The sequence below is a fragment of the Nilaparvata lugens genome, chromosome 9, assembly GCF_014356525.2.
Source record: "Nilaparvata lugens isolate BPH chromosome 9, ASM1435652v1, whole genome shotgun sequence".
NCBI classification, from domain to species: Eukaryota; Metazoa; Arthropoda; class Insecta; order Hemiptera; family Delphacidae; genus Nilaparvata; species Nilaparvata lugens.
Window position 1 is genome coordinate 7,612,388 of NC_052512.1, and position 61,482 is coordinate 7,673,869.

Here is a 61,482-nt window from a genome sequence, read left to right on the forward strand (position 1 = left end):
TCTTGAACCATTAAAATCCTCCTTAATACTTGATAGTTTGAAGTGAAATACAGACGCAGTTCTAGAACAAACAAACAAGGCAGCCAGTGCTACCAACCTCTCACTACCTACTATAACCCATTCATTGATCCATTAACCCATTCATTGATCCAATAACTCATTCATTCATTCGTGAATCCATCATTCATTCATTCACCTATTAAAATATTCATAAAATCCTGATAATATTGAGCCATACAACATTAATATAAAATTGATCATTGATTTTATGGAATTGATCATTCATTTCATAAAATTGACCACATTAACAAAAAATCATCCTGATTATCGAAAATAATTCAATAAAAGAGCTAGCACGCACTTTTTGAGAAAAAAACACTGGGTAGAAAAACTACTTTATTTAGAATTGTTTATTCTCTACTAGCCTGCATGCTCGCTTCGCTTTGTACTGGGCTCCCTATTTGAATCCTCCAGGAATAAGACCAGAAGACTCACTTCGCTCAGTTACATTTTTCATTTGAGCTTACTCACATACTTACTCCTTGGCGCTTCAGCTCATTCAGAGCCGTGACCTCATTCAAAACATCTCTCTATTCGTCTCTATCGGCAGCCTTATGTCTCCATCCCCTGACATCCAGCTTCCTAATGTCGTAATCCACATCCTCCAGCCAACGATTACTTGGAAGTTTGCTTGTTTTTAAAGCTTCCCAGAGACTCTAATTAGAGTATAGAAATTTTCAAAAATTATAACACATACGCAGGTTACACGAAATACATCCTTTTCATTTGAGCTTGCTCTATTAAGTCTATTAAGGACTTTCGGGCTCAATTCAATCACCAGTTAGCTGAGAAAACGCTAATAAACGTCAATTTCAGCGTTTCTTAGACGAACTATTGAAGCCATCCCTACAAAAAATTTCTGTGGCGAATATGGACTTTTTCTTTCCATTAGCATTAATCCCGAAAAAGTTTATGTGAACTAAGTAGCTTGCGATTGAAGAAGAATCTCTGCTGATTTCAATCAAAATAGATAGAAATATCAATTCCAACGCAGAGACATAGTCGAGATATGGGAATTAGACTGTAGTGTCGTTGAAAATAGTTCAAAACGGAATATGGGAATTATTTTATTCCAGTATATAGCTACTGAAATTTGAGATACAAATGATGTACAGAACTTCCAATACCCTTGCCTTTCAAGTTGCAGGTTTCAAATATTACAATACAACACTTCATGAGTTTCATTGGGGATCCAATAATTATTAGGAATGTAGAATTACTCTTTAAATCTTTAACCCTCATATGAATCCAAAATTTGATGAGGTGGTCATATGATACATGAATTCGATACAGAGTTCCAAGAGAAAAAACCGCACATTTATCATTTTGTTGTGGTAAAAGTTGTAAATATTATGTTGCGTATCAACTAGCTGGGATAATGTGTCAGAACATGAAGTGATAGCTTTCGAATAGCTTTAGCTGATGCTATGAATGAATGAATAAATTGTAGGAATTTCATAGTCTACAATGGATTCTTCAGCTGACTAAATGATAACACATTTTTACTTTCCTTGCCATATTACCATAGGTAAGGAAAGTATTGCTCTCCGAAAATAATTAAGGTACCCCAATTATTTCTAAATCTCTTTACGTTTCAAGATCCCCTGAGTCCAAAAAAGTGGTTTTTGGTATTGTTCTGTATGTGTGTGTGTGTGTGTGTGGTGTGTGTGGTGTGTGTGTGTGTGTGTGTGTATATGAGTGTATGTGCGTCTGTGTACACGATATCTCATCTCCCAATCAACGGAATGAATTGAAATTTGGAACTTAAGGTGTGTGTGTGTGGTGTGTGTGTGTGTGGGTGGTGTGTGTGTGTGTGTGTGTGTGTGTGTGTGTGTGTGTGTGTGTGTACATGATATCTCATCTCCCATTTTCGGAATGACTTGAAATTTAGAACTTGAAGTCCTTACATTATAAGGATCCGACACAAACAATTTTGATCAAATGTAATTCAAGATGGCTGCTGAAATGGAGAAAATGTTGTCAAAAACAGGGTTTTTCGCGATTTCCTCAAAAACGGCTCAACGATTTTGATTAAATTCATACCTGAAATAGCCATTGATAAGCTCTATCAACTGCTACTAGTCCCGTATCTGAAAAATTTCAGGAGCTCCGCCTCATCTATGCAAAGTTTGATTTTAGATTCCCAATTATCAGGCTTCAGATACAATTTGAACAGAAAATTTCAAGTCGAAAAGATTAAGCATGAAAATTTCTACAATTATTAATGTTCAGTAACATTTTCTCCTAAAACTGAAAATAAGCTCGAAATTCCAGAAAATGTGATTATCCAATTGCAAACTTTTGGCAACTGTTGATTCCATTAATTGATTCACTATGAAGAGATGGCAGACCTCGTATGTCTCCAGTGTTATTGTCCTGTCACCAGTTGGCTCAAATCTTTGTTCATAAGTAGACTTGAGATGCACGTGAACATTGGCATCAGGTGATCAATTTTCATTATGCAAGGAAAGTTGTGTGAGTGCGCCACACCAGATCTTTTTCTCATGCACTTTCAATTTTTCTCATATTCCAAAAATCTGGTGTGGCGCACTCACACAACTTTCCTTGTCGTTATGAAAATTTATCACCTGACGCTAGTGTGCACGCGCATCTCAAGTCTACTTATAAACAAAGATCTGTGCTAGCTGGTGACAGGACAATAACGCTGGAGACATACGAGGTCTGCTATCTCTTCATAGTGAATCATTTAATAGAATCAACAGTTGCCAACAGTTTGCAATATTGAAATAATAACATTTTCTCGAATTTCGTGCTTATTTTCAATTTTAAGTGAAAATTTTACTGAACATTAATTGAAGAGATGTCCATGCTCAATCGTTTCCACTGGGAATTTTCTGTTTAAATTGTATCTGAAGCCTGATGATAATTGGGAATCTAAAATCAAACTATGCATAGATGGTGCAGTGCTCCTGAAATTTTTACAGATATGAGTCTTGTGGCAGTTGATAGAGCTTATCAATGACTTTTCTAGTTATGAATTTGATCAAAATCGTTGGAGCCGTTTTTGAGAAAATCGCGAAAAACCCTGTTTTTGACAACATTTCCGCTATTTTAGCCGCCATCTTGAATTGCATTCGATCGAAATTGTTCGTGTCGGATCCTTATAGTGTAAGGACATTAAGTTCCAAATTTCAAGTCATTCCATTAATTGGGAGATGAGATATCGTGTACACAGACGCACATACACTCATACACACACACACACACACACACATACAGACCAATACCCAGAAACCACTTTTTTGGACTCAGGGGACCTTGGAACGTATGGAAATTTAGAAATTGGGGTATCTTAATTTTTTTCGGAAAGCAATACTTTCTTTACCTATAGGGCAAGGAAAGTAAAAACGGACGAAGGAGTGAGACAATTTTGTTGTTCAACGAACTTGATCTGTAAAAAGGTTCGAAGAATACATGTTCTAAATTTGAAGCTTATTGATCAATTCTTTCTAAAGCTATTGTAGAACATACAAACAGTCGGACAACGATTTTGGCATTATTGAAGCAAGATGAGCTCTGTGGATCAAGTTAGCTCTATAAGTTAGATAATTTAGGTAGTTATCTCTCAAGTTCAAATACGCATATTCTGCGTATTTAGGCATCTTCGCTCTCAACAAATTATGAGTTTATAGTTTTCAACTTATAAGGCCCGAATGCACAAAAGCCGGTTAAATTTAAATCATGATTAATTCCATGAGAACGAATCAGAGGAGACGTCTTTTAAAAAAAGCCTTCTCTTATTGGTTATCTAGTTAGTTCATGGACTTATATCATATTAGTTCAGAATTAATCACGGCTAAAATTCAACTGTGTAACCGGGCCCTACGAGTTTATAGTTCTCAACTAATGAGTGTTTTCTATCTAAGTAGTCTCGTTAATGTTCAAATTCTGTTATTTTATTTTGAATAAATTATTTGTATTTTTCCACAGCGTCAGAAAACGTGTTAATGGTAGAAGGTCATACAGCATCTAGACGTAATTCCGACAACAGCATGTAAGAATTCAATTCATAAAATAACATCATAGTACCCTTCTTTAAAAAGTTTTAGAAATAAAATAACTGATTTAAAACACGAAAAAGGGTAATATGATGTTATTTTATAAATAAAAATAAGTAGCCCTGAATATATACATTTTAAGGAGAATCCAATTACTGAACTTCTCTCCAACTGAGATTTCTCTCGGTTGGTTTCTTCTCACCTAACATGAAAAGCTATGTAACAAAATAGGAAAGACTCATCAGAATATAAGGAGGAAAATAGGAAATTGTCTCTTTACTCCGTGGCCATAGTGAAATTCATCTCAAACCTCTCAGCATTGTATGGGAAGCTATTAATACTATTATATTATATTCATTATACTGGAAGAACAAGATGAATGAGTCATTGATGAGCAATATCACAATATCTTTTTCCTACAGGTCCCTTGTAAAGTGACCATTTTTGCACTGGTTGCAGGCCGCAAAGAATCACTTTTCCACTCTAGTGCGCAAAGTATTACTTTGCATACTCTTAATACTTTGTGTATTATCTTGCAGCCATCCCAATCAGCTGTTGACATTGTTGGCGTGTATTTTGAATGCAAATTAGTTCTATCTATATTTTTTATGATTTTCAAATAAATAAAAATTAGAACTCATTAAATTATACATTTTGAATATTTTCAACTATTCACTATTTCAAAATAATTTTTTTTCATTCATAAATTGATTGGTTGAGAAATTATTTAGGAATTAGGATTCACTCAAATTTTTCAAATTTTCAAATTAATTGGATTAATTTAAATTTAATTTGAATCGATTATCGATTACTAATTTTCAATTGGATTATCAAGTTCTAAATAAATTATAGTTATTAATAACAAAATTATACAGACAAACATTTGATGGATTTCAGCCATCATTTTATCCATAATCAACCATTTTTCATATCCAATGGCAACTGTGGGAAAAATTTAATGTGAAATATGTGCGCAAAGTTCCTCTTCTGCACTCAAGAAACCATTCCGCCCTCACCTACGGCTCGTGCGTAAAAGTTTCTTTTGGTGCAGCAAACTGTCACTTTGCGCACTAGTTGCACAAATAACTATTTCCATACAATTGAACCAATGTGAGGTCTACCTTATAACGACAGTGGAGATAGGAGGACAGCGTTGTCCAATGGATAATATTATTCTCTCTTACAAATGTTGTAACATTGCAGTCTACGCATAACGTAGACCTCACTATATAAGAAATTATTCAGAGAAAGACAAATTATGAACAGGTGCAGACAAACAGCCGAACATTATTAATAATTATTTGATTTTGAATGAATGCAATATCTTGTTCATCATATGAATAAAAATATAAAACAGAGTACCCTTTTGAAATTATCTCGTCACAACATGTTTCGGCTAATAATGCGATTTTCATTCAAAAATGGTACTGAGATTTATATTTTTATAAGTAGCCCTTTTTCATCATACCTGAAAATTCACTTGTCACACTCGAGGGTAGTAAGACATGCTCTACTTTCAATGAGTAGTTTGTATATTATATAATGTCGGTGTATAATAGTTGACACGAAATTGAGAGTATCCATTATTGCTTGCAGAGATATTGCATACTCGTTGACCCCCACAACATACTACCGCTCTCTGATTGGCTCACAAGGAATCGACTTGCGAGTGGGTCAATTTGTATCAGAACCTGCGCTTGGAGACTCACAATCCCAAACTGTCACGTAAGTTCTGAATAAGTCATGTGAATGAGAAAAATGTGGGAAAGTTATTGAAAGGAAACGACTCCATATTGTCAAAACCAATAAGGGCCGGTTTCCAAGCTCGGGATTTAGCTAAGTTCTGGACTTTGAACAGCTGGAGTCAGAAAATTGGCTTTCCAAAACGCGGCGCAGTCGTGGATTTTACTTTCCTTGACTTATTACCATAGGTAAGGAAAATATTGCTCTCCAAGGAAATTGGGTACCCCAATTTCTGAATTTCTATTTGTTTCAAGGTCTCCTGAGTCCAAAAATTGGTTTTTGGGTATTGGTGTGTGTGTATGTGTATGTGTGTGAATGTGTGTGTGTGTGTGTATGTGTGTATGTATGTCTGTGTGCACGATATCTCACCTGCCAATTGATGGAAAGACATGATATTTGAGACTTAAGGTCGTTGAACTAATATTTCCAATTATCAGGTCTCAGATATAATTTGAACTGAAAATTTTGAGTGAAAGATTGAGCATGAAAATCTCTACAATTAATGTCCAGTCCAGTAACATTATCACCCAAAATTGAAAATAAGCTTGAAATTGAGAAAATGTGATTATTCAATTGCAAACTGTTGATTGTATTCCCTCACTATGAGAGATAGCAGATCTCGTATGTATCCAGCGTTATTGTCTCGTCACCAGCTGGCTCAGATCGTTGAATAGTATCTTGTACCTTGTACTCTAGTACCTTGAGATGCGTGTGAACACTAGCGTCAGGTGATCAATTTTCATAACGGCAGATTTTCATGATAATCTCTATTTTCTCAACTCTATAATTCTGATTGGAAACGTTTCTACCTGATGAAATGATAGATAATATATAAAGATAATTATGATAAATCCTAGATAATTCAAAATAGCTGAGACTTCACACTTCTTCTTCATCTGGTTCCTCCTCCTATCGGAGATTGGAAATCATCACGGCAATTTTCACTTTACTGATTGCAGCCTTGAATAGTTCCCTTGAGTTGCAGCCATACCATTCTCTTTAATTACGCAGCCAGAATATCCTTCTTCTCCCCACACTCCTCTTTCCCATGACCCTTCCTTGCAATATAAGTATCAACAGCTCATACTTTTCACCTCATTACATGGCCGAAATATTGCAATCTTCTTCTCTTTATAGTTGCAACAACTTCACATACCTTTGCCATCATTAACATTACATCCCTATTGGTCACTTTCCTTGTCCATGGTATTCTCCACATCCTTCTACAGCACCACATCTCAAATGCCTCGATGTTTTTGAGATTGAATTTTTCAAAGTCCATGCTTTCATGCCGTACATCAATGTAGAAAACACATTACAACGCAGCATGCTTATTCTAAGTTCCAGTTTAATATCTCGGCTACACAGGAATCTTTTCATTTTTATGAACACCGGTCGTGCTATCTTCACTCGTCCTTTGATACCCCTGGTCTGATAGTTCACTTCAATAATCCATGTTCCATGATACTCATATGATGTGACTCTCAATAGGTGTATTGTCCACTACAATATTAACCGGCACTCTCTGCTATCATGCACTTGGTTTTTTTTAAGATTTAGCTTCAACCCATAGTTATTGCTGTAGCTATTCACATTTTCCAGGAATTGCTGCAACTCATTCTCACTTTCCACTATCAGAAGTGTGTCATCTGCATAGCGTAAATAATTAATAGTTACTCCATTATGGAAAGACCAAGATTTTTCTCCATTAAAGCTTCTTGACAAATGGCTTCACTGAAGACATTAAACAAGAATGGTAAAAGAACACATCCCTGACGAACACCACGACAAATCTTTATCTCCCCAGTCATCTCATTCTTAACTCTGATCTCTGCTGTTTGATTCCAGTATGAATTGGTTATCATGTTAATATCTTTACTGTCAATATTTTCACTTTTGAGAATTCCATACAGTTTGTCATGCCGTACCTTATCAAAGGCTTTTTCATAATCAATAAAACACATATAAAGATCCATATCCACATCCAGGCATCTTCGCATCAATACACTTACTTCAAACAATGCTTCTCTTTTGCCAAGGCCACTTCGAGAGCCCAGTTGTGTGTCACTCATATCAGCCTCCAACTTATTGACAAATTTTTTATGAACGATTTTGAGGAATACCTTACACTATATTCTCTTTATTTTATTCTGTGTTCAATTTTCTAGTTCTTCGAAATTTATTCAAACGTGGACTGCGACTGCGTTTCAGAGAGCCAATTTTCTGACTCCAGCTGTTCAAAGTTTAGATTTTAGCTGAATCTCGAGCTTGGAGACCGGCCCTGAATCTTCAGTCAGTTCCAAGAGAAATTTCATCTGCATTACAATGTGAAATTTTAAGGTGTTAAATGCTCCTGTTGAAAGGTGTTCCAGTGCATCGATGCTGTATCAGAATAAGATCGATTCTTTTAGAACTATTGTGAAGGCAAAAATAAATGACAACGGTGTAATATCATCAATGATTGTACAAGAGCAAGGTGGATCAAATATCTATAGATCCATGGGCACGGAGGTCCTTCTTTGCAAGAATTCTGTAAGTATCAGAAACGTACTCATTTAAAACTCAAGAATCAAGAATGTTTTATTGTCACAAACAGAATAATTTTATTAGTAGGTATAAATTGTGTGTTCTGGCACACCATGCGCCAGACTTCACCACCCAACCTAACCTAACTTAACTAAGAAATCCATCCTTACCTAACCTAACTGAAAAATCCAACCCAACCTATCCAAGTCAAAGGTCAAGGTCAAGGTCAAGGTCAAGGTCAAGGTCGAAGTCAAAGTCAAAGTCAAGATCAAGGTCAAGGTCAAAGAATGTATATATAGTGTTCACAACAGTGGGGGCAAATCAGTGTTCAGTCAACAGCCATACAAGACACATCTGTTCAGTTCTGGAACCCAGCATTTCAGCACACTACAGCACACTGTAGAGAAGTATCCAAGGACACACCACCACCATTTTGATCCTCAATGAAAAAGCATATGTTCAATGAATTACTAATTTCCATTCCTCAAATCTTCTTCACCACACTTAGTTATGTAAGGAGAAGTGATCATTCCATAGATATACAAGGAGCTTGAATATCCAAACAGTAATGAGATATCCTCTGCAGTGTAATGGGTAGCATGCATGCTTTCAAGAGTCTCAGATATAAATTCTAGAGTATGATCAAATCATTGTATCACAAGGGATATATTTTCCCAGTTATATTTCCCAGAACAGCATCCAATAGTATTCAGTCAGTGCTCAGTCACTGTTCAGTCACTGTTCAGTCACTGTTCAGTCACTGTTCAGTCACTGTTCAGTCAGTGTTCAGTCACGGTTCAGTCACTGTTCAGTGTTCAGTCAGTGTTCAGTCACTTTTCAGTCACTGTTCAGTCAGTGTTCAGTCAATGTTCAGTCACTGTTCAGTCAGTGTTCACTTACAGCTCACTAGAAACTGTAATGAGCTTGGATATAGGTGTTAAAGTATACATAATAAACAACAAGTAAATAGATATCCACCGTGGTGTGGTGGTTAGCACTTCTGCTTTCCATTCCAGAGGACTCGGGTTTTAATTATCATAAGGACCAGGGTACGAATCTTCATTGTATATATAGGGATGTAGGATGTCTGGTTGAGGAATGTAGGTAGGTAAAGTGTAGGTGTAATTGTTTGTAAACCATTACATCACGATGGATATTTTCTGTTGAGGTAACTTTTTTCAATAGAACAACTATGACTCAACAGGAAAGTTTTCATGTTTCAACTGGTCTGTATGACATCATGATTTACTTATAGCCAAGTGATAAGGAAGTTGTTGAATAATAACAAAAATGTGCAAGTATATGGCATTTATCATGAAATCTCAATTATTGAAAAGAATATACAAATGGAACAGCTTCTTTTCTCTTGTATAATCATTGGTCCTATGATACCTCATAAGCATACCAAACAGAGAAAAGTGGTGGTGGGGATAACTTTTCATGATGATGTCACCCTATCATGACTCACTTCTCAATTCCTCTTTATCATTAGTAAGAAGAAGTATCTTATTCTATATAATTTGAGTCTTCAAACATAAATCCTCTATGGTGTAGTGGTTAGCATGTCAGCTTTCCTAGTCAGAGGTTCCAGGTTTGAATCCAAAGTGGTGAAGATTAGTATTAAAGGTCAGTATCAACAGAACCAGAGGATATATTTTTCTGTATGTAAAAGTCTGATCACTTCACTAGTGGGTAGAGAAGAGAAAACAATATTTCATTCTTCCCATATGCATTCATTTCCCATTATAAAACAGTATATATATATTTGTCATTGAAAATCCTCTTCTATATTTTGTGATTTCCTGATAGACCTCTGCCGACCTTTCCTCTCATTCTGAAATGCTGCATACTTCATCAGTTTGCACAGTATCCCAAAAAGCAGCACTGTAGATAGATATTAGTAGAGCAGGGTCTCCTGAACAGCCCTAGTAACTCTAAATCTCTTCACACATCCATCATCTCTGCAGTATGAGAATCCTGCAAAGGTCACCTTCCCATTGTTGCTGATAAGAGTTAGACTCTTGTCACCACATTCAAATTCACACCAATACTTTCAAGATGAACAATCATCAAAGACTAATTCAATCTTGACATCCTCATTTTGCCAATTATAGACTTTATTTATTTACAACAGCCACTCCACTATACTCGAGACTGTAGATAGTATCCAAAGGTACTTGTTGGCTATCGCCAAACAGAACATAACCTTTAAAGTATGACATTGTCAACAGTTAGCAATTGACTGACAAACGTCTCCACTTATATATAGCCTATAATGATGGTGGTGGGGGTTAAAGTGAATGATAAAACAGTAAATTAAATCAAATGCTCATTCATCGACATAATCCAATCATGGGTTGAGTTAACAATATTGAGTGTACAGATTAGTGGTACATCCATAGGATCCTTCCTTGATCCAGTCAGCTTCTTCCGCACAGACTCCACATAGTTGAGTAGGTATTGCTCCAGACAGTAGCTTCCATATCCAGCGCTAGTCCTCAGCAATTCCTCCAGGTTTGATATCTTGTAGTAGAGATAGGCTGATGTAAAGTCAACATACTTCATATTCTCTTCATCATCCAGCTGCAGCAGCTTGTCTAATAGAGTGATTGTGTCATATCCATAGACAAAGATCTTGATTGACTGTCCAAAGCTGCTGTCAGCCAGCCATCATCCAACCATATTGCAAACAATTTCCAGTTCTTTCATGATGGCTGTTACTCATTATCACTCTGGCATAGCCTTTTCGCAGATGGTTCATCAACTTCTCTATCATCATAATCACCATCATTGCTCCCTTTACAAGAAAGAGAATGATGTCCAAATGCCAAAGTATGAACTCCATCATCCAATATATGTCTCTTTTCATCAGCATTGCTTAGTGCTTTTTTCGTCTGAACTGGCATCATGATTTGATGCTTCCTGGTATCAATCATCACCTGCTTCCTAGAGATGTCTTTGTTCTCATAGAGACAGTCGAAGTAGTCCTGACAGGTGATGTATTGTTCAGCATCGGGGTGGGATTTCAACAGTTCTTGTCCAAGTATTGGTCTCCTCACTCCTTCAGCTTTCTTTATCAAACCACTTTTTAATTGACTTGGATCTTTGATTAAGCATCTGCAGGCATACAGCTTTGATCGTAGACCTACATATTCATGAGAAGCTCTGCCAGCATATTCGTCCTTGAACTTTCCAAGTACCATCTTGTTTGTGTCTGAATAGCATGATTGGCCGGTCAGATACTCAGATGTATCAAAGGTGTCTTCCAGTTGCTGGTTGTTGATGATTTTGTTGTAGAGGTTCTGAGTTCTCACAATGTAGACTAAGCTGTCCATATCATGGTAAAGCAGTTACAGGTTCTCTTTGTATGTCGGTTTCATTACATTGTAGTGGAATTGATACATAAGGGTCATGCTAATGTCCAACACTGACAAACCAATGTAGATGGGTTTGTTCAGATCAACTTTCTCCTTGTGCAGTGTCACAGCACAAATGTTCTCACCAAAGATGATGCGGTCCTTGTAGGTTGGTCGAGCAATCAGTTTCCTTAGACGTTTCTCATTGTTGATGAGCTCCATGTTCATATGCTTCCGAACATTCTCCATTGTCTTGCCAAAAACTGCATTGCTCATCAGTTTGAAGAATTTTTTTTTAAATTTGTTTCTTGACTGTTGTCAAAGTCTGGTGTTTAGCATGATGTAGGGTGCTAGGAAGTCCTCCTGCTCAAACCTTACACCTCAATGAGCTTTAGTGATTTTCAATCCATGTTGTACTGCTTGCTTGAGGGTGCGGTAATGACATATATATATCGTTCTCAGTTGTTTAGAGTTGTCATCAATCTCAACGATCCTGATTTTGGTGTTTTTTTGTTCTCAGCTAGGAATGGAAAATCGTTGTGGGAGTTGTGTAGCTCAGCTGGGTACTCAACGTCCACCTCCAAGATGTAGCCAATCTTTTAAACATCTCGAACACCATCAATACCTCTGCTCACCCCCTCCAACTCATCTTTCTCAATCCACTGGAATTTCCGGCATGGGAGTGGTTGACACATCACCCAGCCATACAGGTTGTTTGCATCTGTGTACAGGAGGTATGATGTGGGCTTCTTGGGGTTGACAGGCGCTCCTGTGTAGGCGTTGTTGGCAATGGCATGTCGATGAATGCATGTTATTATCCTGCCTCTGATGTCTCATTCGATGAACATATACATGTCATAGTCGGTCAAGAGTTCTAGTTCAACTTTTGTATACTTTAGCATAACATCAAAGGAGAAGCCTGGTGATGTGAAGTAGTGAGCACAATTCAAGTTATAGTTTTTCAAGCATATATCTCTGAAGCTTTCAAACACATCGGCCAGAAGGAGAACATCTGTTTTGAGGTATAGATCACTGTACTCTCCCAGGGTCTTACAGTCAAATTCCTCCCCTACTTGTTTGGCATGTTCATATGCCTCATCACTGATGTGGCTGTCATTTAGCTCATTAAAAAATGCTTCCTTTGGTGGTAGTGAGGTCTCCTCCAGTTTCTCCCATGAGTTGCAATATTTGTAGGGAAACACACCCTTTCTGGAAACCAATTCCAGTTTGTCTCCAAATTCTCTAGCAGTATTTGGTAGCACTGTTGACACTTCTTCAGTAGACTTGACAAGGTTGGTGACTAGGTTATCCAGGCTGTCTGGTGTGAATCTGAAGGTATCAATGAATCGTAGATGCAGTTGTTTTGAAATTTGTTTGGTGAATGATATTTACATTTCTGATATGTTTGGGATGACGTACAGCTGCTTTTTATCGGTTCCAAGGTGAAGTATGATCAAGTGAGTGTCGTAATTGGAAGAGTTGTGAAGAAAAACAGGGATGAATGTTGTATGACATCTTTGAGGGTTTCACTTGTTGCACAGAGCATTCTGGTTGACTCCTGTTATATGACAATGGTCATACACCTTGTCACCATTGAATGGTTTCTCGCAGGCTTCACAGTTCGTGGCAGCATTGTGTCTGGCTTTCTCCCTCTTAAAAGTGGAAGCATCTTCATCTGACGATGATTGATTGCCTCATCTTGATCTCTAGCATGCATGGTCAGAGTTTTGATGAAGTGTTCGGCTGCATCAGGTCCTCTGTAGACAATTGGCTCCTTAGGGATGAGGTTGGTGATTGTCAGCCATGATGGAAATAAGTTCTTATCCCTAAGGTGGTGGCTTCACTGTTGTCCTGAGTGGTGGTGGTGGCTTCACTGCTGTCCTGAGTTTTGGAGGTCAGGACAGCAGTGAAGCCACCACCACCACTCAGGACAACAGTGAAGCCACCACCTTAGGGATAAGAACTGCTGTCCTGAGTGGTGGAGGTGGTGGCTTCACTGCCATCATTGTCATGGAGGAGTAGTAGATCGAAATGATCCTCCTTCATTCCTTTCGCAACACGTCTCAGATAAATAATACATTTGGAATCCATCCCATATATGGCTATCCCATATATGGGGCTAGCCCCAGTGTTCTAAGTACATCAGCCATTGCACTATGACTTTCCACTGCAGAATATGCTGCCCCAGTTTGGGCAAACTCTGTGCATGCCAGACATGTTGATATGGCAGTCAATGAGACTGGGAGAATAATTTCAGGCTGTCTCAAGCCCACACCCATTGGAAAAATTTTCCCAATCATAGAAATAGCACCACCACCCATTTGCAGAACTGTTGCAGCAGAAGTGGAACGGAAGAAGCAAATCAGCGACCCAAGACACGCTCTGTTTCACCATCAACCAACAGCAACAAGGCTCAAGTCAAGAAGGAGTTCCATCCAGTCAACAGTACCTCTTACCACAACACCTGAACAACGAAGGTTGGATCTATGGCAGGGGGAACTGCAAAATCCGCTCCTGGAACTGAGAGAAAGTGCTAGCTGTGGTAGTGAACTCCCTTTCACAACTTGAAAGTCTTTAAACCGACTATGCACAGTAGTGCAAATCAAATCTCTTATGCTGGGGTTACATTCAGGACGATGCTGCCTGTGACTGCGGCTTGGAACAAAACTACACTCACCTATTGCAGTGCGAGTTGCTTGACACAAACTGCTCTCATGACGACCTCCTCCAAAGCAATGACAAAGCCCTCTGGGTGGCTAAATTTTGGGAGCAAAATATATAGAAAAATAGAAGACTGGTGATCCTGGACATGGAAAGTAAGTAAGTACGCCCCTCAACATGTTTGGCAAGGATTGCCTACTTGAAACATTGTTGATCGCTATTCTTTGGATTGATGATGGCTTTTCTTGCTGCAATTTTGGCTGGTAGTTTAATGTAGAAAGATCCTCCAAGTGGTTTGTGCTTTCTTATGCGTATGAGGAGACCATCAATGATGAGGTTCCATCCACTGGAGTTGCCCTTGGACTTGGCCTCTTCTCCCAACAGCTTCTTGCACACCTCCCTGATAATTCCAGCAAGATCATTGACATTGAATATGGAATAATTCGGTGTCTTGAAGGCTAAATTTTGGAATTTTCCCTGCTCAATGTTCTTCTCATCAAGGTGGCTGCGTTGGTATGTAGCCTACAGCACTAGGTTGACCTTGATTGGCCCATGTTTCTGGAACTCCTGACCTATCACATCAACGATCTTTGTCTGCAGGCTGTTCAGCAGAGAGTGAAAGTCCTTTGCTGGGTTGGGTGAAGAGATGTTGTTGTAGAAGAGTGTCCAAAGGTTGTTGTTGAACGCCTCCTCCAACATACAAAACTCCTGACAAGCTGCTGGTCTGCTGGCATCTGGTAGCTTTGTTCATCTGTAATATACATACAAGAAGATTAATAATAGGGTGCAATGTAGGCGGTGATCATCTAGAGTGACACAACCATCTTGAATGTCTTGCAATCAATCTAGATGTTTAGCACACAATTACTACATATGCTACAGTGAACCAATCATACCATGGTAGTATGTTCAGAAAGGAGAATGTTCGAAATCAATATTTTGAGGTTAGGTTAGGTCGGAAGAAATTACTAGTAACTTCTGCAAACCTAACCTAACCACTGTTCATTGTCTACAATTGTTTACTTATAGTTCATAGAGCTCCACAGGCAGAAACATACTTATATGCAAACATATATTATGCATTACATTATGAGGTGACATACTAGAAATCATTAAAATCATATGAATCTGCTGACATTTTGCTTGTAGAGCTCAACAGGTATGAAGACTATTAATTATTGACAGAATCTACTGTGCAATATATTAAAGTGACACTGAACATAATAAATTAATCATATAAATACCCATTTTTATGAGTAGAATAGGAAAAAAATTTTTTCATATGATGAAAACACTTGTGTACTAACCTTTTTTATACAATTAAAGATCAAAATGGCGGTGGTGTGTCCTAGAATACCTTTTCAGGAAGAGGAGTGTGTGGCTGTGCTGCAATGTGCTGAAACGCCGAGTTCTAAGAACTGAACTGGGGAGGTGTGTCTTCTATAGCTCTTGACTGAACACTGATGGTCCTCCCACTGTTGTGAACACTATATATTCACTCCAGAGTGGGTGGGAGGCCTCCTGATTTATTTTAATTTATTCTCATTTATTTTTGATTTTTCATTATTGATTTTTTTTTAATTATTATAAAAATCTATTTAATTTTTTTTTCAAGTTTTTTCCCAAGTTTTTTATTTTTTTAAGATTTTGAAGTTTTGACCTTGACCTTGACCCCGACCTTGACCTTGACCTTTGACCTTAGGTGGTTAGTTTGGGTTAGGTTAGGTTAGGTTGAATTTTTTTGTTATGTTAGGTTAGGTTAGGTTGAATTTTTTAGTTAGGTTAGATTATCATGAACATCAATTTAACTTTTTTCAATACTAGCCAATATTTCTTTTTCATTTCTCTCTAAATAATTTGTATCTTGACTTTCTTCCATTTCCATATTTTTCTCATCTCTCCTCATTTTTTGTACACTCTCATTCCGTTTTCCAAGTTTTTCCTTTATTTCATAATTTGATTTAATTCCATCTTCCTCTCCATCATTCCATCTAAGTTCCCTTTCCACCTCATCATCACCCTCTTCCTTCCTCTTCTCACATTCCAATGTGCAGATGACTATGGGCTACAGATTTTATACTGACATCTATTTATACTTTCAAGTTCTTGTTCATCAATTTTCAATTATTCTCCACTACAAGAATTCGAAAAATTATCATTTTAAGGAATTAGATCAAATGCTTGTAAATTTATAGATTGATCTTGGTATTCAAATCTTGGTTTTGAAAGATGTTCCAACTTACCATGGTTAGAAACCAACTCTGCATTAAGACTAACTTCTTGATTGTGATAATAGTTAACACAAACTCTATTTCGAAGTTCAAATTTTCTCAATTCAAATTGCTGCTTAGGTTGCAAAGTGAATATGTCTCGTCTCTCTTCACGTTCCTTTTTCTCATGTACTCGTCTCTCTTCACGTTCTCGTCTCTCTTCACGTTCTTGTTTCTCACGTTCTCGTCTCTCCACGTTCCCTTCTCTCACATTTTCGTTCCTTTTCCTCACGTTCTCGTCTCTCTTCACGTTCCTTCATCTCATCATTTTCTCTATCTGTCTTTACTCTCTCCAACAGATTCTTGGTAAACTCTTCGTCATAGCCTTCTGATTCCGTAATCAATTTACTCTATTGTACTATTCTCAGATTAATAGACAGATCAATATTCAACCCTTCTGCTGTTTTCAGCAAGTCACTCTTTCTTAGACCTTACTAAATATGACATTTTTCACACCAAAATCAGATATTCCGTTCAATTCAATTCAATCCTGGACGAGCCCCTAAAATGTAGGATATTACTCTTTGAATCAATATCCTGATACAAATCAATGAAACTTTCATCAATTCCACACATTCACATCTTACATTTTCCATTCTTTGAGCTTTTCTCGTGAAAACTAACTTGTTCATTTATTTTATTAACAATGTTGCTTTTTGAATTTATCACATGTCTACTCTCATATGATCATATTATATCATACGTCAGAATAGAATTACCATCGCTAAAATCTCATATCCTACATCAATGAATAGATAGATGGTGCAACAAATATATGAACAATATCAAATTTTAAACTTTCCTAAATCACAGGAATCTTTCAAAATGTATAATTATTATTGCTCAATTATTCATCCTACATGTTTATCGAGTACTCAAGGCTACCTTGTGTTTTCATCCCATTGTTTCTTATACTTTTTCTGACAGGACAATTTGAGCCGTTTAGGCTCTGATAGATTTGTCTATCCGTTTGAATATTCAATTTTTATCTTCTCTTCTTTTTCTCTTCTCTTTCTTCTATATCTGTAGAAGGCTAAGCCCCGACAGACTGAAATCACACCACAGCCCAAACTACTGAGCCTACAAACTTGAAATTTTGCACAATTGTCTATGATAGCCTCAAAACATCCACTAAGAAAGGATTTTCAGAAATTTCCCCCCCTAAGGGAGCTGGGGCCACCCAAAAATGTTGTACTTTTTAACCGCTCATTGCACAGCAAAGTCATTGGGAACGTTTTTGTTCAGCTACGAGAAAAAAATTAGATCTATGCAGAAAAATTCCGACCAGGAGCAGAGAGGGGTTCAGGAGAGGGCATATTTTTGAGAATTCTCATGTAAAATCACACTACAGTTCAAACTAATTGGCCTACAGACTTAAGACTCTGCACAAATATTCTTCAAACATGCTAGACGTGCACTAAGAACAGATTACGAGATATTTTTCCTCCAAGTGTTTCAAAGGATGAAAAAGGATCCTATTTAGTGAGATTAAGAACATGGTAAGGTGAATGCCATATGGAACTGAGATAATTCATTGACACATGATATTCTAACATATTATGTTGTAATCATTGGAAAGCTTGAAATAGTTTTATTAATCAGCTGATTGAATTAAATTTTCTGTGGATCAAAAGCGCAAGCTTGCCACGTGTTTGTTCCATGTTGTATGCTTGGCCAGTTCAGTTTGCGCCCTCTATTAGCTGTATAATATGGAGTCTCATACATTCCGATTAGAACAGAGCACAGACATTCTCTTTGGTACGGAGTTTGTTGATAATTCGTCTTTCAAATTCAAATATTATTGCAAACAAAAATCACATTGAAAAATTTCTTAATAGACAACAAGATATGACAAATACGAGATGTCAAACATATACCTACATTCATTTGTAGCACGGCCAGAAAAAGACAAACTTGAGTACTAGCCGTGAGTCCATTCAATAAACTATATGTTGTGTTAATATTTCGTGAACAAAAAGTACAAGTTGATGAGAGATGTGAGTAGCCAGATGGAATTAAATAGAGAATGCATTTAATCACTTGGTAGTAATATCTAGCAGTAAAGAGTAATATCCAACAGTAAAGAGTAATATCAAACAGTAAAGAGTAATATCTAACAGTAAAGAGTGATATCTAACAGTAGAGAGTAATATCTAACAGTAAAGTGTTGAATTAAAAAAAAAATTGAAAATGATAAATCAGTATTTCGAAGATGAATTCAATGTTTTCATAGTTGTTGATTGTCAAGAGATGGTCATGAAATATGCAATGTACGATGAATCACCAGAATTACATATTCTTTCCATCTTCCATTTTTGGATGAATATAAGCTAAGCTAAATTAAAAGAAATTATGAATTATTCTGCCATTATTGAATGTCATATGAACAACTCTCTTCCATAAGGTGAATAATTTTTTCCAACATTTTCCGGTTACTTAATGATAGGGGAGTGACAATTATTTGTATAGGTCTTCTAAGGAACCATTATCTACAGCTGGTACCAATCAACTACACTTAAACTCCGAACTATCGTTGTAATACCAGTAGCCTACACAATTTATCATAGGGTGATGTGTTTATTACAGCTGGTAACTTTAGATGCTGAATCATATTATCTCAATGTGACCTTGAATCATGATCATCTTTCCGTTCTCCGGTAGTCGCTAGGCCGACAATTTCGAAAACATAGGTCTGTAAAATTGATTAATAAATAATCATTACTAGCCACCCTACTGAAATTTCTGGTCAGAAACCATCCCCAATATTCACACAACATATTTCTTGAGTTTCATGCCATTATGTCAAGTATTTTTCAAGTCATAGGGGACAAACACACAAACAGACATTCATTTATATATATATATATATATATATATATATATAGGTCCATTCCTTAACACAAAGTGGGTCGTTTGTATAAATTTTTACACCTCGTGTTGGTCTGTTGGTCTGTCGTCCACCCAGTGGTCAGTCAGTCAGTTCAATTACTGATCAGTCACTGTTCAATGACTGAACAGTAACTGAACAGTGACTGATCAGTGACTGAACAGTAACTGAACAGTTGAACAGTGACTGAACAGTAACTGAACAGTGACTGAACAGGGATGATCAGTAACTGATCAGTAATTGAACTGACTGACTGACCACTGGGTGGATGACCCAATTATACCATACAGACATGTGACAGAGGAGTGAGGGTCATTGAGAATGTTCATATGTCATGTCTGAACATGGAGTGGGAGTCGTTGAAAATATCTATCTTCAATGCCATTTTGATCTTTAGAGCAGCATGGCCATGTTGATCTAGAGTCTCCCATGGAATCTGATCTAGTAGTCTACCATGGACATATTCATCTGGTGTGATCTCATTACTACACGAAAATCACCCACGTACTGGTGGCATGACTGCACAAGACACAATGTCCAATTTTTTTTCCATTTTTTCCCTTTTTTCCTTTTTTCCCATTATTTAGTTTGTGAGTAAAGCTGTTTATGGTTTCCTGTTCTAGAAATTGCTCCACTTCTTGACCGCATATCCTTTCCATCCAATAAAGATAAAAGCAGGATATATGTGGTGTAAATCATTCCTGTGACTCTATTCTTAGTCCAGATGTGAATTTGTTCTATTATGAAGTGTTATTCCTTTCACTCTTATCAAAATTGAAACAGGATATGCAATGCAAATCATCTATATCAATTTCCCGGGAACTCAATACTTCTGTCAATTTTTATATGCAATAGATACAATAGTCCAGGTGTGAATTTTTTTTTTTTTTTGAGGTTAGGTGTGGTGACCTGGATGACCTTGAGGTTATTTGGTTTGACCTAGATGACCTTGAAGGTGGGTGTGGTTGACCTGGATGACCTTGAGGGTGGGTGTGGTTGACCTGGATGACTTTGAGGGTGGGTGTGTTGACCTGGATGACCTTGAGGGTGGGTGCAGTTGACCTGGATGACCGTGAGGGTGGGTGTGGTTGACCTGGATGACCTTGAGGGTGGTGTGGTTGACCTGGATGACCTTGAGGGTGGGTGTGGTTGACCTGGATGACCTTGAGGGTGGGTGTGGTTGACCTGGATGACCTTGAGGGTTGGTGTGGTTGACCTGGATGACCTTGAGGGTGGGTGTGGTTGACCTGGATGACCTTGAGGGTGGGTGTGGTTGACCTGGATGACCTTGAGGTAAAGGCCGGTTCTGGCACACTTGTGTGCCAGGACCGGCCTTTGTATCTACTATTGGATCATGAAGAGTGATTTCCCTTTCACAAATAAATAAAGAATGAGAGTTCTACAATAAGTACAATTGAGAATTCCTCTTACAAATAATTGAATTAGAAATATGTTTTTCAGAATACGAGAGCGAGTATTCAATACAATTATTGAGAATTCCTCACGGGCAATCCATGCTTCAATATAATATTCGCCCTTATATTTTTTGTTATAGTTTCAATTAGAAAGATTCAACCAGAAAACTATTTCCTCATCAAGTATGTGAAAGCCATAATTTTCCTGAAAAAAGAGCTCCTCGTAAGGATTAGGCAAGAAGTTCTATTGATTCTACATATGATATACAGTACACAGACAAGATGAAGGATTGTGAAGGAAATAATAGTACAATCAATGTTTCATGTTTTTAATACCTTATCAATGATCGATTCATCGAATTCATTAGCATTGAGTAATTGAATTACAAAAGAGCCAGAAAAGCATGTTAATTTTCAATAAGAGAGCACAGGTATTCGATGTAGGCTCTTACAAAATCTATCATTCTGAAAGATCCAGTCGTCCAAAAGAAATAGTATTGAATTTCTAAAAAAAATAAAGATAAATATTGTATGAGTCGTAGGAGATGTCAATGGGACTTGAAAGTTATTCACTTTTTGAGAAAAAGACTTACAAGCTGCTCAATTCAACATTGGAATATAAGGAGAATAGATATTCAGAGTACCAATGATGTCACACCGATCATCCAACTCTGATCATTAAAAGATTGAGATGCACGTGGCCAGTACCTTGTATTCCAAGTAACTGGTGTTATCTATGGCTCCCACTTTAATGGAAAGATAAAATGAATGCATATTGTTTGAACTTGCCAGTTCAAGTTCAACTACCCAATAGCGTTGTTACGCAGGAAAAGTTATCCATTCAGTTCCTTGGCGGGCGTCAGCTGAAGGAAGCGCGACTTTTGAAAATTTCTGCCTAGCATCACAACTCTCATAATAATTATGTTTTTTTGGCTTAGGAAGATGAAGGAGTCATGGGGAATTCTACAAAAAATTGTGAACGTTTTTTCATATATTTGAGATTCTTCTAAATTTTCAAATCAATCTGTCCAAATTTAACAGAGTTATGAGCATTTTCAAATGTAATGCTGGTTTAGGATGAAAATAGAGTAATATCATTCTGTGATCCCTACCAAACATTCAGCTGAACTTTGAGTTTCATTTTATTATATGAAAAAATGAATGCATTTTTAGCATTTCTGAGCGTGGAATCATATTTTCACATGTTTCTTCATATCTGTATCCAATCAGGTACAATTTATATAATATACAGTTAAGCAGTAATTAAGATTTCTATTACATAACATACTTGAGTATATTCTTACCATTGAACGGACCAACACGAGTTGTAAAGATTCAAAGAAAAGACCCACCTTGTGTTAAGGAATGAACCTACACTTCTATTTTAAAAGAAACTCAGTTTTTAAGAAGAAATTTTTTTTGCAAAAAATACATGTTTACACATTAAGTGGCTGGAGTAGACTAACTAAATGAGCGCGCTGATAGCGACAATAAGCGGTACTGACAAAAATAGTAGTCAGCAAACTAAAATTACAATGTGGCGTGTCTTAAGGACGAAAGAATCTTCAAAATTTATAAAATCAAAATCTCTAGGTTCAATATCATCAAGTTCACTAACATCTTTCAAATCGATAAGTTTAGTATGAATTTTATTTGGTACATGACCTTATTTTTGTGCATATGTGGTAACTGAAGTAAACAGTAATTTTACATCTTTCATTTTATCATTGATATCCAGATTGATAAGGAAAAATGAAGGAGTATTTATAGTGCCATTATCGATATTAATTTGATCAAACTCATATCCTTAAATACTATTACAATTTTCGAAATAATTCATAAATGGTCTATCATTAATTATTTCCATTCTTACACAACTATCCAAATCCTTATTATTTACTACATACAAAGTACAGTTATCATGTATATTTTTCCTGAAGTACAAAAAGAAATAGAAGAGAATATTGACATTGGTCAGTTTCCAAAGCTTTTTGTTTTGAGACAAATGTTCATGGTGTGAACATTGATTCCATTTCAACAGGATAAGACAGAAGGTCATATTCTTCAAATAAATCGTTTAATTTCGGTAAATGGATAATGTAAGTTATAACAGATTTCGATAAAATACAAGTGCTATTACAAATTTTCCATAAAATACTGGAATCTCTACTAGCTAATGAATAATTCTTATAATTAATTAACCTACGAAAATCATCAAAGCTCAAAATTGATGGATGAAGTTTCCCTTCTTTGCAATACATCAACGAGTTAACAACATCATTTATTTCATCATGATGAGTTGAGTTGGAAGCTTTGAGCAGGACTGTTGTGCTTGTGAACGCTCCACTTTGTTTTGCTGTAATAGCTAGTTAATGTCGATTTTGGAGATTCAATTTTGTAGCAGTAGGAAAGTATATGTTTGTGATACAGTGTACAAGTTTCCAGGGCAATCCAAACTGTTAATATTCTGATTTCTTAGCAGATATTGTTGTGAAAAGTTTAGGTTAGAATTGAAAGTCAAGCAGAAGGATTCGAACAGCAGGACGTGGTGCGGGGTGGAGGTAACGGTTTTCGGACGTCTGATAGTGATAAGTACAACTGTGTTATCTACCTCAACTATATAGATCATCATTGATTTCTGCAATAGCTGAACTCAGTTAGTCCTGCCTGTATATATATTTATTTATTCAGATACCGTAGAATTCGAATAGCTAAGCCAGTCTTACTGTTAAATACACTGAATACTGTTTACTTTCACTTCTGAGTTCTGGAAACAAAAATCCAATTATAATGTCGTTGAATGCTGATAGCTTAAAAGTAATTCTAGAGGAATTTAAATCCGAAATTCTTAAAAACACAGCAAATATCATAAAACAAGAAATAAATTCTCTTAATTCATCATCAATTATTTCGGAACAAAATAACAAAATTGAAGAACTTGGTAAACAAAATGAAAAATTAAGACAAGAGCTACAGAAGCAAAATAGCCTAATAAATAATATTAAAAGGGAGAATAACCTAATGTTCTATGGAGTAATGGAGCCTTCTGATGAGAATGAAGATCAGGTCATGAACAGGATCCTGCAAATATGCAATGAAACAATAGCGGTAAAAGTTGATGCAAATGATGTGAATTTTGTCAGAAGAGTGGGAAATAAGACAGACTCTAGTGTTCGCCCTATTATTTTCTCTCTAACTTCAGGATTTAAGAAAACCAGCATTTTGAGGAATTGTGGTAGGCTGAAAAACACGAAAATTTTTGTTGCACAGGATATGGATAGGAAATCAAGACAAAGACGTAAGGAGCTGAACGAGATTCGAAAACGACTAGTCAAAAATAATCATAGCGCTAAAATGAGAATGAATGGCTTAGAGATAGATGGGAAGTTTGTTAGATATGATGATTTGATTCAGGAGCACTACATGGAATCGGAATCCGGAGGAAATCTACAAGTGGAGTCGAATAAAAAGAAGAGGAAAGGTGAAACCCTTCAAAGGCAGATAAGGAAAACTACCCCAAATCAATCACGAAATAACTCTGATATTACACAATTTTTTCGTCCCTCAGGTCCAGACAGTAATATTGCATAATGATGAATCTGAAAATAGCAGCCCTACGCACAAAATTATAAGGAATAGTTCTACAAATGCTAATGATGAGAAGTCTGATATGAAGGTATTGTTCTGGAATATTGGAGGTTTTAATAATGTCTATAACTTTACTAAGGAAACAATCAATAGCCTGACGGAGAACGCGATCATTTGCTTTTCTGAAACATATCTTGTTAACAGCGAATTTCATAGACCGGCTTGGTTTGAGGATTATAATGTTTTCACTTCAAATGCAACTAGAATAAATGTTAGAGGAAGACCAAGCGGAGGATTTGTTACACTTGTGAAAAAGTACTATAATGACACTACGATACTAGATGATAACAGGTATTGGCTGGTATTGAAGGTGAAATTTCGGGGCTTCTCCCTCATCGTCGGAAATGTCTACTGGAGACCTGGTGCAAGTACTGATGCATGTGTGGACTTATTGACAGATTTTATGCGGGATATCAGATATGGCGAATCGGCTGCTGAAATAATTCTTGGAGGAGACTGGAATGCAAGAATTGGGTTGCTCAATCAGTACGTCGAAGAATTGTCAGAGGAGTCGCAGCTAAGTAGTGAAAGACAGTCGAAGGATACTACCTGTGATACTCGAGGTCGCAAACTAGTGGAAGTAATGGAGGATAATGGAATGCTGGTACTGAACGGTAGATCCATAGGTGACAGCTATGGCGAATTTACAAACATGACATATAATGGAAGCAGCACTGTTGACATGGCATGGATAACTTTCGAGCTTGTGAACCACTTAAAAAGATTTGAAATTGCTCCCATCTTAGAGACCAGTAGTCACATGCCCATTGTAGCTACTCTAGAAACACCATGTGAGTATACTGCGCCTGATTTGCCGGTCGTCCAAATAGATAGAACAGTTTCTCACTATGACCTATCTAGGGGAAAAATTAATCAATTCAGGGCCCTGCTAGAAGAAAATCGTGGAATTTATTTCCATTCAAATAATGTCAATGAATTGTATGATAAACTATCCTCTTCTATCCGAGAGACTGCATTACTGTCTGGAGTTTTGATGATTAAGAAGATCTCTTCTAATGGAATAAACATGTATTTCAAGATAAGCCTGGTACAATCAGGAGTGCACTGAGGCAAAGAGAGAACTGCGCAGGAAATGGAGGAAATTTAGTAAGGGTCCGACTGAAGCCAATCTGTCGAATCTATTACAGGCCAAGAAAAGTTATAAAGAGGTCACAAGACTTGCAAAAAAAGTATTTCACGAGAACTTACTGAATGAATTACATAATGCAAAGGACAGCAAATCGTTTTGGAAAGTTATTAAGAAGAATACTCGAAAATGGCCAAAGCAAAATCCAAACTGTGTGGTTAGTCTTGATTCTTGGATCCAGTACTATAGAAATTTCTATACAGAGCCACGCTTGGAACTCGTATTGTCCCCAACACCCTCAGTTCAGATTATGGATGATGAAATAAGTCTAATGGAACTACAAAGGGTCATCAATAAGAGTAAGTTGGGAAAGGCACCTGGAGCAGATGGACTAAGCTATGAATTGTTCAAGATTCTGCCTGCTGCATGGGACCATTTCATATTAAACATGTTCAACACCATCTTCACTACAGGAGCAGTACCACAAGATTGGGGAAGATTATAATGTTCCACTTATTCAAGAAAGGGGATCCAAGCTTGCCAGACAACTATCGAGGAATTGCTCTAATCAATGCCATAACAAAACTGTATACTGGCATATTGGCTGAGAGGATAATGCAGTGGGCTGAATCCGAAGGTAAACTCCCAGAGGAGCAGAGTGGCTTTAGGAAAGATAGAGGATGTGTGCTCAGCTCAGCACTGAACATTGCAACTCGATTGAAGAAAAGAACTGTTTACACCATGTTTGTGGATTTCAGAAAAGCCTTTGATAGTTTGGATTATTCAAAATTGTGGCCCAAGCTCTACAACCTTGGAATATCTGCAAAGATGATAAAGTCAATAAAGTCTCTATATGATTCTGCACACATTCAGCTAAGCGATAACAATGAATTGGGAATTGAAATTTCAAAAGGTGTCCTGCAGGGCGATTCCCTGAGTCCTTTGCTTTTCTCTCTGTTCATCGGTGACATTGTGACATTTTTTGAGAGTCAGGGTTGTAGAGGAGTGAATTTGAGTGCCAGTCAAGATCTAGTGGCTTTGCTTTATGCGGATGATCTTGTGATTTTGGACATGACTTGGGTTGGCATAATGAGAGCATCGCGTCTCCTGGAGGAATACTGTGTGCGGAACGGTCTTGAGGTGAATGTTCTGAAGACGAAGGTAGTACCGGTCAGAAGAGGAGGTAGCGGAGTTAAGAAGAATGTTACTTACCAGAATCAGGAGATTGAGACTTCAAGCAGATACTGCTATTTGGGAACAGTCTTTTCATCATCTGGACTTTTCTGCACTAATGTACAAGAAGCAAGTAAAAAAGCAAGGGTGGCATCTGCAAAAGTTAAGGAAATCCTGACCACCACAAAGACAAGCAGATTTCGGACGGTCTTCAAGCTATATCAGTCCATTGTTGCCTCCACTCTCCTGTATGCAGCTGAAATCTGGGCTCCATCATACTGTGAGAAACTTGAATCGACTGAAAAACAGTTTTCAAAGTCTTTGTACTTCCTGAGGAAAAATTCTCCTATGCATTTTGTGTGTCTTGAGATGGGATTGGACCACATCGAGTGCAGAGTATTGAAGGGAATGTTAGCATGGTATTTAAAGGTTAAGAGAATGAGAGGTGACCGCTTGCCAAAAATATGTCTTGAAATACTGACGGAATTAGATGCACAGCCCAACAATAAAGAAAAGTACAACTGGATGACGCAACTTAATCGGAAGCTCGACAGTGCCAATCTTGGTGAGAGTTTGATCGCACTAGAATCCAAGAGAGATATAGATGCCCTTATAACCAAATTAAGGAAAACAAATTAAAAACGGATGTCGATAGGGTGATGATTTCTCACTACAATCCGCTTCATCGTTGTATTAGTGGTTTGGGTGCTGAGGAGGAGTACTTGAACTTCGGGAAAAGCATATGGAAGATGCGTCTCATCAGCCAGCTGAGACTTGCTCAGCCAAACTTTGCAAGAATTCATCACAAGGGGTACACGGCATCTTTCTCGAGTGAGGAAATCTGCTGCTGTGCAACCAGCGGGCTGATAACAGCTTATGTCACGCTCTCTTTGGATGTCCGACTTTTGATGACAACAGAAGAAAGTACTTGGCGGAGTATCTGCGGGGGAGCCAGGAACTTGACGAACAGTATAAATAACTATTACACATAGAGACACCAGCCAAGATGGATAAGATTTGTTTTTACTTTTCCAGCTACATAAGATTCAGGAGATTCGTCGACGAGTTGGACTGATATCTGATCTGTTTTTTGTGGCAAGACTGATTAAGGACAAATATGTTTTCAGTTTTCCTATTTTCAAATGATATTTTGTATTTTATATAATATGTAAACAAACTCAACTCCATTTGTATGTTTAAAAAAAACGAAAGCAAATAAATATTCTATTCTATTCTATTCTATTCTATTCTATCATTTATTTCATCATACAACAATTGTATAGTCAAAGTAATTGAGTCAACAGCTTGCATATTTTCGACAATATTGGCAGTTCGTTAGTAATATTTTCTAATGCTTTATTATTTGAATTAATATGCTCAACATCGAATTTGAATTTCGTAATTAACTCATGATACATTTCAAAACTATGTTTCTCATTTTTAACAAGATGTAATTCATTATTTTCTATTTTATCAATAACTTTGTCGAGGTGTTCTTTGTCGTCAGCAGTCATAAGTCCTGTCAACCATGACATGGCGTTTCCTAATCTGTTCATTAGTCCACGTTTTTCCTTTTTATTTTCAGAAATAATTTCTAATTTAAAATATTGGTTGAGTGAAATTCCTTCAAGGATTCGATAATGTCAGAGGATATGTAAGCGACTTGCAGATTATTATATGAGTCTGTAGTTTCAAAGATTGTATTTTAAGGTCAGTCATGTTAGTGAAATGGATAACTTTGTATGTGTCGTTAATGAGCATAGATTGTCTTATTTTAATCGGAATTATTCCTGCTGTCTTTGTCAAGTCTGTCAGTCCATACGTCAACGTTGCTGGGATCAGGAACAACAGAAGGATGGTCATTGCCTTCATCTGCAACAATTAATTAGATTATATTTTACTTTTTTACGAGGCCTTTTCATTCTGTTAGGGTGGATTTTGATTACATTTCTTTCCAATTTAAACCTATCACCTTCCTTAGTAGCTGTGCTATACCTTTTATACATTTTATACATTCTATACATTTTTGTGGAATTTTGGGTTTTTGACGAATATCCTATCTGGTATTTCAGGTGGTTCTTCTCTATTTTTGTTACATTTTTCTGTTCGTTTTTCTTTTTCCCCGATTATTTTCTTGTAAACGGCATCATTCAACGCTTGTATTTCTTTGAAGTATTGATTATCAAGTTCTTCAGTGATTACTGTGGGATTACCCTGATCTTAATTTTTTGGTAAATAATTCTGAATTCCGAAAGTTAGTTCATTTGGGCTTAAGTTGGATTGATCTTTTATCGAATTGCTATAGGTTCGCAAAGCTGATCGAAGTTTTTGTTCAACACTATATTTTGGGATTTCAATTTCGAGTCCTTGTAGAATTTCAATAATTATTGTGGAGTGTGTTCTTTCTATTAGTCCTTGAGATTGGGGTATGATAAGGTGTGGTGAAGTAAGTTTCAATACCATTCATTTCAGTGAATTGTTTGTATAGTGCATTGTTGAATTCTAATCCGTTATCAGTTTGAATGCATTTGGAATTGGGAAAACTGAGAGATAGTTGTTTAGATTTTTTATTATTTCGATACTGTTAGCTGATTTCAATGTGTAGGCGGAAAGTCTTTTAGAAAACGAATCGACAATTGTGAGGATTTTAATATCATTATACGTGAAAGTGTCAATCTGAAGTTTTTCGAAAGGTTCAGTAGGTGTGGGAGTTACTTTGAATTTAGTTTTAATTGGGTTTCTTTCATACTTGGTTTTCAAACAGATTTCACATTTATTTACAAATTCGGTTACGTCTTTCTGCATTGCGGGCCAATAGTAGTTTTTACGTATTTGTTTATAATTCTCGTTAATTCCTCTGTGGAAGTTATGTCTACATGACATCGAGCTATTATCATTGTTTGTTCATCTATATCAGTTATGTCGGCGTTTATTCTTCTGTAGATTCGGAATTTTATGTTTGGAACTATTTTGACAATTTCATTAGTCATTGAACTGAGAATTTCTGTTTTTAGAGCTTCAAACAATGGACTTTCATTTGAAAATACTATACCTACACAGTATCAGGTTTCAAATACTCTCGTATTTCTTCTACGTTGTTTCCAATGTCACGTGCGTCTCTGTATCTGAAAATTATTCTGTTTTTATTAAAGATCTTTTTGAATTGGGGTTTTCCTTTACCTCGTGGAATAACTATTTGGTTTGCTCCAGTGTTTATGATACTATTTTCGTCCATTATACCTATTCTATCATCTGAACTTTCTTGAGAATGTTGTGTCATTAGTGAGCCATTGTCATTATCATTATTAGTATTATTTACAAGGTTTTCATTGCCAGTTTCCACATCATTTTCATTATATAATCAATATTTGCATTAACTATCGAATTGTTACCTAATTGTTCATCAAGATCATTCAATATACTTTCATTCACTGACGGAGGAGCTCCATTGTCATGGAATCTTAGCAGATCATTGATATCAATGTCATCATACTCATCATTGTTATTGGCTTTGTCGTTGACATTGTTCGCATTATTTTCCGCGGGAAAGCCTGGGAACAATTCTGAATCGTCAAAACCTGTAAATTCATCACTACTTTCCACCATATTTACATTGAAAGACCGTGAGAGACAATCAGCAACACAATGTTGAGCGACCTTTTTATGAATTTTACGGTGTAATCATACTCTTCCATTAAAAATTCTATCTCATTAATTTAACATTTGGTTCTTTTAGAGAATGAAGCCATTGGAGTGGCTTGTGATCTGTTCTAGGGTGAATTTTCTTCCATACAAATATGGCCTGAAATGTTTCACTGCCCAAGTTATTGCCAACATTTCTTTTTCAATAGTAGAAAGATTTTGTTCAGCGGGATTGAGTGTTATAGAAGCGAATAAAATTGGGAGATCTTTATTGTCAGTCATTTGACTAAGGACCGCCCCCAAGCTTACATTGGATGCATCTGTTGTCAAAATATATGGATCATTCAATTTAGGTAACTGCAATATTGGTGCGTTAGTAATTGCTTCTTTCAGAAAATTGACAGCTTCAATGAATTCAGGATCTTTTGAGTTTATAGTAGATGTTATCTCAATGCGTTAGTTAAGGTTTTTAGCGAATCCTTTTATCATTTTCTGTAGTATCCTGCCAAACCTAAAAATTGTTTTATTTGTTTAGTAGTTTGTGAAACGGGAAAATCTTTTATTGCTTTTACTTTTTCAGGATTAGGAAGAATGCCTTTTTCCGAAACTATGTGACCTAGAAATAGAAGTTCTTTCTTAAAGAATTCGGTCTTGTCCAATTGTATTTTTAGTTGATGAGTTTCCAATCGTTTGAATACAACGTTCAGGTGTTTCATGTGCTCTTGTAAGCTATCACTAAAAATAATAATATCATCAAGATATACAAGAACATTTGGTAAATTACAAAATATCAAGTTGATTGTCCTTTGAAATTGAGGTGGACCATTTTTCAACCCAAATGGCATTCTGAGAAACTCATAATGACCATTTTCAGTACTAAAAGCTGTTTTTGGTATTGATTCGGGTTCCATTTCAATTTGATGGAATCCTGAAACAAGGTCAATAGCTGAAAAGTACGTTGCTCGACCGATTTTTGAGAACAAATCTTCAATATTCAGGAGAGGAAATCCATCATCTTTAATTTTGTTGTTCAATTTCCGATAATCTACTACAAGACGAACTTTGCGTTTTCCTGAAGCATCAGGTTTCTTCGGCACAACCCATAAGGGAGAGTTGTACGGAGAATTGGACGGTCTTATTATCTTTTGTTTGAGTGGCTTGTTTATTTCATGACTAATATCCTGCCTAAATGAGATAGGATAGCGGTAGTTTTTGAATAAAAGAGGTTCTTCGTCTGTAGTCACTATTTTATGCTTGAGCAAGTTAGTAGCAGTTAATATATCACCTTCGAATTTTATTATTTCGGGATATTTCATAAGAGTACTAATAATGCATTCTTTCTCTTCTGAGTTCATATGCTCAGTTCTCAATAAAGAAGTGATTTTGTCAATGGAGAGGGGATTATCGATCATCTCACACATGTACAATTTACATTCTTCTACAGAAACTGTTTCGATACTCAACGTTTTGTCACAATCAGAAAAATATTCAATCTCAATGAAACCATTCCTATCAATATCAGTTACAATATTATACAACTGCAATTCCTTAATACTAACAACACATAGCTTATTTGATGGAGTGCAAACATTAGTTTTAATTTTCAATTCATTCAAACCCTTGTTGATTTGAATATGATTTATTCCTAACAGTGGTATTGTGCAATCTTTCGTTATGAGACAATGGTCTCCAAATCATTTTTGCTTTCAAACCTTGCAATGTTTGCTTTCCAATTAGAACATCATAATTATCGCTGAAATCATACACATAAGATTTTTCATCTTTATCGACACCAAGCATATTCTCAACATTAATATTTACACAACCTTTTCCATTAGATTCACCAGCGGGTGTACGAATTTCATAATCACAATCAATCATTTTTGTCTGAGGAGAAACCATTTGAGGTTTAATGAAATAACTAATTCACTTCGTGAACCATTGTAATGAATATGAGACAAATCAAGAGAGATCGTATTCGAATCTAATACTATGTTTTTGGATTGTTGTTCGAGCCTACTTCTAAAAATGATTCATTTTCTCGCAAAGATCACTTACAGCATTTTCCATAGAACTCATTCTAGCATCCATGCTTTCAAATTCAGAAGACTCATTTTCAGAAGATTCAATATTGTGAACTGGACACTTTTGAAAGTTAGAAACTGTTCTCATGCTCACATCGTTTGATTTTTGATTCAAATTTTGGTTGTTATTATTGAAGTTTGCATTGGATTACGATTGAAGTTGTGATTTTGGAAACTTTGTCTATTACGAAATCTACTTTGAAAGGATTGTCCTCTGTTGAAATTATTTTGAGGCTGAGAGAAATTCTCTGATTGAAATGATTTTGAGGTTGAGAAAAATTCCTCTGATTAAAATTGAAATCACGATTTTGAGATGAGAAAAGTTCCTCTGATTTGAATTGTTTTGGTTTTGAAACTGATGGAATTTTTCGGATGCGAATTCTGATTGGAATTTAACGAGTTTTGTTCTCCTTCAGATTTACGATTAATTTAGTTGATTAATTTGTGTACATCAGTAGTAAATCCTAAATGTTCCAAATAAGCACTACCCTTATTGATAATAGCCTGTCTTGCATCACTGAGGTATTGATTACTAGCGTTTGTAGGTGAGCTCCAAGCTGGTGGTTGATTCCTTCGACTAGAATCATTACATTTTGTTCATCCAACTGAGATGAGATAGTTTCAAGAATTGGACCAGCTAGTCCATCGAGTTTGTGTCTTGAGATAATCACAGTTCTTTTTTGTTGCAGTCTATTTATGAATTGAATAGGGTTTTCTTTTGGTGTGATTCCATAGCAAGCAGTTCCATAGTTAATTGTTCTACTGTCCTATTATCAGCAAAATTGTTTTTCAGAACATCAATCAAATTTGAGAGGTCATCTAGTGTACTGTCGAGGATTACATCTTTAGCAGGTCCATGTAATTTGTTTTTACAATAGTGAAGGAGAATTCAATGATTGTCTGCTGCTTCCGCGATACGATTATTACAATAGTCATTTTTCAATTTTTTGACAACTTCAAGAAAGCTAAGTAGTTCTATTGGGTTTCCTGTATATTGAGGTATTATGTGTAGGTGATGTTTCGCAATTGGTCTTGAAATAAGGGGGTTATCCATTGTGCTTTCACTGTTATCTTCACTATTACTGTCACTGATTGTAGATGTAGAAGACGTGTTACCTTGAACTGTGGAGTTGGATACACCTGCAGCCAGAGCCAGGTACGATCTTAACCTTGGCCGGTAATTGATAAGAAGTTTATGCTCTGGTCTGCTATCCTTCTTGCCTTTCTTCCCCAGGATGGTGGTTGTTGGTTGTTGGTGTTGATGAGTCACTCTTCCACTTGATGGTCTCGATGATGGTTCATATCAGTTGCGACCCCGACTTTCAAATTTTCCACAATCACTTGTGATTGATAATTGATCAATATAAACTGGCAGTTAAATGAACAGCACAATTTTCACGAAAATTTTCACGAAAAACTCTTCAGGGTCCCTGTTCGGGCGCCAAATACGTTCACATTCATTAAAACTCAGAACAAGAAATTTTATTTGCAAAAAATACATGTTAACACATCAAGTGGCTGGAGTAGACTAGCTAAATGAGCGCTCTGAGAGCAACACTAAGTGGTACTGACAAAATAGTAGTAAGCACATCAATTGTTCAAGTTTACATAATTTATTATATATATATATTATATATATATATATATATATATATATAATAAATTAAGTCAACTTATAAATATAAATATAAATATATATATATATATATATATATATATATTATATATATATAGATATATATATATATAATATAATATAGACAGGATACACATGACACGGATAGATTAAAAACACTTGAAGACTTACATTTAAACGAGAATTTTCGGGAAGCTGGGCCCCCTTCGTCAATCAACCAGGAAGTGAAGTGGTGAGATTTGAACATTCTAACGGTCGTGACCACAGAGATGCAGAAGAGATGTTGTGCAGACCATAGAGCACAGACAATCGGAGGCGCACTGATTGAGGGAGCACCATGGGATCAGTTGGTGGGCCATAATGGGTTAATTCAAGCGAGAGATTTCAAATTTGATTGGGTTATGGATAAGGAAAGGTGTAGATTATGAATTGATGGAAAAGAGGCGATTAAAAATTAGAAATCCGGAATGAAGTAGAATAAAATATTAGAAAATGGAATTATAGAATTGAATTGGAATAAATTTATTTTTATCTCTATTTTCATTTTTATTTTTATTGAAAATTTATTATATATTTGATAGCTGTGAAATTTCTTATATATGATGAAATTCATTTCAATTTAATTGGACAGTTGGTGTGGAGTTGATAGTTATGGTACTATTGCTGTCTTTTAAGACCAGGACTGGAAGCAGCTCCAAGCACCCAAATAAAAGCCAATTCTTTCGTCTTGACATCTATGGAGGGGGCTGTGGGAGGGAGAGTGGCAAGGACTTCGACTTTGAAGCATAGGTCAAAGTTTTTGTTGTGCTGAGAGCCATAGGTGGGGATGGGTAGGGAAGTATTATTTTAAAGGAAGCCCTGTGATTGTTGATCCAGAGGTTTAGGGCAGTGGTGACCTATGTAGAAGGCAGGACAGAAGTTGCAGGAAAGGAGGTAGATGCAATTTTTGGAGATGCAATTACTGGATTGATGGATTTGGTGGGTGTAGTTGGTTATAGGACTGGTGGAGGAAATGAAAGGATCAGTGATAGGGTAGGTTTTACAGTGGGGGCCTTCACAGGGTAGGGTACCAGGTGGAGTTGAGATTTCATCTGAGGTTGGAGGCTGCTTGTAAATGAGGGTGGGTGGTTGCTGGGAAAGGTGTTTGGTAGAGGTGCACTATATATTTATATATAGTCATCAACAAACTTCTTGTAATCAACAAACATCTGTAATCAACAAACAATCAACAAACTTCTGTTTGTAATCAACAAACATCTTTTACATATAATATATATATATATATTATATATATATATATATATATATATATATATGGACTCACTATGAAGATAGCAGCAGACCTCATGTGTTTCCAGCGCTATTGAGTAGAATTGAGATGCGTGGTGAACACTAGCGACAGGTGATCAATTTTCATAACAGCATGGAAAGTTGTGTGAGTGCGCCACACCAGATTTTTTTCCCATTGAATTAGTTGGTTCCAACTGCAGTGTGAAGGAATGTGAGTTGGATGGTGCAGACGCTCTTTATCTTCAGTACACCTCATCAAACTATAAATTCAATCTAATCGTTCTTTATCGATGGCATGGCTTTGAGTGAGATAGATTTCTTACCAGTCTAAACATTCCTTATACTGTCTTATAATACTGTCATAATAGGTGATGTTGATATCAACATTTTGGTTACTGGTGATAATGAAGCTGATGATTACTTAGACGTTTTCAGCTTCTACAGTTTTGAATCGATTATAGACATACCTACTAGAGTAACACAAACATCAACTTGCATTAATCACGTATTTATGAGATCACAGAATTATCAACATTTTCAAAAATGTGCAGTTATTGAGGATTTAATTGGTAATCATAAAGCTATAACATTGACAATTCGCGCTAACCTAGATAATAGTAGTAAAAATTCTTGTAAAGATAAATACAAAATTGACTTCGACAAACTGAATAATTCCTCCTGTCTCATGATTGGGGTGATGTTTTCTTTAGTAATAATGTTAACTATGAACTTGATAAATTCCCTGAGGTATTCAAGAATTATTGATTGTTTAAAGGTGAGAGTCGAATTCAGAATAAATTCAATGAATTCGAATTAGCTCAAACCATGAATAACTGATGGTTTATGTGCAGCAATCCACTCGCGTGATAAATAATTATTTAAATAATGAAAAGAAACCCTGATAACCTAAGAATAAAATATTACTTCAAAACTCTTGAAATTGGAAAAGGAAAGTATCATTCTTCAATTTCATTGATATCATGCATTGTACAATAATACAATATTGACACAAGTAAAATACATAGTCACATTGGTAAATTACATTGTATAAAATATAAAGATATTTAAATAACAAAAATAATTCAATTCGCTGCCAGGATGACAAGAATCACATCATTTTAAAAATTTCTCAGTTCAAAAAGTCCCATTATACTGTAAAAGGATTTTTCGATCAGCCAATCCTTCAACTTAATCTTCAACAAAACTTCAGAGTCAATCTCAGATATAACAGGTGCGAGAGAGTTCAATATTTTCCTGTTCCTGTGATCAAGACTACCTTGGAAAAAAGACGTTCTATGAGCATCTAGTCTTAGAGCATTCCTAGACCTCGTGTTGTACCCGTGTATATCTGATCCTCTAGCCCAGGATGCTCTATGTTTGAGTCCATGTAGTGCAGCCTCGTGTATGTATAGACAGGAAGCATCAGAATTCTTGCACTTTGGAACAGTGGCCTGCAAGGGGTTCCAGGAGGTTTCCCCAGCATCATCCTCTCCACTCGCTTCTGTGCCTTGAATACTCTGACAATTCCAGTTGATGTGCCCCAGAAGATCAAGCCGTTGGTCAGTAGCGGTTGAAAGTAACCATAATAAGCCGAGAATACTACTTTCTTGTTCTGACTCGTCCTTAATCTTGATATTGCAAATGTTGCCCTACTTAGTCGCTTCACAACCTCGTCCACATGGTAATTCCACCTCAATCCAGAGTCAACCTCGATTCCTGGAAAACCACAAGCACCTGTAGATTCGATTTCTTTTGAATCCAACTTGAAATTCAGTAAATTAGAGAATTCCGGGCGGTTGGACTTACTGATAGAAAAATCCATAAAACAGGTTTCTTCATCAAATCCAATGCCTCCAAAAATGGCAAGTTCTGAATAAGCTGTGTGGAAATCCAAAAAATATGAACCCCTAAAAGAATAAAAAATAGAACACAGGGATGGAATTGTTAGTGATGCAAGAGCATTGTTGAATCTTTTAATGAGTTTTTGTAAGCATTGTCAGAGATGTCGCTGCTAACTCTAATGGCGGAGCTGATAACATGGACCATCATAATATCTTCAAGGAAACTGGTACATAAATACTGGTTCTTCAAATCTAAATATTTCAAACTACAAGTTTCAAATGCTCTGAAGTGGACTGTATAAAATGAATCGAATCTTCGTGCTGAATAATATATCCATTCAGAAATAAACCACATACATAGAACACATAGAAAATCAGGAAATGTACTCACCAAATCCCAAATCCAACATGTCGTGAATCGAATTGCTTGCCTACTTATATTTGAGGTAACAGGTGGACAGTTGGAAAGGATATAGATGAGAGGAAAAGATAGGTGGAATTATGCAAACCGAAAGCTCGACTATTAAAGTTGGTTCCTTGCTGTTTTCCCGTTCTGAGATGAAGTTTACTGTATGGATATATATAACACTATGACTTGACTATTGATAAAAACAAAACTAAAAACTGAGTTCTGACATTCACTTTTCACTGATACGAAATGTGAATAACTTTCCACGTAGACCGAAAATACAATATTTATGTACATGAGTAAATTTATAGGCCAAATTTCCTATAATATTAAACGAAACGAATATTTAGGCAGATTGAGGACGAATTTCCTGAATCTTAAAGCCTAGAGAGCGAGTACATAGCTGTACGAAAGCTTAATCCACACTTACTGGCAAACTTCCCAGTGCCTCGAACGATAATTGATGAGTAATGGATATTATAAAATTATAGAACCTCTCCTGCCATCTGGCAGTCAATGAGTGAATGAATACAATTTCAAATGGCCTCAACAGAACTAATCAGCAGAATTCTTTATTCCTTGAAGCTGTTACCCATGATGAGTTCTCAGTTTACATCACAGGATTATAAAATTGTTAATCTTGTGGGGATGGCGGTGTATCGTCTGGGTTATTGAAGAATGTTGTGCTGGCCATAGTTCCCATTGTAGTTGATATTTTCAATTTGTAGTCTCTCTACAGGGGTGTTCCTTCTAGGATGAAGCTAGCGAGAGTGGTGCCAGTTTTCAAGTCAGGTTTTTGATTGAAGTTGAAAAATTATAGACCTATATCCCTGCTGTCAGTATTTTCAAAGTTGTTGGAGAAGATAATGGAAAGGAGACTTCCAGAATTTCTTGATTCATGTAATTTTTTTTATTGTAACCAATTTGGCTCTCGTGAATGTATGAATAAAGAAATGGATCTTGAAAGGTTTATGACAGTTGTTTTCTCTGGTCTCAACTTCAGGCCAGCACGCTGTGTCGCAGGACTGTTTCTAGATATAAAAAAGGCATTTGACACAGTGAACCATGCAATCTTGTTTGATAAATTGTATAATGCTGACATCAGGAACGTAGCTCATGACTGGTTCTTGTCCTATTTGAAAGACAGACAACAATGTGTAGCCATTGGAGGTGTGGAGAGTGAGGTTCAGGGAGTGGACTGTAGTGTACCACAGGGATCAGTCCTATGGCCAATCTTGCTTCTCATTTTTATCAATGATCTCATTTAGGTTCTCTGCTATGCCTGTATCTTTTGCAGATGACACTGCATTGGCATATTGTGATATGGATGGCCCCAATTTGGTAAGATTAATGCAGGATGATTCAAACAAGCTATTTCTCTGGTACAGAAACAATAAGATTCAGCTCAATCTTTCAAAGACAAGATACATGTTGTTTACATTATCAACATCATAGACATTGCCTACTGCACTAAAGTTTCATGATAGCTGAGCGCGTGATGACTGTGAGATGGTTGGTCAAACTGACTCTTGAAATATTTGGGTGTGATCGTTGACGAAAAGCTCACTTGGTCCAATCATATCACTAATATAAAAAGCCATCTGCTGTTAATACTGAGGGAGCTCTACATCTTGAATAGATTTATCTCTATGAGTGTCCTGAGGCAGCTATATTTTGCACTTGTCAATTCAAAAATCAGCTACAGTATAAATAGTTGAGGCTCCACTCTTATTAGTCACTTGAGTCCCTTGATAACTATACAAAAATTCATAGTTCGTGCCATCAAGAAGGAGAGTGGATATGAACAATCTTTTCCTATCTCTCGGAGTCTCAGATGCTCGCCTCTCAGATATATCTTTGTTTTCAAGGTATGTATATGTTTTATGTTATGTCTGGAAACTGTGGTCATGCATTGTTCAGGAATGTTCCTGGGTATCAAACTAGGAGAGTGAAATCTGATTTACTAAGACTTCATGAATCGTATACCACTTGTTTCCAGAAATTGATTGTATTTCTTGGCCCTAAGTTTTTCAACAATATTCCTTTTGAAATTAAGAGAACGCATAATCGACTTGTTCTCGAAACAAAAGTTCTTGGATGGCTTGAAAGTCTTATGCTTGGCTATCTAGGGACCTCACTCAATGTGGTTACATGGTTAAGATACTCTGATAATGATGATTATGCATTGGGAAAATGAGCTGGAATTGGAAAGTGAGCATCATTGGTGTGAATGTGTGAGTGATAAGCTGCTAATCTTCCTTTCTTTCTCATTTTTCTCTTTTTACACTTTCCTATAAATTGTAATGGTGTGCTTCCTGGGGGGTTATCTCTTATGATAGAGTCCCACGTTGTGGAGTCATTATGTAAAGATGTAGACTTTTGCCCCACTTGTTAGGTGATATTATGTAAAATGGTGAATTTAATATATCTAAGAGCGGTTGTTAAAGTCCCTAATTTGCAAATAAATTTGCAAAAAGTTAAGGCCATCCAGCTCGCAAAATTGCTGGGTTCAAACCGCAGCTCTAGCTCAGTGGTAAATACATGAATTTTCCAAATGTAATTAATCACCACAGGGTTCAATGACTGGTGATTAATAATTCTTACCGCTGCTTCCATGAAGTTCTTGAGGAATACTAATAAGGAAATCAAAAAGATAGTTGATGACTGATTATCAGTAACCATGTATACAATAGAGAATAATGAAGACCAACTATGGTTTTTTCTAGTTGACTTTTAAAACGCTCACCATGAATACAGGTATCCACCAATTTATCCTTTTGAAACTCCTTGGAACTTACAACGCCAGTTCTTGAAGCTCTCTGGATCCTTATATGATATAACTGGAACCTTATTAATATGATTATCATATATTTTTTCTGGTGGACCAGTATGGCTATCATCAAAGGATGATAAGTACTGAATGCTCTTAATAAGATCAAATATTATTAATTGATTCACTAATTTTATATGCTGCAGAATATTTTTTCTTGGTACTGAGACAGCCCAAACTGTATATCACGAGATGAATTAGGATATAATAGAAACTTCTATGATTTTGTATGCTGACATGAAACACAAAATATATTCCCATAAAACAATATAAATAAAATTCTCTTATATCTATAATTTTCTTTAAATAAATTCTTTAACAGTTTAACAATTATCACAAGGTTCAATAGCATTGACAGTTGTGAGCTTTAAAATTATAAATTTGTATTTAATACTGATATATGAACTTCAAGTCAATTCAGAATTCTACAATTTCAAGCCTGTTCGGTCGATAGATCTAATAGGACATGCTTTGATCAATTAGCAAATAATAATTATTAAATTGATATTTGAAAAATCTCAGGGTTTTTATGAGTCCGTGCTGTGCATGGAAAGGAGCTTCCTACATAAATCAAATAAAATTCATAAAACGTTTTATAAGTATATGATAAGCACTCAACACGTTGCAAATTTTCCTTGACTTGAATTTATTATATAGCGCTTTGATTAATTCCCCAACTCTAATTAAAAGGCCTTTATAAAACGAGCTCATTTGAACTAACACTCACATTTATGATGTTCTTGGAGGTCTTGTAGAGTGAATTAATTATTTCCAATAATTAATTATGCAGGTCCTTTTCGTCTCGGCTGGGCTCGCGCATGGTCCAGATTTCTTATAGATTTCTTTCTGTATTAAAGATATATTTATGGGAATTGATTACAATTAAGAACTCTTCAACAACACTGAGTTCACAGATAAATAAACATTAATTACAAATAGTTCACATTTAAAAAAGGGATTGGCTTGATAATTTTAAAATTTAATGGGAAGAAAGAAATTTCCATGTGCATCCTCTCAGATCGAGATCACAAGCCAAAGAGAAGTGATTTCCAGAAAAATTTCATCTCTTCCTTGAACGATTTGTAAGCTCCTTCTGATTGGCTTTTTAATTTAGCAAAACTCAATACAATTTATTGGTTACTTCAGATTCAGGGTTCCTCCAACTTATTATAAAAAAAAAAAATAAAAAGTTTTATATAAATATATGGGGTGATTGTCTTAGACTATTAAATAAATAAATCGAGATATACAATACTATCATGCGATATACATTCAATTTTTATATGAGTTTTGTATACTCTTGATTTTCGTACTTTTTTAGATTGTAATGAAATTTATGCAGCAATAATAGTTGTCCCTATTTCTTTACATAAACCTTCCTTAGTATACATAATACATCTTTTGTGAGTAAACTTTATAATTCAACTTGTACTGGTTGATCGAACAATCAGCTGATTCGTTAGGTGTTGATTCAAATAACTATCGATTTATCCTAGATCGATTGATTCATTTAAAAATATAAACAAACATTTCTAACCTCAAATGTACATGCAAACTTTCATTTTCTATGATCTGCCAATAATAAATAAGCCACTCTATAATTTTCTAATTCTCATGGATCCTCATTATTGTTGAATTACAATAATGCATGTTTTTTTTATCGCTTTAGATAATACTATTACTCTTTATCGCTAACAACATTCAATTTCACTTGAGTGGTTCTTTGACTAGGTTATCTTCCTTTCCATTTATAATTCCATTAAAGTTCAATAGTTCATTCCAAAATATTTTGTGGTGCTAAAATACCACGTGACAAAATTCATAAATTATCAGATATTCATCCTGCTCGCAGACATAGAGTTTTGTACTAACAGCAAGCAGTATTTTCCTATCTGAATTCACAAATTAGTCCTGGTTCAGCATGTTCAAATTCTTGTCTGAAGTTATTGTTCAATAATTGGACTTTCATGTAGCCTACTTCATAATTATAAACATATTACTCTAATACTGTTAAGCTGTATGATTTTTCCTCATAATTTGAAAATATTGCAAATCAGAATAGATAAAATTGAATTTGAATTTGGAATAATCGGCTTCAAATTTGGAACAGATACGACCTATATCACGGGATATCTTCTTATGCTTTTTTTTTGTCTATACTTGCATCAACTCAATATTGTTCCTTATTGCACATTATATGGCCAAGTATTGCAGCTTCCTGAATTTCATGCTTTTGACCTTTCATTCTCCCTAACACCTCCTATTTGGTTACCCTATCCATCCATGGTATCCTCAGGATTCTTGAATCTATGATTGTTGAAAATAAACAACTAATTGTAATATATTGTATTTTTTCCAGAGACAGGACTTGAAATTTCTAAGAATAGTGAACAGAGTAGAAGTTTTGGTAGCTGTGCGTGATATAGAAACCTGTGATGGCATTTACATTGTGCCAAAAGTTCTAAATGATGGTCAATCTATGTCAGTCTCAATCACCGAACTCAAATACTTGAATGAGACTACTTTCAAACCTATCAAATATGGTAAGATTAAGATATGGTAAGATATGGTATTTGGCGTCTTCATGCCCAAATTTTTTCGCCTCGACTCTAGTTGGGCCCAAGTTCTACGATCGCTGATGAAGGCGCGATAATGATGCGAGAAAGAGGGCATTGAATGTTCGTGTTAAACATGGCGCTACCAACACGGAGCTAAACACACAAGCTAAAGCGCACCCATGTTATACAAGTGCTAATGCCGCAGCGTGCCAATGCTGAACCAAGTTGATGACAGTGCATAATAATGTCTGTCCATCGGCCAATAATTTATTAATCAATGATAATAGTATATTTTGCACCTAGGGCCGAAAATGAGACTTTTGCAGCTCGAAAACGGTCTTCAGAAAAGATTGAGAGCTGGAAACACATTTTTACCTGTGGTGCGAGCACTATTTTTCACCACACAAGGAAAATACAACAATAAATATGAGAAAAATTGTTTTTAGGCACAAAACTGAAAGCAGAACTGAAAGGTCATAGCTCTAGCAAATCTGAGGTATGGTAATCTGAATATCAGGGAATTGTATCTTTATTTTTTCTCATTTTCAGAAGATACAATTACGAGTCGAATAAATATGATCAGGAAAGAACAACAGGCATGGCCCAAAACTATTCTGTTTCTAAATTTTGATAATGAATAACATGTCAGAAAAAATAGGTTGTTTTAATATTTTCAAGTAATTCCAAAATTATCCACCAGGTTTAGTGGTAAATGTAGTACTTTAGCTGGGTTGGGTTTCAATTTGTCTAAATTTCAATTAGTTGAAATTTTGTCAAATTTCAATTTGTCTAAATAACCTCAAAGGTTATGTTCAATTATGTTTTAACGTTCCAGGACGCACGCCATTGTAAAAAGTACAACAGTCAGAAAGTTTTTCGTTTTAATTGAGAAATTCACATCCGTGAGGTTGGTAACTTCTAAGTATCCTCCACAACATCTAGCTCCGCCCATAGACAAAATATTGCTTACTATCAATCACTGGTCATACCTATTCAGTGTGAAGAGACCTGTGTCAGAAATGTTGTACTCTTCACATCGCATGCGTCCAATCTTAGTGTAAAGTTTGAAGTCTAGTGGTCCATTTTTCAAAAGTGAGTGTGATTTTACCGTTAGTTTCAGATGAGTTATTAATTATTCTGTTAATTATAAACAGTTTTTGACAATTTTCGTGATGTCAGATGTTCTAAGAACAAGTGAAATAGACTGACTCCTCAATGAAAGTGGTTCAGGAGATGAGCAAAAGATTGACTTTTCAGAGACAGTGAGGAAGTGATAGAATACAACAAATTTTCGGATGATAGTGAAGTAGAAGGTAGCAATGGAATGAATGAGAACCCAGTAATTTCGTTGATGAAAATTCTCCGAGCATGATGATATTGAGTTTATTCTTGGGAAGGATGGTGAAACAATCTGGTGTACGTCTGAAGTAGCAACAACCACCAAGACTAAGAATAAAAAAAATATATAAATTCTCCCTGGTGGCTAAAAAGTGCTAAGAATGCAAAAACATGAGGTTGAAGCATTTTTATCAGTTATCAGCCTTGATATGATTGATGAGATTTTATATTGCACTAACACATATGTATCTTTAGCACCTCAATTTAAAAGAGAGCGAGATTGTTCACAATCGAATAGATTTGAAGTGGCCTGAACAAACAAAAATAGAGAAATTAAAAACAGCTTCAAACATTGAATGAATGGTGTGTTTCTGTATGGAGTTTCTACTATGTGTATTGAAAGTTTTCTAAAATAACATATTTTTTCAGCTCCTTCTAATGATTATTAAAAATCCAAAAATACTAAAAATATTATACTAAAATTCAAAATAATCTTGTAATGGAAATAATGGTGAAAGTTGCACATATAAATTGATATAGTTGCTATTTTAATGAAGGAACCAAGTGTTGTATAAAGAACAATGTGCGCATCCTCATGTTACACAAAATAGGCGTGCATCCTGGAAGGTTAATGTAGGAGGATTATTTCATACTTTTTTATTCTTCCAAATGGCAATAAGATGATATTATTATGAATGTTTTGATTCTTGAATAATGAACACAAATGAAAAGTTTTTCGATCAGCTGTTTTAGTGAACTTGAAACTTGGACAATCTGGATGTCAACAATACTTGTTATCGTCGACTGCGGAAGTTGAGGTCAGAAGTCCTATCCTACTCTAAAAATCAAATCTGAAACGTTTTTAATATATGTTTTTTGTATTTCTTCATCCAAATAGAATGATAGTAGGCCTATCTTATTGCAGAAAACTTCATTCAATTCTAGAATCATAAACTGATTCCATCTCATAAACCATTTTGTGGACATGCTCACATCAAATCAGAATCAGCTGAGTTCAAGGTTATTTTACAGCCTAGGGCCGTAAAACTTTTACCATTAAAATATGGTTAATAGTATATTTTCGCACACTAGAACAGAAAATGAGATTTTCCGGCTCGAAATCGGTTTTCCAGTCCGAGGCTGTAGGCCGAGGACTAGAAAAGATTGAGAGCATGAAAAAAATTTTTGCCCATGGTGCAAACACTCAATTTTGCCACACAAAAAAATGAAACATAAATATATGAGAATAATTGTTCATTAGGCACTCTGAAAGCAAAACTGAAAGGTCATAGCTCTAGCAAATCTGAGGTAATCTGAATATCAGGAAATTGTCAAGTATTTTTATTTTCTATTCTGATTTGTCCAAATAACCTAAAAGATTGTTCAATTATGTAAGAGGTTGAGTTTATACTTTTTTATTCTTTTAAATGACTATAAGTTGATATTATTATAAATGTTTTAATTATATGAATAATAAACACAAAAATGGAAAGTTTTTTGATCAGCTGTTTTAGCACACTTGGAATTGGCCAATCTGAATGTCAATGTCAACAGTGTTTGTTGTCATCGACTTCAGAAGTTCTATCCTTCTCTGAAAATCGAATTTGAATAGTTTATAATATTTATATCTTATTCGTATTTCATTCATCCAAATAAAATGATAGTATTATTGCAGAATACTTTATTCAATTCTAGAAGCATAAACTGATTCCGTTACATAAACTATTCGTAGAAACGTTCAGCACCATGGATATTGCCCCAGTAGTTCCAAAATTATCCACCGGGTTTTGTGATAACGATTGAACGCAGTACGATCAAACACAGGTTTGAGAGTAGATTCTATTATACTCTGAAAATTGAATTGAATAGTTCATAATATCGTATTTGTATTTCGTTTATCCAAATAGAATGATGATAGTATCACTTATTGCGAAATACTTCATTCAATTCTAGAAGCATAAACTGATTCGGTTTCATAAACTTTTTTGTAAACCATTCACATCAAATCAGAATCAGCTGACTTCAAGGTTATTTTATGGCCCTGGGGCTGTAAATAACCTTAAAGTCAGCTGATTCTGATTTGATGTGAACGTGTTCACAAAATGTTTATTTTACGGCCTAGGGCTGTAGAATAACCTTGAAGTCAGCTGATTCTGATTTGATGTGAACGTGTTTACAAAATAGTTCATGAAAAGGAATCAGTTATGCTTCTAGATTGATACAAAACATATTTGCAATGAGATACCATCATTTTCTTCAGATGAATGAAATACAAAAAAGATATTAAAAACCATTCAAATAGAATTTTTAGAGTATGATAGATCCAACCTCTAACCTCATAGTACTGTGTTTGCCACAAAACCTGGTGGATAATTTTGGAACTACTTTGGCAATTCCCTTGCAGCTGAACGTTTAACAAAGAGTTTATTATGAACAGCTGATCGAAGAAATTCTCATCATTTGAGTTTATTATTCAAGAATCAAAACATTCATAATAATATAATCTTATTGCCATTTGAAAGAATAAACTCAACCTTCCACATTAAAACATGATAAATTGAACATAATCTTCTAGGCTATTTAGACAAATCAGAATCTACCAAACTCAGCTTAAGTACTGCTTTTATCACTAAACCTGGTGTATAATTTTGGAACTACTTTAAACTACTTAAAACTACTAAAAACAACCTATTTTTTCAGACAAATGATAAAAATTAATTCATCATCAAAATTTGAAAACTGAAGAGTTTGGGCCATGCCTGTTGTTCTTTCCCGATCATATAAATGATATATTATTGTATTCACTGAAAATGATAAAAATTAAAATACTTGGAGAATTTCCTGATATTCAGATTACCTCAGATTTGCTAGAGCTATAACCTTTCAGTTTTGCTTTCAGAAGTGCCTAATTAACAATTATCCTCATATATTGTTTCATTTTTTTGTGTGCAAAATTCAGCGTTCGCACCATGGGCAAAATTTGTTTCCGGCTCTCAATCTTTTGAAACCCGATTTCAAACCGGAAATGTCTCATTTCCGGCCTTAGGTGCGAAATATACTATTGCATTCACCAAGATGGACACCGTCCAATTAGGCTGCGTAGGATTCGTTCATATATAAAACTCATGCCCAGTTGCAGAGTCGTTACATGAAATCAAACATAGCTATGTGAGACATGTAGTTTAAAACAACTGGCATTAATAATAATTGTTGTTCTTTGCACAGTCGTTTGCCGAAGTCCATTAGGTTATATCTCGAATTGGCATCACACATAAGTCACACTGCAGCTCTATTCACTTTTTTCCGTACCGTACATTTCCGTGCATGCTTCTATCCAACCATTTTTTTTTTGGCAACGGGGAAGTTCAATCGACATCACTGTGAACAGACCCAAAAGACCTTACATAAATAGCATAATATTATAATCTAGAATACGGTATTCCTTTTGTGAGTTTTTATTTTGTATTTTGTTTTATGGGCAATAAAGATTTAAAAAAAATTAACAATATGGCGATTCTTGGCTTTTGGCGAGATTTACATCATATTTAGCGATTTGAAGGTTATAAACAACTCAAGAAACATATGCCCGGTTGCAGAGTCGTCATAAAGTTAAAATGACAAAGTAAACTATAGCTCCCATAAACAACAAACTCTCGATTAGACACATGATTTCGTAGCACAGTCGTCAGAGAGAGTTCTTCATGGCTCCAATAGCTAAAAATCTGGTGTGGCGCACTCACACAACTTTCCTTGCCATTATGATAATTGTTCACCTGACGCTAGTGTTCACACTCATCTCAAGTCTACTTATAAACAAAGATCTCGGAACTCAAGGTCCTTACACTATAAGGATCCGACACGAACAATTTCGATCGAATGCGATTCAAGATGGCGGCTAAAATGGCGAAAACGTTGTCAAAAACAGAGTTTTCGCGATTTTCTCTAAAATGCCTCCAACGATTTCGATCAAATTTTATACCCAAATAGTCATTGATAAGCTCTATCAACTGTCACAAGTCCCATATCTGTAAAATTCCGGAGCTCCGCCTCATCAATGCAAAGTTCGATTTTGATTCCCATTATCAGGCTTCAAATACAATTTAAACAAAAAAAATCAAGTGGATAGATTGAGCATGGGAATCTCTACAATCACTGTTCAGTAACATTTACACCTAAAATTGAAAATGAGCTTTGAATTCGAGAAAATGTGATTATTCAATTGCAAATTATTATTGTTGATTCTATTAAATCATTCACTATGAAGAGATTGCAGACCTCATGTGTGTCTCCAGCGTTATCGCCCTGTCACCAACTGGCTCAAATCTTTGAATAGAAGACTTGAGATGCGCGGGAACACTAGCGTCAGGTGATCAATTTTCATAACAGCAAGGAAAGTTGTGTGAGTGCGCCACACCAGATTTTTTAACTTATATGACGACTCTGCAACCGGGCATTATTCATTTGGAGTATTAATTGCTATATAGCCTTTTATTCTAAATTCGAATGGAAAATCCAAATCTCGGTTGAAACAATTATGTAGAATTCAAATTTTATATCATTCAAAAGCAAAATTAGTTCATCAAAGTTCTTTCCAATACTTCTTATGCTCATATGGAAGATATTAAATAATTTTTGTTTATTTCCTGGGGATGGCTTATATCACAGTGATTGTCAATTCTTTTGTTGATTTTACCTCCTTATTAAGAATATCATAGATTTCCTCTATCGCTATCATGTAATTTGGAGTTCACAGTAGGCTACTCCAAGAGCCACAGACTACTACTGCGCGTCAAGTTCGCGTCAACAACGCTGTGTATAACTTGCTCCAGCGTTGTCAACGCCGCGTTGCTAACGCGGATGGTTGTGTTAGCCACACTCAAAGCCCGGGTGCTCGGCTAACACGTTCTCTGCGGTGTTGATGACCCTTTGTATAACTTGCACTATAGAAGTACCATGTTGCCCTAGATATATTCCTATTTTCTCATACCTTGTTCAATTGGATGAAGGCACCATCCGCTTTTCTAATTCGTCTTTGAACATTCTCATCAGTGCCCCCAGTCTTGGTCACTGCACTCCCCAAATACACAAAGGAGTCTACAGTCTGGATGCGAGTACCACCACTCCAAACTTCCTATCTGTTGCTGCGTTTGATCTCATTTCCTTTGTCTTTGTCGTATCAATACAAAGACCTGCTTCTTTTTCTAGCCTGAGCAGTTTCTCTTCCATGTCTCTGAAACGCTGGGCTAAAAGACAAATATCGTCAGCAAAATCCAGGTCTTCCAGCCTCTTTCCATCCACTGCTGTCCTCTCCTTCTCCCTGCCTGTACATTCCTCATGACATGATCCAATACCAGCAGGAACAATGTTGGTGATAGCACGCAACTCTGACAAACACCTGACTTTTTCACGAACTGATATGTGATTCCTCTCCATTGCCCTGTCAACCCGAAGCTAAAACGCCACGTTATCAGCTTTCTTACAACATGGACCTGGGCTAGCTACACACACATCGATTTTTGTTCGTACGATTTTCCACCGTCCTTATAAACACTATTTGATCTAACAGATGATTTCAAACAGATGATGTTCGTCAAGTTCAGTTCTCATAGAATTAATGAGGACGGCAAAAAATCTATGTGTAACTGGCTTGACTGGCTTCACAATTTATTTCGTATTAAGACAGTATTCTTAAAAATTATTGATAGCAGGCCTATCAATTGCTTAGGAACGATATCAAAATACTTGTTTATCAATGTCTTCTATTGAAATAATTGACCAAGCGCCGTGTGGTCTAAGTTTTGAGTTGACGGTTTTGCATTTCTCTTCATGTGTATGTTTCGCATTTACGGCGAAACGCGGCAATAGATTTTGGAGTGTGAGTTGACAGGTATATCGTTTGAATTGCGCTTCGACGCATATGTTCAAAGTATTTTGAAATTCTCCAGGGATAATATGAAAGGATAAGGGCCTTCATACGCCAATATTACTGTAAAAATAAGACTATAGAATGTTTCATCATAAATCAGCAGTCGAGTGGATTATTGATTGAATGCAATTCATTCTTCTGAGCATTCATTGCCTGGACTATAGCAAGTATCTAGTATACTTGAATGTATTCTAGGTACATTGGACTATAGTAAACACCAATTGATGAGGCCAAGGTCTATAAATACAGGTCATGACACTCGTGTTTCTTATGAAGCGGCCATTTTATGGAGTCTTAATGGCGGTACAATTGAAAATCGAATCGAATCAATTTGCTCCTAACAAAATTATGCATTATGCATTTAAAAAACAATATTCCAGTTCAGATAATATGTGGATTTAGGCTTTCATTCTTCCAATAATGTAATTTCATTCCAATAATGAATGCTTAAATTATTCATTCATTCATTATTATTATAAATTATTGTTCTTATTTTTGTAACCTGAGGATTATGATTTATAAGGCATTGTTACAAAACAGAAATATGCGTGGGCAACTGCGATAAGAGTTCGAAGTTCCCAATAAATTGAATCTAAGAATCAAAAATTTAGTTTCTAGTATTTTGCTAAATACTATAATTCTGTAGGGAGAATTATTTTTACAATTCCAATTACTAATAAAACATCATAAATTATGTTCAATTCACATGATAATAGCTGAAAATAAATTTGAAAATATATTGGAGAACTAGAAGTCTAGAAACCCACAAAATGGCGATTTTGCAATGCATCACGGGATTGTGTCATGACCTGTATTTATAAACCCTGGGTGAGGCGGGAGATGGTGGCACCATCTCTGAGTGAAATTGATAGATTTTCAGCTTCAAATTTCATATACTATTCTAAAATTTTCGGGCACCGAGCTTCGCTCAGTATTTATTTATTGATATACAACACAATTCTTCAAAATGATTGAGGAAGGACAAGCAGCAGAGCCCAAAACTGTTTCTTCCCAGGGTTTTGATTTATACCCTATAAATGGTCTAAAAAGTAGGTTATATTTCATACACTTGAATTCAGGTCCAATTTCCAGTCAAAATATTTAAAAACAGAAAAGTTCTAATTTGGACTGTTTACAAACCAAATTGAATAACAAAATAACTTAAAACTAAAGAATGACTATTAACTTCGAATATTATATATACTCTGATTCAGAGTGATAAACCATGTCATGTCAACAAATCAGATTATTTAGATAAAATTTCTAGATTATATTTCTCGCGTGATACGGTAAGCTGATTGAATGATTACACAGCTGATCTCCCCACAAGCACACGCATCTGTTATCGACAGACGACGAAATTATCATCTGTACTTCCAAGGATGAATATAATATCATTTTAATGTCCTTCAGCGAGTTTTCCTAGGGATGAGACATAGTGCAATCGAAATTTTATATCATAAACCTACTATGTTCCAAATTTAGTGAAAAACGTTAGAGCCGTTTTCGAGATCAGTTGAACATAAATAACCAGATATAAAAATATAAACAGACATACAGAAATTGCTCGCTTATTATAATGGGAATATCGCGGCACCGAGCTTCGCTCGTTATTTTTATTTATTGATAAACAGAACACAATTCACTTAAATGATCGTAATTATATTTCACAGCTGGCTATACGTCATCCTATGAATTTCGGGGATGCGATATTTTGATTTTTCACATACTCACTCGCTCAATCACTTTTTTACAATCCACAGCTGTTTCAGCCAAGGAAGAATTATCCTTTTATTGTCCTTCAGTGAGTTTTACCAAGGATAAGACCTAGTGCAATCGATTCTTCATATCATAAACCTTCAAGTTCCAAATTTCGTGAAAATCGTTGGAGCCGTATTCTAGATCCATTTAACATAAATAACCAGATATAAAGATAGCCAGATATAAAAATAACCAGATATATAGATACAGAAATTGATCGCTTAATATAAAAGGATATTGGAGATGTGTCAATCATATGACAGTTTCAAAATCAGCTTTTATTTATGATTTAGAGAAAAACAACAAATACTCTTCACTTGTACAATTGCAACGGTTCAGTAAAGGCTTGAATTGGTGATTAAAATGTCGATGTCGATTCCAAATTATTCAGTTAGAATAACATTTATGACTGAATTTATTCAAAAAATCTAGAAAAAATATATATCTTTAATGAGAAGTCAGTTTATGATGACATTTGAATGGAAACAAACACGAAGAAGACGAACTTTTTCTACTGCTTGAAATTTACGAATTCCACTCATAGATGGAGCCACTATCACCTGCCTCCCCCAAGGTCTATAAATACAGGTCTCTGTCTTTATGGCAGTACATTTGACAATCCAATCTAATTCAATTTCCTCGTTACAAAATTATGCATTTTAAAAACAATACTCTAGTTCAGATAATATGTGAATTCAGGTTTTCAATTCTTTAATAATGAAATTTCAATAATAAATGATTCAATTATCCATTTATTTATTATTAAAAATTGCTCTTATTCTTGTAACTCAAGGATTATGATTCATAAGGCATTGGGACAAGATAGAAATATGCGAGGCCAATTCCAAAAAGGGTCTTAAGTTCCCGATCGATTAAATCGAAAAATCAACAATTCAGTTCCTAGTTGGAATCTAAATATTACTATTCTGTCAGAACAATATATTTCACAATTCAAAGCCGAGTAATATCCCTTGAACATATAACAAAATAACACATCATGTAGTACAACCTATAATGATAACAGCGCTGATGAATTTGAAAATTGTGAACTAGAACCCCACAATGGCGATTTTGCAATGCATCACAGGATTGTGTCATGACCTGTATTATTTATAGACCTTGGCCTCCCCAATTTGCGATCACTATAACTGGTAACTGGACAGTCTCTAGCTGCTATGATTTATCTCACTTACTCAGACTCTCTCTCCCGGTCGTGTGTTGATGGGAAGGATATTATTTTATATGTTTTTCAAAGAATCGACCATTATTTGTTGAAAAACCATCGATTCATGAAGTAACATCACAATATTATACTATCGTTATTCTAATATTGAACGCAATATTATATATAACGTGTATAATACAGTAAATGTTGTAACATACATAAATAAATAACTTTGATTTGATCTAATACTTTATGCAACTGACCATGGGAAAATCTCTCAATCAGTTTTGTTACTTGAAACATGACAATGTTACTCTCCTTTTCTGCAACTTATCCCAGACTTGAGGAAGAAGAAGAAGAAGAAGAAGAAGAAGAAGAAGAAGAAGAAGAAGAAGAAGAAGAAGAAGAAGAAGAAGAAGAAGAAGAAGAAGAAGAAGAGAAGAAGAGAAAGAAGAAGAAGAAGGAGAAGAAGAAGAAAAAGAAGAAGAAGAAGAAGAAGAAGAAGAAGAAGAAGAGAGAGAAGAAGAAGAAGAAGAAGAAGAAGAAAGAAGACGAAGAAGAAGAAGAAGAAGAAGAAGAAGAAGAAGAAGAGAGAAGAAGAAGAATAAGAGAAGAAGAAGAAGAGAAGAAGAAGAAGAAGAAGAAGAAGAAGAAGAAGAAGAAAAGAAGGAGAAGAAGGTGGAGAAGACTGATTCTTGTAGAAAATTGTTAATATTATTCCTTTCTACATGTGTGTTTCAGGGGGCACACTACAATTTGAAAAACCAGATCTTATACAGACAACTGTGGATGCCAGGTAAAATTTAATTTATTTTCGTCCTCTATTATTGTGATTATTCTTCAGCTTCTTTATTGATGTTTGAAGCTAAAGATGAACTTCTACAAGATGATTTACCAAACACTACCTTACCCTACACCAACTCAAACCCCGAAATACAATTATGTAGGCTTTAACTGCCTGGTCTGAGACAGCCTATAATTGAATTCTCAATACAAGATCCCTCAGGTGAGCAATGCTTCAATACAAAAACCAGTAGCTCACAAAAACTATTGGAAAAGTTTTGGCCTGGCATACGTTATAATTCACACATTGGAGAGCTAATCGCTTTATCAATTAAAATTCAATAATTAAATCCGCGACTAGATTCGCGGACTAGAACTCGCAAAATAATATTTCAAATTAAAATCGATGAAATTAGATGGGTTTCAATGTAATGTATGACAATATAATGTTATAAATCAATGGTAATAAGAAATGTATGATGTGTTCCAGGAGGAAAGCGTTGATCCTCTCAGTGGAAGAAGCAGTGAGATGGAATGGACAGGGTGTGGCACTTGATCCCTATGAGATATTCAGGGCTTATCCTCAAAATCAGAGAGGCCCAATAGTTTACTGCCCAGATCGGCAGGTGGTTATAATGATATCGTCTTCAATAATTTCATGTCTACTGATCTGTCCAGTCTTACCATTGCAACGTGAGTGGCAAAAGATTGATTTCCATATATTAGTAACAGTGAAAATATAACTAAAGACCCCCTGGGTAGAGAACTCGCTCAAGAACTGTTGTATTATAACTAGTGACGCCCTGGGTTGGAGAGATCGCTCAATAACTGTTTATTCAATTATTTATTAAATTGACAATCACAAATCATATATTTCAATATAACATGATGGGAGAAGAAAACAGGCATAGCCCAAAACTTTCTTCTCCCAGATTTTTACAAATAAAGTTTCAAAAAAGAATAAGGTTATAATATTCTCTTTTCACTTTTCACTGTTGTATTGTAATCTTCAAGACCCGCAACTTCCAACTATACAGTGTTGGTGAAGATTATGTAAACAGCTGAATATTTCTCTAACAAGAATAATTTGACAGTAGGTAGGTTCCATTGGGGATCCTATTTGAAATGAGAAATTATTGTTAAAAAATCCTCTATCCCTTCAACATTTTCGACCCACATATAAATACAATTTTTTTTAAATGGGAAGGTGGTCATGTTACAAGATTTCGATACAGAGTTCAAAAAGAGGAAATACATGGTGAAAACCGCACATTTATATATCAACCCGTACCAGTTTGTTGATGTGAAAGTTATAAAACATGTTCTATATTGATCAGCTGTTCATGTATCAGCGCATCAAGGTCTCTGTCTGTACGCTAGCTTCCAAATAACCTCAGCTGATGTTATGAATGGATGGATGGAAAAAACTGTTGTAATTGCAAAAATTGCATGCAATGAATTATTCAGCTAACGAAATGATAAATCACAACAATTTTCTTCTTATTCCCTCTCAATGTTATTTCTATACCCTGGATAACGACGAAGGAGTGAGTCAATTTTGTTGGCCAACGAATTTGACCTGTAAAAGGTTCAAGAATAGAGCCTACGTCTTAAAAATTTGGATAGGATTGATCAATTCTTTCTAAAGTTATTGTAGGACATACAAACAGACGGACAAAGACTGTGGCCTTCAGTAAGACAAAAGTGAGAACTCGCTAACGCCCGTCCAATAAAATATGCAATAATAGGCTATGAGAGTGCGTACAATGTTCATTATTAAACCTGTGATAACTCAAGGGCTTTTTCTTATTCTGTCTTCATTGTGCAGGGCTGTTCCAATACTCGTATCATTAAGGGTCGGTTTCCGAGCTCGGGATTTAGCTAAGTTCTAGACTTTAAACAGCTGGAGTCAGGAAATTGGCTTTCCGAAGTGGGTGTAGTCGTTGGTTTCATGACAATCTTTATTTTCTCATTTCCGTGATTGGAAACGTTTTCGCTTGGCGAAATGAAACATTCCTAGATGATTCAAAATAGCTGATACTTTACACTATTCTCTCTATATTCAATTTTGTGTTCAATTTTCTATTTTTTCGAAATTTTATTTAAACGTGGACAATGACTACATCCTATTTCGAAAAGCCAATTTTCTGACTCTGTTTTATTTTTACAGCTGTTTTAAGTCTAGAACCTAGCCAAATCCCGAGCTCGGAAACCGGCCCTAAATGCTTGATACATAATAATTTGAGTTCGATTGATTTCAGATGCAGCAGCATTACAGTACCAGGGACCGATGAATTTCTGACACCCTTCCATGTTCAGACAGAGGATTATAACATAGATCCTCCAGTATTGCCAGTGGATAAGACAAGATTCCATTGTATTTTACACTACTGTTGCATGAGGAATGGCTGTGTCTTGGCAAGGTAATGACCGGAACTCACGAGGCGTTTTCAAGACGAGTCGGTACGGCATGACAGGACAGGAAGCTCTTCGATTGGCTGATTTGGTTGGCGTTCCATGAATCAGACAATCAGAGAGATTCCTGCCCTCTATAGTGAGGTCCACGTTATAATGGAAGTGTTTGATTAGCAATGGTATTGCTTTCCTTGTCTATCATTCTACAAAGCGGAAAGCACTATCTCTTTCTCGTCTTTTAACAGTGTAGAGTTAATATTTAATTAACAAAATCTCACACCTTGATTATAAAATTACTGGAAAATATAATTTCTTGCTTAATGAAATATATTGAATATTTGAAAAGAGATTGAACAGTGAAGGTGTGACACTTACAAGTTTGGAAGTGAGACAGTTGAAAGCCGAACTCGAAGAGCGTGATTTGGATACGAATGGCCCAAAATCTGTTCTACAGAATTGTCTTTGCAAAGCATTACTGACTCAGGATGACGACCCAGAAACCTTCTTATTCGAATTAGATTCCGAAGTCCTGATGGTGAGAAGATTTGAATCATTGGAGAGTAAATTAGAAAAAATAAATTATCATTTTATAAAATTACAACACATAATCGTGTGTGTGTTGCAGTCAAGACATCTGCCGACTCGTATGAAAAAACGCCACGTGTGTTTTCAGCCGGATTCTTATTTTGTTTGACAGAACTCTCCTGATAAATCATGAGGATTGTGAATAAATATGAAATGAAACCAAACACTCCAATTCCAATTAACCACATTACTAGATTCAACGAAAACCTGGGAGATTATTATGTAGAAAAGAGAAAAGGAAAAATGATACCAATTTTCACGGAAGTCAAATATGTAATGATAGACAGTAAGCCGACACAATTTCTCAACTATAGTGAGTAAAGTTTTATCAGTTTTTATTTCAATAGTAAGTACAGTAAGTTATGTCCGGTTTAGTATCAGTGTGAACGAGTCCGAGAGAATATTTTATATATATGAGTTACAATGGAACTATTTAGCCTCAGTGTTACTACTGGGAGGTCCACGTTATAATGGTAGTGTTGATCAACAATGGTACCTGCTATGGCAACATTGCTATCCTTGTCTATCATTCAACAAAGCCGATAGCGCTATCTCTTTCATGCTTTGCTCTGTCGCCAGATCGTCTTTCAACAATTCAGAATTAATAAATAATTAACAAAATATTTGATCTTAATTATGTAGATTCATTATTGAATTATTGAAAAATATAATTTCTTGCTTAATAAAATAATACTGGGGCATCGAGCTTTGCTCTGGAGTACAATAGCATAGAAGCATAAAAGAATATTTTATATTTATTTATTGATACACACAACAATATCCTCAGTCCAAAGATTTAGAAACAGAAATGTTTGAATTTAGATTGTTTACAAACGAAATTGAATATCAAAATAACACTCACTTAAAACTGTAAAATTATTATTAACTTGGAACATTTTGATATACTTTGATCTAGAATGATATTCTATGTTTGATAGAATTTTTTTTGTGAATATGAATAGAAAATGATGTATCTTGAATAAATCATATCAGATATAATATAGTATTTGTGCAACTAGTGTGCAAAGTGACAGTTTGCTGCACCGAAAGAAACGTTTACGCCCGAGCCGTAGGCAAGGGCGGAATGGCTTCTTGAGTGCAGCAGAGGAACTTTGCGCACGTATTTCACATTTAATTTTTCCTACAGTTACCATTGAATATGAGGAGTGGTTGATCGAATGATTATGGTAAATGATAGCTGAAATCCATCAAATGTTTGTGTGTGTGTGATGCTGTTATTAATAGCAACTCTAATTCATTTAAAAAATGATAATCCAATTGAAGTTGAAAATTCTCAGCCAAAGTTCTCATATTTATCCATTCAAGAATCAGAAAAAATACAGATGGAACACATTCAAAATACACGCCAACAGCTTGTTGGCTGAACCGAGATGCAAGATGGCTGAACACAACAAGATGGCTGAACCAACAAGCGCGCGACCTATGGGGAAGAATTGTACCTAAGTTGTTTCATCCAGCTAAAAACTACTGAAACACGATTCAGAAATTTAGACTTTTGCTCAAATTAACGAGAAAAATGCTCAAAGTGAACTGAAAAATATTTATAAGAATTACATAGACAACAAGAATATTTATTGTAGTATTGTTATGTTTTTTATTATTTTTATTTATATGAATATCGAACGGTAATCATTTAACCTCAAAATTCGAATTTTAATGTATATTTGCTACTTTTCTCATTTCTTGGAGTTGAAATAATAATTATCAATAGAAAAAAACTATTATTTAATGATGAGAATTCGTAAATGATGATTATTTGATTATGATTTTGATAAACATTATTCTTGTTTTGGATTTCTAGATTGGGATTTTATCATAAATGTAGGGTAGCCATTGAAATGATTCTTATCTAGATCTAACCACAGTCATTTTCACCAACTTAATTTTTGTTTTTGTGCACTAATCATCCATATAACCTACCAACTATTTTGTGTTGCCATGTTGCAAATCTGGAGTGCAGAAAAATTTTTTCATACAGTTACCCGAAAAAGTGCTCATTCCCGCATAAATAATTATAGTATGCAAAATACCCTACTCCCATACCCAGTGCGGGAATGTAGAATAGAGTACGGCAAAGACTTTGTCGCACTCCAAATTTTCAACATAGCAACACAATAGTTATCTGTGCAACTAGTGCGCAAAGTGACAGTTTGCTGTACCGAAAGAAACGTTTACGCCCGAGCCGTAGGCGAGGGCGGAATGGCTTCTTGAGTGCAGCAGGGGAACTTTGCGCACGTATTTCACATTAAGTTTTTCCTACAGTTACCATTGGATATGAAAAGTTGGTAATTATGGATAAAATGATGGCTGAAATCCATCAAATGTTTGTGTGTGTGATGCTGTTATTAAAAACAATCTCAATTCATTTAAAAATTAATAATTCAATTGAAGTTGAAAATTTTCAGCCAAAGTTCTCATTTTTATTCATTCAAGGATCAGAGAAAATACAGATAAAACAAAAAATTCGCATTCAAAATTCACGCCAAAAGCTGGTTTGAATGACTGCAAAATGGCTGAACCGACAAGCGCACGACCTAGCAGGAAGAATCGTACCTAACTTCGTTCTTTCCTCCAGCTAAAAACAGTATTCAGATATTCAGAATTATGATTAACTAGAATTACCGAAAAATACTATAAGTAAACTGAAAAATATTTATAAAATAACATAGACAACAGAAAATATTTTATTTTAGTATATTCCAATGTTATTTTATTGATTTTCTTGACATGGATTCTGAACGGTAATTATTTAACCTGAAAATTTGAATTTCAAAATGTGTGTTTGCTACATTTCTCATTGCTTGGAGTTGAAATAATTATCACTGTCAATAGAAAATAAACATAATTTATTATTAAATGATGAGAAGTTATTTAATTATGATTTAGATAAACATTATTCTTGTTTTGGATTTCTAGATTGGGATTTTATCATTTTTAGGGTAGCCATTGAAATGATTCTCATCTGAATCTAACCAGTCATTGTTACCAACTTAATTTTTGTTTTTGTGCACTAATCCTCCATATAACCCACCAACTATTTTGTGTTGCCATGTTGCAAATCTGGAGTGCAGAAAAATTTTTTCCCGCACTAGAGCGGAAAAGTGATTCTTTGCATTCTGTAATCAGTGCAGGAATGGCCACTTTTCAAGGTATCTGTGGGGAAAATAGTTAACACGCTTTATGACGGTAGAGTGCGACAAAGTAAAAGAATGTTGGTAAACCTGAATATGTTGCTGGCTGGAAATATTCGTTAAACAGCTGATTAATGCTGCGAAATATTGAATTGGTAGTATCGTACAATTTGAAAGTTTACAAAGCAAGATAAAACGTTTAATTAATTTTCAATTATACAATAAATTCAACATATTGAAAAAATGAATAGTGATAGTGATCAAGAGAACAGTACTCCAGAAAATTTTGTGGATTTAGCAAATTCAGTGTCATTGAATCTTCTACCAGAGAAGTCAAAGTTGAAAAATGAATGACAATACAATGTATTTTGTGGATGGTGCAAAAAGAATAGGGTGAAGAACATTACAGGAAACGTTTTATTAGTTTACTTTTCGGAGTTGTCGAAAAAATTTAGTCCTTCCACTCTTTGGGGCATTTATTCGATGTTGAAATCAACAATTAGTGTTAAAAATGACTTGGACATTAGTCGCTTTAAAAAAGTTACAGCTTCTCTGAAAAAAACTTCTGTAGGTTACAAACCAAAAAAATCGAAAACTCTTAAAAAAGATAAAATTGATACATTCATGAAAACTGCACCAAATGATGTTTTTTAATGGAAAAAGTGGTTATGTTAATTGGAGACGCTGGTGCGTGTAGGCGTGACGAGCTTACAAACATGCAAATAGAAGATATCGAAGATAATGGGTCGATTCTAATTGTGAAGATTCCAAGATCAAAAAACAATAAAAGCCGTATATTTACAGTAAACAATGATGATGAAAAGGGCATAAATTATGTAGAGCTTTTTAGAGAATATGTGAAATTGAGACAACAGGATATGACAACTGGTCGATTGTTCTTAAGCTATAAAAAAGGAGTTCGCAGTAAGCAACATGTGAGTATAAATACCATCGCCAAAGTACCTTGTGATGTATCTACGTTTTTAAAATTGAACAATCCAAATGATTATACTGAACATTGCTTTCGGAGGACGTCGGCTACACTTTTAGTTGAAGGAGGAGGAGATATCCTACAACTAAAATGACATGAAGGTTGGAAGAGCTCTTCTGTAGCTGTAAAATTACAACTGGAAACATGATTCTTGGGCAGAATGTTAACAAACAGACGATGGCAACAGTTCAAGCCGATTCACAAATGTCGTCTGCTGCTGGAATAGTCATA

General features: G+C 35.5%; 1 protein-coding gene across 2 annotated transcripts; it reads left to right on the forward strand.

The window, feature by feature from the left end:
- The first annotated feature begins 3,948 nt into the window (after window positions 1-3,948).
- LOC120353023 lies at window positions 3,949-58,457 on the forward strand. 2 transcript variants are annotated; one of them, XM_039435456.1, is made up of 9 exons: window positions 3,949-4,075; window positions 5,676-5,804; window positions 8,186-8,354; window positions 42,937-43,120; window positions 54,067-54,121; window positions 54,599-54,801; window positions 56,370-56,531; window positions 57,221-57,421; window positions 58,435-58,457. In XM_039435456.1, the coding sequence occupies exons 1-7, from the start codon at window positions 4,029-4,031 to the stop codon at window positions 56,408-56,410; spliced, it is 828 nt and encodes a 275-aa protein (XP_039291390.1). In that variant the 5' UTR covers window positions 3,949-4,028; the 3' UTR covers window positions 56,411-56,531; window positions 57,221-57,421; window positions 58,435-58,457. The 2 variants fall into 2 exon arrangements, with proteins under 2 accessions (XP_039291390.1, XP_039291389.1); XM_039435455.1 differs by lacking the exon at window positions 58,435-58,457 and having other exon boundaries at window positions 57,221-57,554.
- The last annotated feature ends 3,025 nt before the right edge of the window (window positions 58,458-61,482 follow it).

Bases quoted from the DNA above. Each gene is read 5' to 3' on its own strand.
- LOC120353023 (XM_039435456.1), top strand. From the start codon at position 4,029: ATGGTAGAAGGTCATACAGCATCTAGACGTAATTCCGACAACAGCAT. The intron at 4,076-5,675 runs GTAAGAATTCAA...TATTGCTTGCAG, and splicing joins CGTAATTCCGACAACAGCAT to AGATATTGCATACTCGTTGA. The intron at 54,802-56,369 runs GTGAGTGGCAAA...GATTGATTTCAG, and splicing joins TCCAGTCTTACCATTGCAAC to ATGCAGCAGCATTACAGTAC.